At 38.1% G+C, this 72089-nt stretch overlaps 2 protein-coding genes across 2 annotated transcripts; one reads left to right on the plus strand and one right to left on the minus strand.

Moving 5' to 3' along the window:
* Positions 1 to 16827: 16827 nt before the first annotated feature.
* On the minus strand, positions 16828 to 27302 carry LOC139716999 (carbamoyl-phosphate synthase [ammonia], mitochondrial-like). Its single transcript, XM_071628516.1, has 5 exons — positions 27289 to 27302; positions 21995 to 22069; positions 20913 to 21071; positions 19301 to 19416; positions 16828 to 16957 (listed from the first exon to the last, which is right to left on the minus strand). Exons 2-5 carry the CDS (start codon positions 22061 to 22063, stop codon positions 16828 to 16830), a joined length of 474 nt encoding a protein of 157 aa, XP_071484617.1. The 5' UTR covers positions 22064 to 22069; positions 27289 to 27302.
* Positions 27303 to 28852: 1550 nt separating this feature from the next.
* Positions 28853 to 32153, plus strand: LOC139717000 (hemolin-like). Its single transcript, XM_071628517.1, has 3 exons — positions 28853 to 28928; positions 30397 to 30708; positions 31900 to 32153. Exons 1-3 carry the CDS (start codon positions 28853 to 28855, stop codon positions 32151 to 32153), a joined length of 642 nt encoding a protein of 213 aa, XP_071484618.1.
* Positions 32154 to 72089: the final 39936 nt, after the last annotated feature.

Consider the following 72089-nt stretch of genomic DNA (forward strand, 5'->3'; position numbering starts at 1 on the left):
TGAAATATTTTTGGGATTTTTTTTTTTTTCGAGCAGGGATGCTAGGAGCCTTCCAAGTACATGCACATGTAACACAAATGTGTTCAGTAAGAACAAAACACCTCGGAAAAAAAAAAAAGTTGTTGAAGTTGAAATATGCACTCATATTACCCTGGTTCCCAGTTTTATGGAAATACCCAGGTGCACTCTTGAAAAGAGCTGAAGCATATTAAGAAAATTACAGAAACTCATTTTGAACAATCAGCAAAGTTGTATGATTTTTTTTCTGTTTAAAATTCAAAATTCCTTTCAACTCTGTCTAGCAAATTAACATAGGTTAATGTATTGCTATCCACCATATTTAGCTTTGAAGCATCTTGCAGTGGTTTGCAAAGAAAGACGTAACAAGTGTTATCATGATTGTAAATTTCATTACAATGATTGACACCAAGAACGGGGAGGTAAATTAGGTTGAACTGTCATTTTAGTATATCTCCCAGTACCTTTTTCTCCGGGCCCAGACGCTGTAGAAGTGGATTTTTTTGTAGCTGCACAATAACTGACCTCTTTCCTTTATTATTCTGTATTTAAGATCTTTCTCTTGAAGTCTACCAAGAGCAGGATGGATGGAAGATAACAGCAATCATATTGGCCTTCATTTGTCTGGCGTTATCTGCTGCTCTCCTGTACACACACCGAAAGCTTTTCAGGAAATGCAGGCAGAAAAAGGTACAACAGAACGAGTCTCAGAGAAATGATGTGCACATAGAGATGCTGCCGCAAGAAGACTCTGAAAGTAAGTGTAGTAGTAAGTGTGACATTCGGGACATCCAGCATCATGCTGGATGTGGCAGTGTAATTGTAGTTTTGACCTGAAATGTTTGTATAGTACATTTTGTAAATCAATATTTATATTGATTTACAATATCAATTCTATCAATTCTGTGTGGTTCTAAGCATGGCCGGCGGAACCGTGGGGGCCTCCTTTTTTTAACCCGGAAGTACGTAAGTGGCACTTAATAGAAATAGATAGAGATGTTGAGGTGTGAGCGCGGTAAGGTTATGTTTTTAACTGAAGACCTTTATCCTTTATTGTTTATCTTTTTTTTTTTTTGAGCTGAGGACCTTTTTTTTTTTTTTTTTTTTTTTGCTTGTTAGCTCATGAAACCTGGAAGTGGGCCCCCACACTTTTGAAAACGCTCCGCCGGCCCTGCTAAGTGCACTTGCATTATCGCATGGCCACTAACAACAGTAAGCTACGCTCTCATACTGCATAGGGACAATCAAAAGAGACAAAATATACATTTTTTAATGACTCACTATATAATGTCCTATACAGACAATACAGCTTTGTGTTGTCATTTCCAGTGTGAACTGCTGCTAGGAATGTTCAGGTGTCCAGGGGTGATATTAATTTATGGACATGGATAGATAACTACTAGTATACAGATAAAACACTGGAAGCATGACCATGATTGTGAAGAAAGGTCCACGCCACAGTCAGTTTATTTTTGCAAGGAATTGTCATCTCCAGGCATTACTTCAGTCGGAATTGTCCGGCAGTGATGTGAGAGGATGGAGTGCCAGCGGTAAACATAAATTTACAATTTACAACATGGACATGAAAATTTGATCGAGTGTCACCTATACCTCTTAAAAACCTTTCTCTTTTTTTTTTCAAAAGTAATGATTTGCATGGTACGCAACTTACACTAAAAGATGTTTTCACAAAACATGAAAAAAAAATATTTGCAGAAATTATGATCTTGCATATCTCATTTATGAGAAACATACTGTATTTCTTTGTTTGATGGATGAAGGGAAATCATTTCTCTTAGTAATTAACACCAAAATTGAGCCATAGATTGATTGTATTTCATCATGGTAATTATTCAAAGGATGTAATACATAAAACTATTTCATTCCAATACCCTCATGCTCTCAGTGGTTAATCACCTTTTTGTTTGATAGCCTTTATTTGATAATTACATTAACTGTATGTTAGTTGCAGAGTTTCAATTTCTTATTTTTTCAGAAATATAGTTTTTAACAGCTGATATGCATACTATCACTTTACTTGACAACATAATACATGTAACTGTAGAGTACTTTATGCGATTGTTATCACATATCGAAAAGCTCAATAAGTTTTAAGTATTGTCCTATGTTAGGAACATTGTATGCCAGCCCACAGCACATGTGCAACAGGTATGTCAAGAACCACTGCATTCACTTTGAGGCCCACTGTACTGCCTTAACATACATTATTCGTGTAATGAAAAAAAAAATAATCATAAACGTAGAATAACTTGAGCGTTCTAAATGTAATAAAGTTCTGTTTGTTTATTTGTTTGTTTGTTTGTTTGTTTGTTTGTTTGTTTGTAAGTTTGTTTTTGTTTTTCAACGTGGGGATTTTGGTGCTTATGGAACATTGTTGCATAAGATATCCTGCTGATGTTTTCATTTGAAAAGATATCACATAATCGGATCTACTGTAGTATGCCTGCATAGATCAACTTTTCTTTATTTCACTTCGAGAGTTGACAAACTTTAGTTCCAGCATCCCTGTCTTTTCACATACTTCACTTAATGTGAAGAGATGATTGAGGAACATGTTCAGTGTACAGTTCTCCTTTTACAACATGTTCTTATTTGTAGTCAGGTTATACTCATCTTTTATTTCAAAGATTCATTATTCAAAATTCAAATTTATTTTCATTTCCATCATATATTTTCTTTTTATAGTCTTTTCATCCATAATCTTGTCATCTTATTTCTACAGGTAGTGGAAGCCACATATAAATGCCAACCCATGGAAGTGTACATCTTGACTTTCACAATGTCCTTAAAGTTTATGACCTGGAGAAAGAGGTAGCCAAATTTCTGACAACCAAACTTTCGCACTGCTAGATGCTACAAAGGACTTATAGAGCTGATCAAGGGACGGAGGGTGTATAATGGAAACTTTGAATTTTGAGAGGTAAAATGGCCGCATTTCGGGCTAATAAAGGTCCAATGTCCATAATCATCAATTTATGAGATTGCTAGATGAAGTTAGACGTCAGTTAATATTTACTAAGTAATAGAAATGTCAATCTTGAAATAGATTAACATGCTCTAATTCAGGATGCACAACAGCATGAGATACATGTACAAATTGTATAGGTCACAAATGAACATAAAAGTGTCAAAGTGAATATTTTTGTATGATTAGTTTTTCACGCTGGGCTGGGTCAGATCAATTTTGCATTTTTTAATTCTCTGAAATCAAGATATGAACTACTGGAACATTACAGCAAGCAAAAGAGATATTTGCATGCCTAAAGTTTTGTGCTTGTCTCTGGTTGTGTGAAGTACAGTAATGTTTCGTCATCATTCATATAACATATTATCGATATACCATTACTTAGTCTAATGGACATGCTACTTGTCCATGGGCTCTTATTTGGCACAAAATTAGCGGTAGAATTACTTCAGTATACTTTTCATTAGTGGTTCCTTGAGTGTCTGGCCATAGCATCTAGATTAGGTGACAGATTAGACTAAAAAAATAGATTTCTTTAACATCAGTCAGCTGCCAAAATGACGAGAATTATTTCACGCTCAGCTGAATATAACACCAAAGAGAATATATCGAATGATGACTTTATTTTGATATGAAATGTATAATCCTTATTTGTGTGTGCAGATAGTATTTATATAGAGAATGTGGAAAACTCAAACAATGATACATTTGTTCTTGTTATGCTATGCTAATGTGAAAAAGTGTTAACGCCACAGCATACTAACACATGGAAGGGCTCAAAATTCCATCTTTAACCGATTGGAATTTGCCTGCATTATATCAGAAAGTTCTACCGAGAAACTTCTTTGACTGATGCGTTTTACCATGAAAATGAGTAAATGAGTTGTATTATTTTCTTTTCTCTCTTTTTTTTTAATATCAGAGGTATGAAATAGTAAAAGTTATATGCACACGACTTTTATTCCTGAAGCGCCCTCCCTGTCCAGAAGTGGGTATGTGGAATGCTGCTAGTACATAATGATCAAGTCGTGTCCAAGCAGTAACACTGAATCAAAATGCAAAGCATGCTGAAGGCAATTCACTTTTGGACATAATGGATACTTCTTTAGCCTCACATATTGTAATTGATGGAATTTAGTGTGAAACATCACCCAGCAACCATGATGGGGTAAGCTCTGAAATTGTAGTACACCGTACTTACAGTGAAAGTTTTTTGGTGTGTGTGTGTGTGTGTGTGTGTGTGTGTGTGTGTGTTTGTTTTTGTGTTTGCAATTTTTTTTTGTATTTCTATTGTTACTCAATTAAAATTGAATTTCATTTCATATGTCTTTTCTTGATTTGTGTATATTGCACAGCAGTTAACAGGAAATCAGAATGTCTTCTAGTTGGCGCAGTAGTCTATGTAGAGCGTTTCAAATCTTCATTAATCGAATACAATGCTTTAAGCTTTTATTAGAAATTTTATTTGTATAAAAAACCTTGACAGAGTGTATATTACTTTCCATGCCATTGACATTGCCATTTTGTTGCTTTGTTTTTGATTGTTTTCTTTCTTTCTTTCTTTTCTACTAAGCAGCATATTAAAAGTTTGATACCAAGCTGTGACCTTGTGATGGCCAGTGCAAAATTGATGATGTTCATGACGAAAATAACAATGAAAGAAAGAAATGTTGAGGCTAATATTGTACATTGTATTCAGTAATACAAACCCAGTATTCATTTATACCCCTATTCCCCAAAGAGATTTTTTCTCATCGGCCACTTGTTTGAAGCAAAGTTATTTGCTACTGGTCACCCATCAAGTGTATCAGATTGCATTCTGAAGAATCCGACTTATGTTGATCGACTATCAGATGAGTGTTGGACATGTCATGTGTGATACTCATTGGATGATCTTGTCTCGTAGGATCACAACTCGACATGTCTAGCACTGACCTGGTAGTCGACCAACACAAGTCTGATTCATCAGACTGTGATCTAACACACATCGGTGGGTGGGTGGATACAGAAAACATCACTTCTGACGAGTGATCTCTGTGGAATGAGGGTATTAGCTAGCCTTGAACCATTGTGTAAAGAGTGGCAAAAGAAAACTTTTATTTTTTTTTTGCTGTTGCAAATGCTTCATCTTCATTTTTGGATATGATGCAGAGGAGAAAGAGAAATGGCATCATTTCCATCTACATGTAGTGTGTTGGGGATTTTTTGTATTCTATAACATTTGTACATTATCTATTTTTTTCCCCAAAGTGTGAGGGGATAAGCAGATGGCTCAGGCTGCTGGGCACAGTGTCCGCCAGTCTAAATCCACTCTCACGCACTTGATAGACAGACACTTTGGCATTCCATCATTATCAGTTAAATTGGCAATTTGTATATGTAGTCACTTCATGTCACATTAAAAGGTATCCTAAGCATGTATGTGTACATTTCATTCAGTACTTTTCCTGTCGAGCTATACATGTCCATGTCTCTGCTCCAAATAGCAGAACAGATTGGACACACTGGGGGCCGAAAAAAGGAATTATAGAAAGAGTGAAAAATAGAGCCCCCTTTTTGTGTACTGAAACAGATTGACACTGGCCTTGATTTTTAGTGAATTGAGGACAACAGTGGTGTAGATAGGTTTGGAGGTGCAACTACAAGTCCCAGGTATGGAATGTGAGATGGCATAGGCTAAAGCCAATGCATGCCCTCAAATTAGTAGTTTAGTAGTGACTTTTCAGTTTTGTAACCCACAACTCATGTGTTTGGTTTACGATTGCTTGTATACTCACATTAATAGTCACTTTAATTTGAGTACAAGTGTGTTTTAGTGTCAATGTACATTATACTTGATGATGATAGTGACAATAGCTCGTGAATAATGGCAGTATCTACCTTATGAGGGTGCTCATTGTGCTTGATCAAGAATGTCTGCATTTCAACTGTTCAGGCAAGATAAGATATTGAGAAAATTAATTTCCATTGTCACATGTCACGGATTAGGTACTATTGCTGTGAAAGCATATCTGGGAAGAAGTCAGTCTTCCGGTAATTACGTCTTGTAGTACAATTTATGACTTGTATATATACGTGTACAGCTCTTTAAAAAGATTGTTTTATTCTTTGTGAAGATATTTAAGAATATGTGTGGTTACTGTAACTGTATATCAATGAAATAATCAAAATAATGAATATTTTGAAATGAATGATATGATACGCAGTGTAGGTTGTCCCAATCATGAATGCAGCTGATTTTTTTTTTTTGAGACACACATGTTTTGTAATCGACAATGGAATGTGAGAATGCTAGTTTGTCATTGAAATAATATTTGATGTGCCAGTAATAGTTTCTATTGCTGGCTCATATTTCTTTTGCATTTGTAAAATAAACTATTGTTGTAACCATGCACGAGCCTGGATTACATTTATTCATGAGTTTGATACGAGTAATGTAGTTCTAGTCACAGTTATCATACATGAATTGGATCCACAGTACTGTTGTATGCGTGTGTTCGTAATATATATGAATATATATTATACACTGTATACATACATATATGTATATGTATATATATATTATGCACTGTATACATGTACATACATATATGTATATATATATATATATATATATATATATATATATATATATATATGTAGATAAATGCAACTTGTCATTGTTGTCTTTAAAATTCATGTGAAAAGAAAATGGAAAGATGAAAAGTTTCCCTTTACTACCAACCAGCAATGCACTCTTCATCACTATCAATTATAAAATAGTAATCCTCCAAAGTTTGATTACCTTCTTTTTCTTTAGTTTTTTTTTTTTTTTTGGGGGGGGGGGGGAGTAAACACTGTATACATATTTGAGTGTGCACACTGTTTGCACGTGTATCCAGAAATGGGGCCAATAACTCCTGCTCAATGCTTGATAACGGCATGGATTTCAGCGGGGAAAAGTGTTACCAGATTTGCCACTATTCTTCACAGCCAAACTCGGTCTTTACTTAAGGGCCATGCAAAGTTGGACGAACAATTTCTCTCTCATTCCAAATTCTTTTTTTTTTTTAGCAGATTAAATCCATCCCAAAATACAAGTACAGTTTAGATACCCCTATTATGTGTTAGATATAGTATTTTCATGAATATGTGGTGGTGTGGAAATTAAAATCATATTTATGCCTGAAGAACATTCATCATAACTGATGTAGTGTATCAATACATGTTTCAGTTTCTCATTTTGGACAAAACTGCTGTAAAGACTTGTGCAAAAAATGATAGTGAAATAATTCTTCCCAATCAGTATAAACATCTTGTATGATTGCCTGACTTTAAGACCCCATTGTGGTGTTTCTTTTTCTCTTGTCATTGTAGATGTGTTTGACTATATCTAATTACTTTTGAAATCCAGGACCCTGCTGCATAAAAGCTCTGAACATTGAAAAAAAAAAATCGAACATAAGTCGGGTAGGTTTCTCTGCAAAAGTGGATATTTCTGCGCAAGTAATTTCTTTTATGCTCGGCCAGGTAAGATGAATTTGGGGTGTTTTGAACTCCATGGAATCAGGACATCAACTACAGAAACATATGTCATGCAAAAATATTCACATGCTTTTATTTTTCCGCTAGCATCTTATTGTGCGAAATGCATGAAAATATTCACATTTACAGCATCAGTCAGTTACCACTGAGTTTTTCGACTTTTTAGATTTTATTTACTGATTTTATTCAATCTCAACTTTATGCAACAGGGACCAGTTTGAATGTATTGACTATGACTATATATTTGGCAAGCCTTAGGCAAGCTTCAAGTCAACTTTCAAAATTTTCTAATCATACATCACACAAAATTTGTGCACACATATACGTTATAGACTGGTATATGCAAGCATACATTTAAACATTGAAGTACACCATCTACATTTTTGTTCGTAAGAGCTCAAAAGCCCAGTAGTGTGGGGATTCATGGATAGTCAAATTCATTTGCTGCTCACTGAGGTACTATACAAGCCCACAAGTAGCAGTAGCCAGCGAAAATATATCCATCAGGGTGTACACTCGTCACGGTCGATTCCTGTCAAGATTCTTCAGCTGTGTGTGTCCTTACACAGAGATCAGTGATAAAGCTGTACATAATTTGTTACAAGGACTCTTGAATATATCTGAACCAGATCAGCCTTCCTACTCCATGAATCCCCACGCCACAGGGTTTCAAACATTACACCACATTACACACTGATAACAAACCAGAGTAAAAGAGCCACAAGATTTACAAAGTAACATGGTTTTATTTCACATCAGCCACATAAGTCACACAGTGCATTAAAAACAAATGTGTACATATTCAGAAACAGAAAACCCAAAACCCAAAACTTACAAACAAAATACCCCCACCAAAGTAAATTAAGTTACCATTAATATTGAAAGATGAGTGCTGCCAACCAAATGTGCACATCCACTTGATTCTAAGAAAACAAAAGACAGGTCTGGAAAAACTTGAATCTGCTTTTATGACCTGTTTCTCCTTCAGCTTGAGAGATCAACATTGTGTAAATTATCAACCTATGAGATATCTACACTTATGAAACTTCCTGAAATATTTCTTGGTATTGTAGTACAATATATTCAAAGTTCCAGAGTTTAGAGATTTGTTTAAAGGGACGCAGTCCTCACGAAATTAAAAAAAAAAATATGTTGTCGTTGGTACCTCCAATGAACTACTTTCATCAAAAACAAACTTTCAAATCACCAAATAAGCTCGTACATTTCGGTTAAAAAAGTGTGACTCTGCAAATGAGCAAGTCTTGGCGGAGAGTCATACATCATCGATGCACAACTCTTTCCAGCGGTGTTCTGTTCGTCATCCCTAGTTATTTATAAATACATGTTTACTATTTATTTTTATATTAATTGTATATATAAATACGCTTGAAATATTTTGTTTGAAATAATAAAACCACGTATTGTCACATTTTATGAAAAAATCAGATATGATCATTTTGAACACTTAAATTGGTTTTCTGAGGCACGGCTGTCAACTTAAGAGTAGGGCATCAATGACGTTGCACCTTTTGGCAGACTCTTACACGATCGCTTGCAGGAATGATTTTTTAAAAATCATGTACGGAGACAATTTTGGATGTCCACGCGTATAAATTGGTGAAAGGTTATATTTTTTACTCTTCTTAATTATCAGTACAGTGAAAATCTCAGGACTGCTTCCCTTTAAGGTCTTATTCTGTCCATGTTAAATCCAATTTTACTGTTACAGTTAGGTTGGTTGCCTCTAAATATCAAGAATACAAAGATACTCAATTAAAAGTGACACATTAACATATAAAACACATTGATGAACAAAATAGTTGTTAAAATAGCGACAGTCATAACCTAATAATTCAGTTATCCATTCAATTTTCCCTTGATATGGAATGTTTGTTTTATAGTTTGTTGTTTTTTTAAGTCTGTTTCCTTTTTCCACTGTTTTTATAGTGATATTTGACTCACACCAACAAGCTTCATCTATAACTATGTGCTCACATTTTAGACTCCGTTCTTTTCAGAACAAAATAATTTTCCTCTACAGAGAGGCGGAAAATATTTCAGCTTATAACTTTGAAACAAATTGCAAACATTACAATAAAAATGAATGAAAACAATACAATCAAATTGTGCAACATCATAATTTGTCAAGATGTTTGACTCACACATGATACTGTACATAAAAACACAAAATGTGTACTAACTATGATCATATTATAATGTCACTGCTTGTACAAATTTTGACTGTGAATAGAAATGCTTACATTTGAGAAATATTGAATAATGTGTCTTTTGAGACTAGAAACATGACATGAAATGACTGAAATATCTCTGATCAGAGTGACAAAAAAAGAGTAGAATCATAGGGGACTGTTTTTATAGTGATATTTGACTCACACCAACAAGCTTCATCTATAACTATGTGCTCACATTTTAGACTCCGTTCTTTTCAGAACAAAATAATTTTCCTCTACAGAGAGGCGGAAAATATTTCAGCTTATAACTTTGAAACAAATTGCAAACATTACAATAAAAATGAATGAAAACAATACAATCAAATTGTGCAACATCATAATTTGTCAAGATGTTTGACTCACACATGATACTGTACATAAAAACACAAAATGTGTACTAACTATGATCATATTATAATGTCACTGCTTGTACAAATTTTGACTGTGAATAGAAATGCTTACATTTGAGAAATATTAAATAATGTGTCTTTTGAGACTAGAAACATGACATGAAATGACTGAAATATCTCTGATCAGAGTGACAAAAAAAGAGTAGAATCATAGGGGATTAAAAGAAGTGCCAGGAATGTTGAACAATTCAAATCTCAAACGACTGAATTAAAAAGAAAAGATTATTTTCCCTGTGATAATCTGAATTACAGTTTGCTAAGAAAATTCATATAAATGTTTTCTTTCTTCAAAATTAAATACTGTATGCATCAATATCATTATACAATTTTCAATGAAAAAAACAGATTAAAAGAAAGTTATTTGTCTTCCTAGGTAATACTCAAACAAAAAGTTATGGTTGAAGATGACAATATCACTGTGACAAATGGGAGTCCCATTGTAGTAAACAGGATTACACAAAATTTCATTAGAAAAAGAAGATTCTTCCAGGCTTAACTATCTTGCAATGATGAGGTTCCCAAGTAGTCTATGATACCTGAACTCCACATGGTCAGATTCTCAATACCTTGTCAAAAAATGTAAACCTGGTAGATTGTAAATTTCACGAGGTTGTTTTTGTTTTAATTCAATCAAATTTGACTAAATTTATGCATGTATTCGAGGAGCTGACAAACTATAAACGCATAAGACAGTAAAATTTTCCATCACAGAATGGCCTCGACTCACTACGACTTCGTTTAAAGACCAGAAACATGTTATCGCACCAGGGCCCTGCTTTATCAAAAGATAAAATTGATTGTAAATTCCCTTACCACAAAGGCTACCATAGACTTATGATAAAAATCAACTATATAATCAATTATAACTCTTCACAAAACTAGGCCTAGGAACAGCTGTAGCATTGATGGCCTTACAGACTGCTCACACACATGTTGAAATGCACTCTGTCATTTGTCATTTGCACACACACTCACAGAAAATAAAAGCCACACATCAACTTTTAAGTAAAACTTACATGTGTATCAGAGTTTGTGACCATATCTGTGAATACTCTCTGGGCTGGTAACACTAAAATATGGCTAATCTAAAATTTTTAATCTGTTTTTTCTTTTTTTGTACTTCATTCACTGATGAAAGAAGTCTTTTTCAAGTTTCTTCATTCAAGACGCAAAGGAAGGCAAGAGGGACCTGTTACAAATTCTTTTCATCCGACTACACAAAGAGATAAAAGAAAGAGTGAGAGCGAAAATGCAACACATCCTCATTTTCAAGCTCTGGACAAATGACCATCCACAGACATTTCAAATATCATGTACTGGTAGAAATAAATATAGCCATAGATATACAATGAAGATTTATGTGGGCATACAGTGATGAACTAAAATTACCGCCATACGAATAATAACAATCAATAATGACAAGTGATTTTAAGTATGAGTGAATTTCATTGTTACCCATACTTTGGAAATTACCAGTTTGAAATGCCCGTATTTTTCCAAAGTGTCTAGATATATTGCTGATCTCTTGAGATGAAAAGTGAATGATATGCTTAACAAGGCATGGGTAAGGATTGCACATTACAACTTTGGAGGACAGTTTCCCTCCTTGTCATGCACACTAGACACAAATTTTCACCTTCGCTGTATAGAGACATACTGTTTTAGGCAAGGACTGTTGGTGGCCAGATAATGTACTGCTGAATTCCTCCCTTCTGTTTTTATTAACTGACATCTTTATCAAATTGGTTTACTTTGTCTTTTATGTTCATATCATATGTACTATGTGTAAATGATACTCAATTTTACTTTATTATTTTATAATAATTTAATCCTGTTTATATTATGGACAACTAGAGTATGTGGATAAAGTGTAAGCACAGAAAATGTTCAATCTCTGTAATAATTTGTAATCTTTGTAATAATTCACATTATTCTCAAACTTCAGAGCAATCATCTCCTAAACAAGATAAATCATACACAGCTTATTATAAAGTCAAAATCTAAAGTCTGCTTTTGCCCATTTTCAGCCAGCTTACATATTTAAATTACCTCCATCACTAGCAGTGCTTTTATTTTTCAACTCTTTTTTTTTTTGCTTTTGATTTGCAGTGTTACAGATAGATTCCTAATTATATAATTTGTCATGTAAATGATCTCATAACATTTACCCATACACATACACTATGTTAAAGCAGACCCTGTTTCCCGCAATAATTAGTCACTCATAAGCACACCTAAGAAACTTAGAAACAGAAAGCATACAAGCATATAGGGAGAAAATAAACAAAGGGAAGTCACACACGTCAAACAAGCTTTGAATGTTCTTCAACAGGAGTTGCGACCACTCATTCAATCAAGTGAAAGGAAAAACAAGATTCTACATTCTCATACTCCATGATGGCCACTTGAATCACACTGTGGAATTGCATCGTAGTGTAATTACCACAGTACAATGTCTAATATGCTTTTCCATTATGCTGTACATCACATCTCCAAATTTTTCTCCCATTTACCTTTCAAGTTTAAAGTAGATTTCAACACCTTTCTTCAGCTGACTGTGGTGAGTAGATAACATCAGATTAGATAGAATGGCTCAAGTCTCATCAAAATTGGAAACTGTTACATTTTCACCTAACACAGAAATATTAGACAAAGTGATTATGTCTTCATCTCACAAGCCTACCAATCATACATACATACATTTTTTTTTTTCATGTATAAAATCGAAATTGTGCTTTTGGTTGATAATTTAGAAACACTGACCTCTTACACTCTCTAAAAATTATTGTAGCAAAGTAATTATAAGATTAAGAGTATGCCATGCTAGGATACATCCTACTTTCAGTGATTTCATGGCTAAAAAAAAAAATAGCAAAGATCAATTCATAGTTCGATGAGAAACTTTGCAGAACAATAATTATATCTTTATTTCAAGCAATTTGAGTTTACATGTACGTTTGTGACTGATATCGGGGATTTCTAAAGTCTTTGGGGAAACTTTAAAATTTCATAACTGTCTTAATTCAGATCCAATTATGATGAAACTTCACCATTCTGTTCAGTGTCTGAGTTCACTCCACATACAAAAGCTGACTTACATGTACATGTACATCTTTTAGCTGTCTTTAATGCGAGGGAACACTTGTGAATACAGTTTGCTGTCAGTGTCTTTACAAGGCATCAAACATTTCGTCAGAAACCAACTGTGCACGTGCAAGAACTGATCAGTTTCCATTACTAAATATCAGCCATCACTGTGAAAAATAAACTGCTTTATCGACTAGAGGAAAGATGGACATTTGCCCCGTTCTGTTTGCCTGAAAAAAAAACTTCCCAAAATAACATGGATGTACAGGTGGTTACCCCATTATCATATTTCAATTCATTACATGTATCACAATGCTTATCACTTTTTTCAAAGAGATTCCTGATCTTTCATTTTATTTATTCTAAAATCAGACTTTCATCTCATGCAAGAAGCACCTGAAAGGAAGAGCCCCCGTGAAAAAAAAAAGAGAAAAGGAAATAAATATTTTGATAAAATCAAAGTTAACATTGGAGACATGGCAGCAAAGTTTACTTCACTTAAACTTTGTGTTTCTTTAAAGATAAAAAAAGCCAAAAAGTACACCACTGACATACATGTAAGGATTGAGCAATGAAATCCAATATTTACATCTTTTAACTGCTATAAAAATACATTGTTATAACCACACACACATGCATACACACCCACCCACACACACACATAAAGACCATTCATGTAACAGCCTCCACAGTGATCTTTTCTTTTTTTCAGTCTCACATACCAATACCAATTTTGGCGATGTTATCATGATACCCAGGAACATATATTGTTTGGTTGTTTTGGGGCTTGCTTTTTTTTTTTTGGGGGGGGGGGGTTGGAAGGGAGGGGGTTCCAGTCAAGAAGAAACTAGAATTGTATAATTTCAGACATCAGTCTTTGGTGACCAAATTCAGCCTTTTTTTCTTCATTATCTTCTTTTTCAAAGATGAAATTTGTTATACTTAAAGCTATCTTAACGTTCTAATAAAGGCAAGGAACACTTGACAAAAAGAGACGACTCTGCATAGATTCCTGACATCATTGTCCTCCGTCCAGTCCATTTCTAGCACCTCTAGTCCCAAACCTTCTCACTCTGAACTACAAATCCACATCTTGTACTCAGCCTCAACCCCTATCAATCCTTTATAAGAAACCATATGGGAGATACGTAGACCAATATCAGATCACTCCTCTTAGATAAACCCTGCATGATGCTATTTCAGAACAAATATCGTGAGAAGAATGACACACTATACTTAAATGTGATAATTCACATCAGCCATTATGATTTCATCAACTTGTCGCCTTACAGTCCCATCCATTATAGAATGCAGCATTAATACACAAACATTTCACCATGACCATGGACACTAGAATGCCCTTAGCCATGAATGGAAGGCATTGCACACATTCTCCTAGAAGTCACATGATCAGGTAATATGTCACCTGACAATTGCAGGTTGTCTTCCTCAAGACTACACAGAATAATGCATACTGATTACCTGCTTACCATTGTGAATATTACATGCATATTATATATAGGGTATTGATAAATCGTTTTCTCAGTATAAGTTTGAATACAGCCAGCTTTTTTGCGCAACCTTGTAGGATACATGCAGACTGATCTTATCTAACATAAATATGGTATGAGCAAACTATAAAATGAATGAAATCTACAAGTACAAAATGACAGGTTCGGCATCTCTGCACACGGCTTGTATTCAGTGACTCGGTTGCAGCATCTTAGAAATCACTGTTACGTAATTCCTTGTATGGTTTGCGAAACTTTCACTGAAAATTTGTGATTTCAGTGAGTAGACATTTACTCTAACGTGGTGTGAAAACCATCAAGCTTTTATACTAATTCCTAACTCTTTTGTAAAATCAAGGTGTCACATATTTATAGAAAACTCCAGAAACATACATGGAATAACCATTTCTCACTCGAAATATTTCACTGTATTATTTAAGAATACAGTCAAACATTGCTGGTACATGAGGTGTGAACACAACCCATTGTTAACCCTATGGGGCATTCACACAGAAAGTTTAATGGTGTGCTTCAGCGGCAGAAGGGCGGGTGTAGTGGAAAAGCGAAGTGGCGTCAAGACTTCCAACATGGTCCAAGGCTTCTGCAAAGAGCTTGACAACCTGTTTTGTTGGAAGAGAATGAAGATGTGGGTATGAATTTTGCCCAACTCTTTTGTGTGAATGCAAACTACAAGGTGTACATTGACGACAACGATGGCAAATTTGGGCAAAGTGCTCAATTTCAGTACAAGGTGAATGTGGGTATCACGTATTATTCCCTATACTTTGTATGTGTACTGCTTTATATATAAGACAGGGCTCAGCACAAGTGAAGGCCTGGTGGCCCAGGGCCACTAAAAATTGATGTCGGGCCACCAAAAGAAAAATCTGATGGCCCACTCTGCCTACTAAAATCAAAAATACATTTTGATCTCTTTTACATTATGTTCACTTGTTAATTTTAAATTTCAAATTGATTTTCAGCAAATTGTTAAAAATCAAAACAAAAAGGGTCTTACTGTACCTGTTATTTAGAAGAATGCTTATAAATCTACCCACTTTTGATAAACAAGCTTTTTATGTAATGAAAATTGATTGGTTTTGTTTTTATTTACACTCAAATCTTCTACTTCTCAGCCAACGATTTCATGCCCTCTTGAGAAACACTAACAATGAAGAGTAAATATTAATGAAGAAGGAACAGAAAGAATTAAGATACAGCCACAAAACCAGATATCAGGTTTATAGGAATTTAAAGGGAAATGAATACCAAATAGAGTCTGTGCTTAATTATGTAATTTGAGGTTAATGCAGCAATATTAGTAGAACACATCAGGGAAGTTTGGGGAAAATTGGACAATCCATTCAAGTTTTATGAATTTTTAAGTTCTGGTGCAGCCATTGCGGGATGAGAAGACTACACCTTGTGATGTCAGGTATGTACAATGATATCAAGAAAATAAAGAGAAAATTCAACATATTTCCATTTTTCTAGCATAATGAATGAGCACTTGACTTACCTATTACAAAAAGCAGGGGGAATAATACATTACCCACAACATATGTCAGTAACAAATACACATAACGGGAGTGTGTACTTTTCCATCAAAAAATACATTTTGCGGAAGTTTCCTCACATTCTTTTTATATCTTCTCTCCCAATAATGACTGCACTGAAACTTTAAAACTTCATAACTTTTTACAGATGGTTCAATCTTCCTCAAACTTTACTGATGTGTTCTACTAATATTGCTACATTCACGCAATCCATTCACTCAATCCTTATGTATATTTGGGTTTCATTCCCTTTTTAAAGGTTAAAATGAGTCATTTCTCTTTCAATGTACTACCTAATGTCTTGGTCGAGTTTCCCCACCACCACCATCATCAACATTATGCCTTTGCCATGTAGTTACAATTTGGAAAGCAAACACCGTTGAAAAATAGCATACCCCATGAATTAGAAATGGCGCCCTCTACTGCCATACTTCACAGATGAGAAAAGCAGAATGCTATGCTTGTTAAACTTAAGATGGCCTAGCTCTCAATCAGAAACCATACCTAAAAGTTTGTCATGAGGGGCACGGCTGAGTCGATGGCAGCTCTGCGGATCAGGTAGTTATCCTTCACATACTTTGTGTTGTGATTTGGCAGGTTGATCACTAGATCAATATCGCCCTCGTAGATCAGTCTGGGAAAGGAAAGTGTTTTGAGAGGGATAGATACAAGCAAAGACATGAAATATATGTGTACAACTGTATATACAGCAAGAAAGAAGAAGATGGGATACTTCCAAGTCTAATAAGAATTTGAATTGAAGCCTCAGTCTTTTCGATCAATGGCTTTAATTAATTTCAAATTGTTTCTCTCACAGTTAACAATATGGTTTGCCAAAACCAATATAGTTTTATGGGTCCCCCCCCCCCCCCCCTGCATAAAAACACACAAATGAACAAAGAAATACACACACATTGACTTACAATGTACACGCACAAACACAAAAGACTGCTATGTGAGGCATAATTTCCCAGGCAGGAAAAAATAATAAGTAACAAGCAGGCACAGAGATACAACTTTATTATCTGGAGTCTGCAGCCTGCTAGATGCAGTGAATCACTATTGCTGATGGATGACAAATTAGGAGGCCACTGACCACAATAGACAGGTGACCATTATGTGCAAGATCTCTGACATATACTTTCTCTCTTACTAAAGTTGTAGTGGCAATTTGAAGTAGATGGTCCCTATTATACAGGATAAACTTTATTTGTTTGCAAACCTGAAATACATAAATTTGCACTATTATACACATCAATGAAAATCAAATTTTCAGTGCAGAGTTTCCAACCCCAAGCATCTCTAATTGCAAATTCTCACACCAGGTCCCCCTATAATAATAATAGTAATAAGGTCTTATTTACCCAGGGTAGCCTCTTCAGTGTTGCCACTGCTCTACCAGAGGGCCCTGCTATCATTATTACCCTAGCGTTGCCAGGTACCCATTTATACACCTGGGTCGAGAGGGACATTGTGGGTAAAAACATCTTGTCCAAGGACGTAAGCACTGGGCGGGATTCGATCTCGCGGTCCTCCGTTCGGGAGTCGTGAGTCTTATCCACTATGCCACAGCGCCCCCACCAGGTCCCCCTAGCAAACTAGAGACTCTGATCACACGTTTATGTGCACAACATCATTGGTTCACAGCCCACAATATAACGAGTTTGAAGCATGACATGCCTTGCAGTTGGGGTCCACGGCCCACTTCAGAACACTGAAGCTCTAGAGTTATAGAGGGACTCTGGCGCTTTCTCAGCCTTCAGTTTGAACATTGTATGTGACAGAACTAAAGCTGCAACAAACGCAAACAGAAGAAAACTGCATCACTTCAGTGATTCATCCCCAAGTTGAATTATCCTTCGGGTTTATGCCAGGTTCAAGTGTGTACTTGTGTGTCACACACAAACACACTGCTAATAATAGCTTCTGACCATCCAAGCATTGAGAATTTAGGGTTTCTTGGACAAACACTGAACTAGGGCTTTCTATAGCTCAGTCGGTAGAGCACAGGACTAGCATCCGGAGGTCTCGAGTTCAAATCCTGATGGAATCCCATTTTCTTTGCTCATTTTTCCATTGATAAAACTTAAAGGACAAGTCCACCTTCATATACATAAGGATTGAGAGAATGCAGCAATATTAGTAGAACACATCAGTGAAAGTTTGAGGAAAATTGGACAATCCGTTCAAAAGTTATGAATATCTTAAGTATCTGCGCAGTCTTTGCTGGAAGAGAAGACTACTACAGTGTATGATGTCACATGCGTACAACTATATTTTATAAGGAAAATAAAAAGAGAATTTCACCAAACTTGACTTTTTGAATAAAGTGTACAGTTCTTCGACTTGCTATACTGACGTAATTTAAGAGTAATATTATTCCCCCTACCTTCTGAAAGAGAGAAGTCGATTGTTCTTTTGTTATGCGAGAAAAATGGAAATATGTTGAATGTTCTTTGTTCTTTCTTTATATCGTTGTACTCATGTGACATCACAAGCTGTAGTAGTCTTTTCATCCAGCCGTGACTGAGCAGAATCTTCAAAAATTCATAACTTTTGAACGGATTGTCCGATTTTGCTCAAACTCTCACTGATGTGTTCTACTAATATTGCTGCATTCACTCAACCCACATGTCTATGAAGGTGAACTTGTCCTTTAAGATGGACGGGAAAGTTAAGCTAAATTTTACGCAGAAGACCACATATCTTAAAGCAGAAGACACACAGCTAGAGCAGGAGAAATTCAAACTCAAGAGGGAGAGTGGAAGATTTTGCAAAAATGGCCTCAAAACAGTAAAGCTCTAACCAAAAGTGGAAGAGTTGGGGCCTCTGTCACTGTACATTTTTACTTGCTGCTGTTTGCGAGACATGAAGGAAAAAAAAAACACACAACAACAACAACAATAGGCAGGGGTACTCCAATGTCCATTCCTGTCTGTGCCTGGGTCATTTGTTCACAGTCCCATGCCAGACTTACTTGGTGGCCATTGGAGCATCGCTCTCTTCATGCAAATCCACCAGGGGCCAGCCGACAGTTGTTGCCGGGATGTTGTGAGCATTGAGGTACTCGGCAGTTGCTTCTGTTGCATACAACTGGATGGTGGAAGATGATATGCATGTGGAATAAGACAGTAAATTTACAAATCAATAACATATAACACTGGATGAGAATTCTAAAATAATAGAATAAAAATGTTTAAATTGGCAGCCATTTTTTACCACCTCATTTTTGTTGCAAACTTTGGGAATGGTTTAACCCTGATTAGGCAGAGCTTTTCGGCTATGCTGTAAGGCAAGGAGGAGGCAGATTCCGCCAACCCCCCAACCCCCCAACCCCCCCCCCCCCCCCCCGGCCTTCTCGCATTGCAGAATTACTGCGTGAAGGGTCAAAGGGGAGCAGATTCCCCTCCCCCCCCCCCCAGTAGTTATGGAAAATACGCCCATGCATACTATTACTATGTCATACAACATGAGCTCTTCTAGTATAAAATGGTGATATCAAATCTATTTACACATCATATGTCTGGTTTTACTGAGCCAGGCATCCTGTGCAAAAATATACCTAAAGAAGTTCACAGACACAAGGATATGCTCACATTCACAACAATAATTTAACTGTGAGAATATCACTGATGGATCAGTTGGTTTTACTAATCACATGATGGGGCAAGCAGGAATGTCAACAAATGTTACTACGAGGGAGGTCAATGAAAAATACTCTAACAATTCAGGTATCCAGCTAATCAGACTGCCTAGATTCGAAAAAGATTTGAAAACAAGCAAACAAACAAACAAAATATGACTGCCCAGTTCAAAATCACAAAAAGGAAACCAATATGAGTTTAAACTTTTCTATGCAGTTTGAAAGAGCAAGCTCTACGCTTTGAAATGATACAAAAAATTGTTAAAATTGGACCGTCCTGGCATTTAAAAAAACAAAAAATGATTGAAATAATAAAGAGAGAGGAGGTGCAGTTTCAGAGATAAGGGAGAAAAGGGAATTTAAAGATTATGGTCACTCAGAAGTGCTGGGCAGAAACATCAGTTTTCCACCGCTGAAATGAGGAATGTTCGCGTGCATTCTAATTTTGCAAATTTCGCGAGCGCCAAGATTCGCGAAATTAAAATGCATGCTAAATTTTTTGTCTGCACTTTATCCATTGAACGCCAGTGGCAATTTGCAAAAATTTCATGCCACGAAAAAGGCCGTCGGCTCCAATTCGCTAAAATTTCGTGACGCGAATATATCATGTTTTACAGTAGCTGTCCCAAAATATATAGTCCAGAAAAACTGCTGGAAAAACATACCTCATTCCAGTCAGTTTCCTTCTGTTTGCATTTCAAAAATACTTCAGTTACAATTTTGTTTTAAGATGCCAAATTTTGACAGTAGGTAGAGAAAAATTACTCTGCCAAGTAAGACAAAATCAATAAATTTGGGTCAGACAAACTTAAGAAATTTGAGTCAGTCAACTCAAATGACACAGTTTGGTCAATTAAAAAGAATCCTAATCTGTGGCTTTTTGTGAATTTTGAGCTGGGTGGTCACACATGACCACAGAGGTCTCATCCAGGACTTGCTGACTCACATCGTATCCCATCTGGTGGAAGCGCATGGCGGTCGGGAGGAACTCTGCCTGGAAGGTCTTTTGGATGCCAATCATGACACCCTTCTTTGGGATCTTGAACCCAGTGGAGAGGAGGGCTTTGAGGAAAGCTGTCTGGACGTTGGGTCCGAAGCACGCCACCTGTTGACCAAAAAAAAAAGGCATTTTATTCAGGCACTATTGTTAAAGCCAGAATGTTTTCCCCTTGGCAATGATTGAAATGCTAACACAGATTGATATTGTGTGTTGTTTCTCGCGTCTTCACCAGTGTACCTTCAACCTCCAGCTCACTGCCGCCCCTATACTGTCACTATATGCATTCCTTATACTGTCCTAACATTGTATGTTGCTTCCCTCCTTTGCTCTTTCAAGGGTCTTCTTTACAACAAACAACATTCCTTTTAAGGACTACACACACTTGGTGTTTCTGTAAACCTCTTTCCCTCTAGTCTCATATTGTGGAAAATTATGGTTGAAAAATAGATGCTACAAGTATGCGCTTGTAAAAGGGGGGCAATCTGTGACCCGATTTACCTTTAGAGTCACTTGATACCATACACAGCAGTATTGGAATAAATCACGATTCAGTAAATATTGCATTGCTACATTGAAACTTATCCTAAGATTTCTCTGATAGTGACAGATTGATTCTAAAAACTTCTGTATGCTGGAGTGTTTCATTACTCATTTGAACATTATCATACAGCTAAGACAGCAAAGTTCAACAATTTCTGAACTGTGCCACCATATCATTCAAGGATTTCCTTTTAAGTGTCTGCATGTCTTCCTAAATCCAGAACATAAATGAGACCCCTACCCCTCTTTCTATGAGAAGATGATGAACATAGAGATTTAATGAAAAACTGAAAGCCAGAAATTACTTTCCTGATCAATTCATGACAATGCATCCAGTATTGCAAAAACTTCTCATCTATTCATAGCAGTCATTTTTGAATAACAGCATCATTATTGATATATATCATATTGCATCAAACATAACTGAATGATTTCTAATAAATATTGAATTACCGGGGGAAAATAGAAATATAAAATGTCTGACTCACTTCTCCGGTTGAGGCCATTTCGCACCTGAGCAAAGGGTCCGCATCCCTCAACCTTGGCCAGGAGAACATGGGCGCCTATAAAAGTAATCAACATGCACAGAGAACATGAAAATATCATCATAATGCTAAGTACTGCTATACGCCATATATTTCGCGAGTCTAAATTTTCGCGAATCGGGAATTCCCAACGATTTCGCGAGTGGTTAAATTCGCGATCATGGAGTCCTGTACTGAACGGAGAAGTGTATATGCGTACGTCACATTCACATCGGGGTCAGAGTCAATATTTTCGCATGTCTTTAATTTCGCGAATAGCACCTGACTCGCGAAATATTCGGCGTATACAGTAGATGTACAATTGTACCTGGTATCAATGTCTCCCCTATCTAAATACTTTTACACATTAAAGCCCTTCTTGTTGGCAAACACTCAACAAAATTATGTGAAAGTACAACTATTTACAAATGTACAGTAATGCCAGAAACCTTGAGAAAGACTTTGTGTATAAATTGCTCCCTCTGAGAACATAAAGCACAATTTTGCACCATGTTTTTTACTCTAATAAATTGAGTAAATGCAGATGAACAGAAAGACTGAAGTTTCATCAAAATCAGATGCAAAACAAGACATATACAGAATTTTACATGGTACATTTTTACCAAACAGTGTACTATATCCTCCCCGAGGTGACAAGACCTCATATCGCAAAATAATTACCTTTCAGAGCAAAAAAAAAAAAAAATATTTTTGCACCATTTTTTTTAAAATAAGCTAATATTACAGGTGCATAAACAAACACATGCACACGCATACACACAATCAAAGCCATCCATCTGCACACATAAATAACTTACACTCACACCATATGTATACATAAACACAAACACAAACACACACACACACACACACACAAATCACGTACAAGCTGCAGGGACACATTTGAACAATAACTGTGAACATGTTCAGACTGTTATATCACTTTCTATTCTCCTATCTCCTAAGATGTCTGGATACTTGCGGTTAGACGCCCATATCATACACCATATATATATATATATATATATATATATATATATATATTTATAATTTCCCCTAATTAGGTCTCCCTCAAGTTTAAATAGCTGACCAACTAAACATGAAAGGTCTACTACATATTTGTTTCTCGTTAGTTGTAATTCTATCACTCCCCTGCTTTTGTTTTCCAGTAAAGATTATATGACATGAAGTCTTTCACTAAGAATTGATTTACATGATGCCGTAGGATAACGCTTTGTAATATTCCTTCTTCATTTACATGCACTTATCAAACACTACATCTTTCCATGTTCGCTTGTTGGAAAGAATGCAGAAATCATATCAAATCTTGTCACAACTTCCTGGCGTATCTAGGGGGGGGAGGCAAGGGGGGCACGTGCCCCGGGCGTCACTCCCCGGGGGCGCCAAAAACGGAAAAACGGGGGGGGGGAACGAAGAAGAAGAAAAAAAAAGAAGAAAAAGAAAAAAAAAAGAAGAAGAAAAAGAAAAAGAAGAAGAAGAAGAAGAAGACTGCAATTTTTTCGTTCTGAAGCGGGGGGGGGGGCGCAAAAAAAAATCCCAAATCAAACAAGATCAAGAACAAAACGTAATGATGACGCGGAAATATACAAATTTCGGCTCACTCGCTCGTACTAATTTAGAGTATTTTTTCAAGTCCCCAGTTTGTTAGTATAAGTCGTTATTTTTAAGGTAGTCACTGTATCTTGATTTGAAGAAATGACAAAAATTCCATGTTTTGTAAGGTGAAATACAAAAATTTTCGGCTCGCTCGCTGCGCTCGCTCGCCAAAATTTATATATATAAAAAAGTAAAGAACAAAACGTGATGATGACGCGGAAATATACAAATTTCGGCTCACTCACGCGTACTTATTTAAAGTATTTTTAAGTCCTCAGTTTGTTGGTATAAACCGTTATCTATAAGGCCGTCACTATATCTAATTGTAAGATTGAATGACCAAAAAATGACAAGAATTCCATGTTTTGTAGGCTGAAATACAAAAATTTTCGGCTTGCTCGCTGCGCTCGCTCGCCAAAATTTATATAAAAGAAAAAGAAGATAAGAACAAAACGTGATAATGACGCGGAAAAATGACAATGTATACCTTGGTATAAATTGTGTTCACACATGGCACTTTATATTTAGCAGGCAAAATGTTACACAGAGCAGCGACTGCAATTTCTTTCATTCTGAAACAATCGCCGAATCAAACGAGGACGCCAACGGTTTCGAACGCACGGGGGGGGGGGGGGGGGTGGGGGGCAAAAAAAAATCAAACCAGATAAGAACAAAACGTAATGATGACGCGGAAATATACACATTTCGGCTCACTTGCTCGTACTAATTTAGAGTATTTTTTCAAGTCCTCGGTTTGTTGGTATAAATCGTTATCTATAAGGCCGTCACTATCTTGATTAGAATTGTAAGATTTAATAACCAAAAATTGACAAGAATTCAATTTTCTGTAAGCTGAAATACAAAAATTTTCGCTGCGCTCGCTCACCAAAATTTATAAAAATTTATCATATTTAAATCACCCTCAAAAGACACCTTTTAAATGCTTGAAAAGCATATCATGTGGACTTTTTTTTTAAAGACCCTAGCTGGATGGGGTTGGGGTTGAACACTTTATCAGGAATTCGGGGCGCAATTTTCGCACTTGCCCCGTGCGCCGTTTCCCCTAGATACGCCACTGTAATCCCCCCTAGTTTGTACATATACACACATGCACAAGACAAAAATGAAAATCATGATTGAGATCTTTAATCTAGCAACTACAACCCTTTCACTCAAGAAAATCCTTTTTGCTGGGTTTTTGCAACACAATCAAAATTGGATGCAAAGAATGAACCCAAAAAATTTGTCAACTGAAATCATGTGAGGTCATGACATCAAGTTATTTTCATTTGTTTATCCAAATGCCCTAACTACATATAAGGATTTCCTGTCAGATGTAAAACTTTAAAATCTCTCTACTTTTTATTTCAAACTTACAAGTTGTAGGTCCAGTTTTGATAAAGTTCTGTATTTCCAATTGTTTGATTTTCAATCAATCTATCAATGCAAACTTGGATAATATGTGATGTTACACCTCACACCAGATAAAATCTTCCTTTCATCATGTGATTATACTTGCATACTTGAAAAAAGGAGTTTGAAAGTAATAAGCGCATGCAAATCTGTATGACTGATCCATAAGACTGAAAGAAGATGACTTTAAAGGATAAGTCTGTCACAGGGGGATTTCCTCTGAATGTGGGGAACGAAAGTCCTCCCTGCGACTGGGATCTTTTCTTATATAGTCAAAGGTTGACTTTCTCAAAATGCAGCAGATTGTTAGCAGACCATTCATTCAATCAACTCTTTCGACTTGCGCAACTAAAGAGCCTCGAAATAAGTAGCCAATCACACAGTATTCTTACAATATAATTACAATCAATGAGATTTATTATACTAGTCCGAAGCTGTGATGGTTTACAATAATAACGTATTACAAACTTGAGTACAGATATCCAATTCCACTTGGTCTTGAGCTTGGTTGCTCTGCTCGTTGGTTTCTTCTATAGAAGCTCTCATGCTTGGTTGCTCTAGGTTGTCGACGATGCCCTGCCTGAAGTAGCAGGTCGTCTCCCCTTTCTGGTCGTTGGCTTCCCAACTTTGGTCCTTGTCTGAACCCTGAACTGTGGTCCTCTCTGGAACCCTAAACCGTGGCTCTCTCTCTCTCTCTCTCTCTCTCTGGAACCCTAAACTTGGTCCTCGCTGGAACCCTAAACACCCTGTTAATTTAATAACATGATACCTCCCTTAGGATTTGTGGTCTTTGGTTATTCCTGATTTTATTCATATAACTTAAACAAAACACATCTATATTCCATCCTATTAACCACACATAATTTCCATTAAAATATTTCACAATGTATCATTATCTTGAACGTTGAGTAGGGGATGATTAATCAGCCCATTAAAATCTAAGCGTTGTTCTAGATCTCTATTTCTTTCACAATGCAATTAAAATTAGGTATGACATACAAACATCACACATACATGCCATATCAGGAATTACATAGAAACTTACAATGCACAACAACTTTCAAAGAAATGGTCAGGTACTTACAACAGTTGTTGGTGTTTAAACTCGAATCCTCCTAGATTCTCTTCTGGACGATCAGGCTGTCCAAGCCAAAATGCAACAATCCCTGAATCACACTGATTCCAATTAACACTCTGCTACTCTCTAACTTTGCAATCTCGAAGTACCGTAGCCTGGTCCTGAGTGTTCCGCAAATTATATGGCATCTGAATTTTGTGCCTAAACATTGCATATTTATACATTTGTTGGACCATAGGTCTCCATGTAAAACAATTTAAATGAAGTGACTTCCTGGAAAGATTTTACAGAATTTCTGCCCCCTTTTCTTATTGGTTGGCGTTTTCTGCCTGTCAAAACTTTCCCGAGTATCTCATTTTGCATTGGTCAAGCCTCCGCTTAATGTCATCTCTTCCTGTCCACGGAAACCAAAATTCTTTGAAATGGTCCTGTTTTGACCTAGCTAGAAACTTGTGTTTGACGTCGTGAATGACGTCCACATTCCAGATAGTATATGAGACATACTATCAGGGATACCCTTTCCTCGTATTTCGACGTCACATTATAGGGTCTACTCATCCTAAAGACATTTAACTCAAAATCACTGACTTTTACTTCCATTGTTTATCGCAAAATCTCCTTATTTGTTCATGTTGATGCAGGCTTTTGTTTTTAAAGTTGCACTGCATTTCTATTCTGACAATCACAGTAATATCGGTTTCTTACATGATCTACATGATGAACATTGATAAAATGAGACAAATTATTACGTGACAAATACAAAATATGTCATATCATGACAAAGTTCATCCTTCATATACATGTGGATCGAGTGAATGCAACAATATTAGTAGAACAAATTAGTGAATGTTTGGGGAAAATCAGACAATCTGTTCAAAAGTTTTGAATCTTTAAAGTATCTGCTCAGTCACTTCTGGATGAGGAGACTATACAACAGTTGATGATGTCACATGACTAGAACGAAAATAAGGAAAATGCATAATACAAAGAGAATTTCACAAAATTCTATTTTTTTTGTTGTTGAAATAAGTGTAAATTTCCTTGACTTGTCATTGACATACCCTGTATGTTAAGGATAATATTATATTGCTGCATTCACTCAATTCACATGTCTATGAAGGTGGACTTGTCATAAGTCAGCGAGTCATACCTTGATTCCCACGTAACCCTTGGATCCGCCCCTGCTGCAAAACCACAAAATCGTAAAGATTAGACAATCAGACAATCCAAGTCACGTGACACCGAACCCAAACCCAAATGCAACTGCCGCCAAAAAGACCAATGCCCGTTGAGATCGAGGAAGATGCATGGAAACGGCTGTTGTAAGGCAAAACCGTCAAGCATGACAACGAGGAAAAGTGCTACTACGGACTGGCGGGGGTACCTTCACAGACAGATATAGGAACCATGTTAAATCCATCAAGAACGAGAAATACAAAAACGAAACCCAACTCTCAAAATACATCTGGAGCCTGAAAGACAAACGCGCAAACTTCACACTGACATGGGACATCCAAAAAAAAAAAGTCAAACTTAACTCTAAGAAGGAGTGGCCTGTGCAACCTCTGCCTCGATGAGAAGGCCATCATCATCCAAAACAAAAATGCACTTAATAAAAGGTCCGAACTTATATCCAAATGCAGACACCGGAACAGAAAAACCATAATAGATAAGTTTTATATCCAAACTGCATCAACCAACGATCAACAATGACCAATTAGATCTAAAATGTACTAAGTTTCGAACGTATAAGGGTATCTTTAGGCCTAATCAAAAACTTTGAGCCGTGGAAACACCGGGGAACACATTTGTTTTTTTTTTGTTTTTTTTTTTTCTTCTGAAAAACACATATATGTTCTTGAAATCCTTGCATCTGATTGGCCGAGAGCAAATTTACCCGACAAATTTGCCGGACGAACCGCTGCAGGAAATGCCCCCCCCCCCCCCCCCCCCGATGTGCAAGATACCTATCACCAAAGAGGATAGAAGAGGTATAGCTTCTGTACTCTTTGCTTATCACTGAGACAGACTGACACAGCCTGGAAACTTGAGCGAGCGCCATCGGGATCACGCATAAGTTCGTCGTGTGACCGCGCAGCACGTACATTTACTGTACCTTGAGACAAAAAGGTAATAAAAATCATTCTGTAAAGGATTCTGAGAGTGGTAAAGATCAAATAGTGCCATGAGTAAAACGCCCTTTGGACCAAAGTGCATACAGCTTCTACGCTCTTTGCTTTGGACCAATACTGAGCAGTATTTTGGACCTTGGACGGACGACGCGACGACTGAATTCATTTACAGTTACTGTAGGGCCTATGTGATAATAACGCGCTTCAACCTTCTCAGTGGGATAACCCTGCGGCAGCACTGTCAATAAAACGCTTCATTATATGGATTTTCCTGTACTTTGCAAACTCAGATGCCATCATTTTCCAAATTTCACGATCATTTTGGTGGTTTTTCTTTTCTTTTCTTTTTTGTGTGCTGGGACCCGAAAACGTTGCTCGGTTCCGAGTGCTTTTGGCAGTGGACCACCATACTACTAATACTATACACAGTAGCTACTCAGACTCGATCAACGGAGAGAATTCACCACGTCGATTCTACTGCCATCCCTGTGGGCCTACTAGTATTCTACCTATAGCTTTGATTAGGAAACTGCTCGGCTATGACAGCTTTGATATGTCGACGACAGATAGCAGTCAATCATCATGATATACTACAAGTACAAGCTGTCTTTCCGTCGCACCGGTTTTGCCTTTTTCCCTTTGCTTCTCATAATTACAGGTAATCTGTCAATATAAAGCATTTTAATTGATGATTGAGCTTGACAATCTAACGTTAGGGCCTCCTACTTAATGTCAATTGCGTAAAATACCATCATAAATAGATATCTATATTCCACTTTATAAAGTAACTAGTATAAGGCCCTAAAAGAATCTATATAGAACAGGCCTAGATTCTCTAGATCCTATATGTTTTAGCTACTCTGATCAAGCTTACAGAAAACTGCATAATTTGAAACTATCATATAACCAAATAAAAAAAATGTAAATGCGTTTAATAAAAACTTTGGAGTTCTTGGTAAGCAAGAAATCTAACAGTAGTGCAACACTCAACAGTAGTGCACTATATAGTGACAGTTAACTCAGCCGAGTCGCTGTGCTTCGCTCAACGTTTGGTCGGGCTAAGTGACAGTATGCTTTGAACAGAAATGTGAAATATAATTGTCCTTTGATCATTTACAAGCCACACTCATTTGTCTTAAGGCTAATATAAATGTAGACATTTGCTTGTATTTCTGCGAGTCTGATCACATAAAACTCTGTAAAAGACTTCGACAACATATAGCAGATGCACTTCAGGCTTCATCTATCTACTATACAGTGTGCTCCTAAAAAAAGGTAACACGAGTTCAAAGGTCAGCCATATAAAGAATACTTGTTTTATTCTTGTGATTTGTTTATTAAAGTACAAAGTAACTCATTAGCTTTCATTTGACATCTAATTTGCGTCAACATTGTCACGGGTCACTGAGGTAGGGTCCATCGAAGGAGAAGGGTACAAAACCTACTTTTTCCAAGGTTTTTGGTTTGTCGGGTACAAAACCTATTTTTAGTGCATTATTTTTTTCATAGCAAGTTTCAATGAAATGCTTTCCTTCTGCTTTCCCCTCTGCTAGCTTTCAGTGAGTGAATGTAATGTGACATAACCAGTGTCTAACTGCTATCTTCAGTAACCGCATCCTTCCATCCATTATTCTCAATGAACGATATCACACATTTTAAAGATTTCAAACAGAAAAGAAACTGCGATTTGATTATTTCTTAAAGCGTTATTCTGGGTTCTGATTTTCAAAAACTTGGAAAAAATGGATATTGTACCTATTACCTTCAGGAGCATCTAATTCAGTGACCAATGGTAGTACTTTTACACACTTGGTGTCAAATGAAAGCCAAAGAGTTGCACTCTTATCCCAACTAACCATAATGATTTCAAACTTTTCATTTTTCAAATGCCTGACCTTTGAACTTGTGTTACCTTTTTTAAGGAACAAACTGTAGTGCAGTAATAGTAGATCACATCAGTAATAGTTTTAATCTATCAATTTACATATTAGAACAGCTTACATTCGGTGATGTGGCACTATTAAAGAGGAAATTAAATTAATGCTTGTAGTTGAGGGGTAGACTTGCCTGATCTCTTGTACTGTATGTACTATGTACGACAAATGTTTCCCATTTGCTTTCTGCAGGATGTTCTGCAATAGAAGTGGTTCAGGCCCCTGTTGGAGAGGACATTACGCTGCCCTGTCCATTCATCTATGGGTTGGAGGAGGTGGAATTGTTGCAGTGGATGAGAATTGATGAATGGACAGAACGCCTTGCAGAATTGAATGGACAGGGGAGAATATATGTTGAATCCCCAAAATACAACGTATCATCTAACCTGGACTTGTTAATAAAGAATGTCTCCCTCGCGGACGCGGGCTTATATCGCTGTCTCGTGTCACATAAGGACATCAGGGTTTCATTAACTGCAAATGATGTTGCCCTGAATACTTACGGTAAGAGTAAAGTGTGATCACTAATGCTCTACCGATCATCTCTTGATTTGCATGCGCTGTTATTTATCATTCAACCTTTTCTTTCTTGTCGATCTACGCACATTCTTTCTGTTTCTGACATTGTGCCACAAAACCAGCAATTTGTGCATTGTAGCTCTTAAGTTTAGAAAGGGAGATTCCCAGCTTTACAATTATACTTAACTCAAGCAAAATTTTCTGCTTCCCAAACATTGATGCTTAAATCAAGCAAAATTCAGTGATTCCCAACCGACTAAAGTATCTTATTTATATTGTACATACATGTATAATCTGGCCAATGGGAAAGTTTCTGTTAATGTTGTAAGTACATGTAACTTCACTACAACTGAAGAGTTTGTTCGCAAAACCGATAAGTCCATTTTTGAAGATTTTGAAGTGCGGTCTCTGTTATAAAGTACAAAATAATACATTTTAAATGATATATTGGTCACTACAATCCTTATAAGGTACATTTTTGAAGTTATGGTCAAAAGAAGCAGAAATTTTCTTATTATTCTCCTTAGTTTTCTTGACCTTTAATCGCAAATATCTCAATTTGACAAATATGGACTTATCGGTTTTTCGATTGATATTTGCAAGGGAGAAGAAAAAGAAGGAAAACCAACAATACATTTCAGTGAATTTCAGGAAACGTTATCTCTCTCTTCCTGCCTCTTGTACATGAAAATGCAGCGGAGTAGCCATTAGCAGTTGTGATTTCATAAAAAACAACCAAATCCACAAGAAAATCTCATTGCAGTCAGTGATAATTACAAGATAATGATAGGGCCTACAGAATGATCTCCCTATGTATTAATACCGGTATGTTTCGCAAGGACTCTCAGAGTATGATTAATGTCGAGTTATGCCATAGCATGAGCAAAATTAAGTTTAACATTTAAGTAATTTTCACAGAGTCAGTAGCTGTCTCCAGATATTTCTAATTGGACCACCCCACCCCCCTCCCCCCCCCCCAAAAAAAAAAAAGTTGAGGGTGGGGCGAAACATCCATGATGTTCTGGATAGTATAGACTGAATATAAACACACAATGACATTTGTGTATATTGAGTGATCTTGTTCATTCTGATCATCCAGGGATTAGTGATAACTTGCATGTGTGTGTTTACAAAATTAATGTCTGATAAACCTTAATGTCCTTATTTTCTCTACAGCTCAAGATACAAGAGAAGTGCTACTTGGAGATGATGTCCACATTACGTGCAGTCATCCGTCTCTGAATGTTGAGGGTTTTAAATACTCCATCTCCTGGGCAAGGCAGACTCAAATTCTGTCAACAGGGCATAATCTGACCATAAGAAATTTCTCCATTGGAGATGTGGGACGATACCAGTGCAATAGCACTCCAGAGTCAGATGCAATGTACATCGCTCACCAGACTGTTCTCACAACCACTGGTAAAGATTGAACTCACTTTATAGGGGTGTACTTATGCAGGGATCCCATGTAGAAATCGCTTTGTGCTGAGGTTGCCATCCAATGACCTATTAAAAAGTTTCATTAACGAAAGGGTCATGTCGCCTGCACTAAAGAAGGATGCTTCAGTCTGTAAATGATGATGAACTCTTTCAGTTTTGACACCAATATTAGAAATATTTCTAGGCATGTGAAGCACAATAAGAGGGTAACATGCTCTTATGTTTGTTATTATGACACCTAGGAATTATGAGTAGGAGGGAAGAATGATCATTGACATGTCTATGTCCCCGTTTACAGTGCGAGGCTCGGCCGCTGCTCGCCGAGCCCTCCTTCATTTCAGTGTAAACGCGCAAAAGGCCAAATGCGAGGCCAAAATTGGCCGCGCATTTGGCCACGCTCTGGAGGTGGTCTCGGCCGCCGCCGAGCCCGGCCTCTTCTTGGTGTAAACCAACGCAAACTGGGCCAAATGCGAGGCCAATTTTAGTGTGGCTTCCAGACCCTCTGCCCGTACTATTTCGCTATTCACGATATTAACCCCCTCAACGCCGAAAACTAGTATAGTTTAAGGTGGTTTTGTCCTGCAAAGGATTTTTCCTTCGGCAAAGGCCTTTGCCCGAACGGCGACTTCGTCGCCACGGAATCTAGCTGGCAAAGGGTCTGGCAAATTGGCAAGTTGCGTTTGTTCACAAGCAGAGCGCCACTACGACAAAATATTGAAAGGTTTGAATTAAAAGCGCGGCCGAGCTTGGCAGTGTAAACGGACAAAATTGCGGGGCTCGGCCCCACAGTATTGAGGCTGGGCTCGGCAGCGGCTCGGCCGCGGCTCGGCCCAGCCCTGCACTGTAAACGGGGTCTATGTGTATGTTGCTTTTTTTGAAACCTTTTAGTTGGTTTCTTTTTTTTCTGCCTCCGCCACGAAGTGTCGCCAGAGGTATTATGTTTTTGGGTTGTCTGTCTGTCCGTCCTTCCGTCCTTCTACCCGTAATCAATTTTGTGGACAGCGTAACTAAAAAAAAAAAAAAAAAAAAAAAAAAACATTTAGGGTATGTATCTTAATGAAAATGTGCATATATGCGTGTATGAGTCAGTCAGACCGCAACTCCGCTTCTAAATTTCACTAGGGCCTATAGATGCAATGCTTGAGGATGTTTTCTTAAAACTCAACGAGTATACATTTACTACCAAATAAAGATTCTCCAAAGGGAGTTTTGAGTCATGAGGTGAAAGGTCAAGGAAAAATGTTAAAATTTCACTTTTTCTCCATATCTTGCAAATGGTACAAGGTACATTCATGGAACTTTATATGCATGTACTGACTGGCGGTGATTATCTAGGGAATTTTGGGTCATGTGTCAAAGGTCCGGGTCAAATGTCAAGGTCAACTCCTCAAAATATTTTCCTTACATTTATGCAATGCCTGCAGGGTTTTTTCTTCAACTTAATTCTACGATGTATGTACTATTCAATAGAGATTCTCTGGGAGGTTTATTGCCAATAGGTCAAAGGTCCAAAGGTTAAGTGAACGTGCCAAATTTCACTTCTTCCTCCATATCTGAAAGTGTCTCCGGGTATCATGAAATTAGTACATATCTATGCTTGTTCCACCTGACAGTGATTCTCTTCATATTGGAATTTAAGGGTCATATATAGGGCCAAAGATCAAGGGTTAAAGACCAGTTTAAGATGCTAGTATTCCATTATTTGCTAGTGAAATTACACTTTTTATGCGTCCGCCAACGAAGTGGCCGGAGGCATTATGTTTTCGGGTCGTCCGTCCGTCCGTACGTACGTACGTCCGTACGTACATCCGTCCGTACGTACGTCCATCCCGTTTTGTTTTTGTCGATATCTCAAGAACCGTGTGGTGGTTTTACATCAAACTTGGTATGAGGGTATATCCTGGGGGGATAATACACTTGTACTTTGTTTGGATTTTAGTGTCACGGGGTCAAAGGTCAAAGGTCACAGGTTATTTTGTGAAAAAAAAGGTTGAAAATTCATATTTTTCTCCATAGCTCGCAAATGGTTCGAGGTATCTTTATGGAACTTAGTATATAGGCCTATGCTTGTTCCAATGGGTAGTGATTATCTAGGGAAGTTGGGGGTCATGGTTCAAAGGTCAGGGGGTCAAAGGTCAAGGTCAACTCCTCAAAATATCACTACTTTCCTTATATTTATGCAATGTCTGAAGGTTTTTTTTTACTTGATGTATACATGTATTGCCCAATATATATTCTGAGGGAAGTTTCTTGCCAAAAGGTCAAAGGTCAAAAGGTCAAAGGTCAAGTGAAAGTGCAGAATTGCACTTTTTCCTCCATAACTCAAAAGTAACTCATGGTATCATCATGAAACTTACATATTTATGCATGTTCAACCTAACAGTGATTCTCTTTGGAACTGTGAGGTCAAAGGTCAAAGGCCAGGTTTAGATAATGCTATTTTCCCATTTGATACTGAAATTATACTTTTTCTCAATACCTTGAAAATTACTCAATGCATAAACTTATAAAAGGGTCAAAAGTCAAGTAAAAATCATCAGTTCCCCAAATACCTGCACTCTGACATTTTAATCATTCATCCAATTGAACCTAGTTCTAGGAAAGTGAACATTCAGCACATTTGTATCAAACCTGTCATTTTAATATTTTGCCAGTTGTGTGAAACTGTCATCACACATTGTCAAGACATTGTACTATAGACCTATTAGGAGAACCATGCATTATGGCGGAGGCATATCAGTCGCCGTAGCGATATATCTAGTTCTCAATATGTCTGTTCCACCTGACAGTGATTCACTTCAAAGTGGAATTTAAAGGTCATAGGGCCAAAGATCAAGGGTCAAAGACCAGTTTAAAATACTAGTATTTTACTATGTGATAGTGAAATTACACTTTTTCTCCATGTCTTGAAAATTACTCAATGCATAAACTTATGAAAGAGTCAAAAGTCAAGTAAACAAATACACGAATACCTGCACTCGTTTTTGTTTTTGTTTTCTTTCTATACTGGCCACATTTCTCTATAAATTTTGTTGTAGTTTTGTACAAAGATGTATCATCATCAACAACCTGTGCTTTAGATAGTTTTCATTATGGTGCCCCCCCCCCCCATTTTTAGCATCTTACTTGGTCAAAGATTGCTTGCCAACAAATTCAGCCCAAAAAAGCCCCCCCCCCCCCCCCCCCCCCCCCCCGGGGAAAAAAAACATATTTCGGTAACAGGTCTTACGAAAAAACTTCTTTCAAAAGATGTTAATTTTTTTTTCTCTCTCTCTCTCTTCTTACAGCTATAACAAATGAGACCATTAGCGGCCTTATTGGGGCGAGTATGACATTATCCTGTCTGGCAGGAAATGAACTTGGAATACCTCAGGCTGCTTATTGGGAGATGTACTCAAACGACTTTCCCGGAGGCAAGCGGATCACTACCTTTCCCAGTGACATCACAGCTGATGGTTATACAGTCCAATCTGACTTCTCTCTGACAATTCAGAATGTTGCACCGATTTATGAAGTTTATCAGTGTTACCAACCGCCAACGCAGGAGACAGCAGGTGTTTTGCTCACTGTTTCCCTTCTTCCCTATGGTAAGATCATTGGAATTCCTTTTCCTTTGTTTGTTATTTTACTCTATTTTGTACTCTTGGGTCAGTGTTTGAAGGATAAGCTATTATCTTTTGCATATTGTGGTGGTAATCTCTATGGCTGTCTCGTCTCTATGGCCTGGTGACCTTATAGTTCCCATGTTCACCTAATAGTTTTCATGATGCAGGGAAAGTCCCAAGCTTTGGGACTTTCTCTGTGAACTTTCACTGGAACTTGTCTGTCCGCCCCCCCCCCCTCCCCTATGTTTGAGGAAAAATCTCAGCAATTATACACTTTATCATTTTGGAAAGATGTAATACAGTTTATCAGAGCTAAAGGTGTATTACTGTGTAGGATGAATTATGGAAGTAGTGCATAGAGGCTCAATGGGTATGATTCCAAGTGTCCTCATGTCACATACATAATGAACTTGTACTGAGCAAAATCATATTTATGCTCTGTGCACCCATCAATATACCCAAAGAGAAAATGTGTTTAAAATACCAAGGTCCCTTTTTGTAGCAACTACCTTGCCAAAGGTGCGAGGCTGGGGCTGCTTCATTTTGTGTTTGTGTGTGTGTGTGTGTGTGTGTGTGTGTGTGTGTGTGTGTGTATGTGTTACAAAGTAGGTGATATATATATCAGCAGCCACTGACTCTGGGAAGAAAATTATTTGTCAGTGTATTAAGAAAGTTTGTGCATTTGTATGTGAGTACATTATGTGTATACGTCTTACTGAATAAAAAAGAAAGTACTGACTGCGACAGTGACCCTTTGCAGTGGATTAGATATCTGTTGGGAAGAGCTGAAATTTGTGTGACAAAGTTGTCCCGAGGAAAGATGATGCATCGTCCATTAAACTTCAGGCGTCATATAAAAAAATTAGCAAAATGATAAATATGACCAAAAAAAAAAAAGAAAATAGACATGACGAAAGAGACAAGTGGTAAACTACTATTAAAGTAGTCATGACACGAAAAATAGCTTGATATTCACAAAGAAAGTATGCATTTCTGGAAAACTTATGTAAGTCTCTGTATAGGAATACGAATAATCAAGTTTCAGAACTTGAAAACGTCTCTGACTCTATAGCTATGGAGAGATGGCATTTTGACACCCTTTTCTGACCGCCAGAACCCGCCAGAAATTTTTGGGGAACGAAATTATGACGTCATGCAAAGATTTATCAATCAGCCCTGATCTGATGCGCATGCGCTGTTGTCACACAGAGCCGTGTTCAAAGCGTGAATTTTGCATGATCTGCGTAGGAGGCGTAGTACCGTAGTCTATTCTTCACAGAATCAGGTACAAGTTGGTTATAATTTGTGCAAATTTTCACTTATAGAATCCATCTTGCTTAGAATTACTAGTTTTGTATACAGAAGTTATCTTTTTAGACTTCTACTTGAGCTTTTGCGCCTCAGTCTCGCCTCTCAAATAGCTTTTAGGCTTATACGCTCTACTTGAGCTGGAACTAGAAGCTAAACTCTGCAGATCCCTAGCTTTTCTTCCACACAAAGGCCTACATGATCTAGATCTAACGCCAACGGTTAGACATGCAAGGTCAATATTTCATTTAGGTTTTACCTTATGTCGTACTATACAAAATTAGTCAGGTACATAATTTTACTATGAACTCTTACATGTAAGTGGCATCCACACGTACAATGTATACGTGTGGATGCCACTTACAGTAAATATTTAGCTGGAGTGAAATCAGTAAATGTTAATCTTATTATGTCAAAATCAAGGGCAACAACATCATTAGCTGAAGATTTGTTTTCCTCAAAATTATTAGCGGGGAAGTGATATTGTAACAGAACCAGGCCTGATTCTTTTTGGCTCACCATGGCAAAACACATCATCACGGTCACACTATAGACAGACAGTGGGCTCCATCGCCTCACCCTCGCTTCTTCTCTGCCAACTTTGTTTAACCATCCACCCAATGTTTTTTGATGGATTAACTCGATTTCGGGGGTGCTGAGTCCGTATCTGGATGATGCAACTCTTGCATCCTTGAGGGTTTTGAGATATTCAAGAAGGCCTCCAAAAATAGCTGCCGAAAACAGAAATTCTCATGAATTTCCTTCTAAATGGTGAAAATTAAAAACAATTGATGCTTCTTCCTATTTCAAGGAAGTTGAATGCGAATCTGACTGATGCAACTTTTGTATCCTTGAAGGTTTTTGAGACATTCAAGATGGCCGTCAAAATGGCAGGCAAAGACTGAAATTCCCGTGTATTTCCTTCTAAACTGGTGGAAGTTAGAAAGCAATTTTTTGAGTTTGGTGAATCCGAAGATGCAGGATACAACTCTTGCATCCCTAAGGGTTTTGAGAAAACAAAAATGGCCGCCAAATGACCGCCAAAAATGACCGCCAAAAATGGAAATCCACATGTAGACCACTTATTTCCTTCTTAACGGTGTAAAATTGAAAACAGTTCGTGGTTTTATTCTATTTTGAGTTTGCTGAATTTGAAACTGCAGAATAATATATTATGTTGTAGAGCTCTTGCATCGTTAAGGGTTTTGACATATTATGGCCGCCGGAATGGCACCCAAAATGGTCGTAAAAACGAAAATTTCCATGTAAGCCTGTGTTTCTTTTTAAATGTCCAAGATGACCGGCAAAGTAACTGGCAGATATATTGATATTTTTTCTTAATGGCGAAAATCTGCAAATGAATTGATTGTCATACCCCATTTCGAGGTTGCTGAAGGTGTTTTGGGACATTTATAAATGTCTTGTATAAATGGAAATTCCCTAATATTTTGTTATAAATGGTGAAATACTGTGCTCAAACCTGAAGCAGGGGATTCAACCCAGGGTGAAAAGCAATAATTCGTATTCTTGAATTCAAGTCAGTTGAGCAAATTTGTCGAATCAGCTAAAAAAAAATGGCATCCAAAATTACTGCCACAATAGTATACTGAGATATTCCGATATGTCTCAAATGGAATTTTAACACGTACTTGGTAAATATTGACATCATAGTGAAACGTACAAACACAAAGATACCACTGAAAATTTTTAAATGCATATAAAATGATGCTTGTGGTCGCCAATAATATGGCTCCATTGAAGTGAAGTAAGTCCTTTTCAGCTATCAATAGATTATGTATCAATTATAATTATTTGGTGTTGAGACTTGTCTTGTATGCTGATGAGTCTTACCTCGTATTCTTGAAGCTTGTCGCACATTCTGATTACGTCATTACAAAAGGTTGCATCCATGACCACTATAGCAGATGCACCAATAAGGGTAATTCCAAAAGCACTCTACGTGATTATGATATTCATAGATACTGGGCTATCAACTATTACCTTACTGTCGTCATTTGTTTGTTTTGTTCAGTTTTTTTTTTTCTGTTAACGGCACGTTACCTGTGATTTTCCATCCCAAGTGTGTTTTTAATATACAGTATATATATATATATATATATATATATATATATATATATATATGTGAGTGTATGTATATACATATATATATATATATATATATATATATATATATACTGACATCAAAGGACTTAACCACAACATGGCGGGGCGGTGCAAGGACAGTTAATCTATTGACAGCAAATCTTGCACATATAGACGTGGCTGGTGTTGGGTAGCACCCCTTTAATCATCGAGCTTTCGGGCGAAAAGCCCTTCTTCAGGATCTACACAGTCAATGACAAAAACGTATATATAAAATCAACCTAGGTATAAAATCATACTAAACTTAACTAACCTCATATACTATACATTTCAAAGTATACTCTGCATAAAACATACCTCAATTCAGCGCATTTTGTAACAAAAAACAAATCAGCATACTATTATTCAATACAATCTCAAAACAAAACTTACTGTGTTGGTGCTGAGTGTGGTCTTGCAGTGTTATCTGTGTGAAAGTTATGGTCGGGTGTCTCTTATATGTATTTGTGTATATGGGGGGCGTTTCTGTACTAAGGCTCGTTCTCATTTAATCAATCATAAACTACCAATACTCACATTTTTTCACCATCCAACAATATAAAAAAAAAACTTCCAAATTACCATTTCAATTTCTACATATGAATACACCTCTTATAATACATACAAACATACATATCCGCATACATAACATAATTCATACACATAAATCTATTTATCCAAATACTTACATACCTACACCCACATTACTTTAACTACAATTCAACTATCCCAAAAATACATATACCATTATTACATTACCTATCATACTATATATAGGTGTTTCAAAAAACATTTCCCACTTTTGATTCTTAATAATTCGTAAACTGTATATCAGATAACACTGTCATTGATGTGAGTGAAAGCTGAATAGTGTATAATTTTGTTGGAGGTAGTTTAAGTATGAAAGCATAAATGAGTTTCATGAAATCCATTATTAATTTCAAAGTTAGGTTCCAGATTTTGCTCTATTTTCAACCCTCTGTACAAAACTTTCACTTTGCACAGGGGTCAATGGGTGTGTATGGGAGTGTGTGGTTAACACCCTGACAATGGTCCTGAACAATGGCCAGGGTTTGAATGCTTCATTATTTATTCATGAGAAATTCCACTATCACATCTAGTCTTTATTCAGCCTCTGGCAGCATCTGTGTAAAGTCAAACGCCTGCAGATACTGTCGTTGAGTGGCGACAGTGCTCTCCCTACTTCTGAAAAACAAAATTACAATGAATATCTTATGTTCTCTTGTAAACATGGTGACAGGAAGCAAAGAAAATCAATGAGAGTATACACGTGTGTATATGGAGCCTTAAATAAATCTACTGTGAAACAAATCGCCCCAATGAAAACTGCTGCTGAACTCTTTACCAAAAATGATCTCTTTTTATCGAAAAAGCGACAAAATTTGTCAGACTATTAGTATTAGTAGACAGTTGTATTAGAATGAAGAACTTCAGATCATTTATGCTTATTTATATCCCAGATTTAGTGATATGTGAAGCAAAATTTGAGAATGATTGCCAGTTGGAATGAAATGTGTTGTTTGCAAGCACATGGAAGCATGTGCTTACTTTTTCCATGTGCATGCATTTTACCCTTTACCGTGCACGAATTCAGACTGGCAGTGTCCGGGCAATCCACATGAATTATTGATTAAGCATTTATGTGCCTGGGAGCACCAGACTGACGCCTAGTCAACAGGTGGTTCAGGCATGTCCATTGTTCAGGGCCATTGTCAGCACACACTCACATACACATCATTGGTTCCTGTGCACAGTTCATTTTTGTACAGAGGGTTAAAATTTGTTCAAAATCTGAAACCTTACTTCAAAATCAATCTTAGATTTAATGAAACTGATTTATGCTTTCACATCCAAATCACATTCAACAAAATTGTACGCTATTTAGCTATTACTCATATCAATGACGGTTTTATTGGATGAATAGTTTTTGGACTATTAGTGATCAAAAGTGGAAAATGTTTTTTGAAACACCTAGTATATCTACCTACATTTATATCAATCACTAATTCTATCTAACTAAAATATATCTAACCTTCTCAAACAATAACATATTTATCATATACTAACATTCAAATGATCTAACAAATATTCTAATAATCTCAAAAAATAACATATTTTTTATACACTAACATTCAATAAATCTCTTCTCATCTATCTCTATATGATACACCTTCATACATCTATTCAATACTTCCCAATAATTCAAATAATCAACTGCAAAACATAATATATACGTACAAACATACATACTTACATTTATTTCTACAATTACTCCTACATATCTGACAATCAGTTATGGAGAAATAAAAAGGTGACATTAAGATTCTATGTTAATTCCGTTTGGGTGGAGGGTCTTTAACTTGTCAATCCAAAAGGATTCTCGGCGTAGTGTTGTCTTGTGTGATTTGCTCTCGATAGCTTCGATGGCTGTAAGTTGTAGGTTGGATAATGAGTGTGAGGGTAGGTTGAAATGTTTGGTGTATGGGAGTGTTTTGTGATGTGGGTTGTGGTAGTTACGTATTTCTGATAGTGTGTTGTTGATTCTTGTGTACAGTGTTGTTTCTGTTTTCCCGACGTACTGTTTATGACAGAGCGAGCATGTTAGGAGGTATATGACGCATGTGGATCTGCAGTTGATGTGTAAGGAGATCTTAAATTGTCTACCTGTGGTTGTGCTTTGGAATGTTGTAGTTTCTACGATGTGTTGGTGAAGGTTACATTTTCGTGAGTTGCAACGGTAGAATCCGTTAGGTTTGTGTGATGGCGCGCTGGGGGAGGGGTCTTTGGCTCGAACTAAGAGGTCTCTTATTGTGCGTCCACGGCGGAAGGAGGTGGTAGGGGGTTTGGGGAATTACCCGGGTGTTGTCAGATTGTTAACAGAGTCTGGTGGTGTTTGTGTGTGATGTGGGGTAGCTTGGCAGTGGCAGACGAGTATGTGATTGGAAAGAATATGTCCTGTTTTGTGTGTGTCGCCTCCCTTTCTGTAGGAGAGAAGTTCATCACGTGGTGTGTGTCTTGCCCGTGTTATCTGGTTGTGGACCATTTGTTTGTTGTAGCCTCGTTGGATGAAATGTTGTGCGAGTTGTAGGTGGTGTTCCAGTGACTCTGTGTTTGAGCATATGCGTGTGACGCGTAGGGCTTAATTGGCTGTAGACAATACCCTTGAAAGAGTGTGCTGGGTGACAGGATGTGGGGAGGAGATATGTGTGGGTGTCAGTGGGTTTGGTGTAAAGTTCTGTGTGAAGTTGTGAGTCCGCGTGTTTGATTGTGACGTCGAGAAAGTGTGTTTGTACGGGTGAGGAATCAAGCGTGAATTTGATGGTTGGGTGTATGTTGTTCATTTTCTCTTGGAGTGATGCAAGGGAGCGGGGGGAGCCGTTTCATAGGAAAAAGATGTCTTCAATGTAGCGTCGCCATGAAGTTTTGAGGAGAGGAGGATTTGTCAACGATAGTATGTCATGTTCTACTTTGCCCATTTAGATGTTGGCGTCTGTGGGGGCAACCGATGTTCCCATAGCGGCCGGTCCCTTGGATCTGTAGGTAATGTTCACCATCAAATGAGAAGTTGTTGAGTGTGAGTACGAGATGGAGGAGGCGAAGGAGTTGGTCTGTCGGTGGGTGTGTATTTTTCTGGTGTTGAGTGCTTCTTTACATGCTTGCATGCCTTCTTGGTGGGGTATGTTTGTGTACCGCGATGTGACGTCTGCAGTGACGAGGAGTGTTCTTGAAGAGAGTGGGGTGTGATGTGTGTTGATGCCGAGGATGTGGTTCAGGAAGTGGGTTGTGTCTTTAAGATAGGATGGCAGTCGTTGTGCGAGTGGTCTGAGGTGGAAATCTAGGAACCTTGAAATTTCTACAGTATAGGGCAGGAGCAGCCGGATACGATCGGGCGCCCTGGGTTGTTTTGCTTGTGAATCTTTGGGAGGAAATACAAACTTGGGCATATGTACTGATACTGGTTGTTTTTTTTTGTACCAGATACCTTTTTGTGTCAGAGTCTACATCTAAAGACTGAACTGCATCTTTCACTTTCTGTAAGTGTTGTGGGATGGGGTCCGCAGGGAGTTTTTTTTTGTATGTGGTACTGTTTAATAAATGTCTGTCTCCTTCTTCAATGTAGTCATTTGTGGACATGATGACAACCGCCGAGCCTTTATCAGCCGGTTTGATGATAACATCCTTCTTTGACTTCAGTGCCTTCAGTGCTTCCCGTTCATCCTTTGTGAGATTATCATTGTGTCGCGATGAGTTATATGATTTAGCATTGTCCTCCATTTCTGACTGTATATTGCTGAGGTAGACACTCAAGTGGGGGTTGGTGATTGGAGGTGACCACATATTTGCTGGTTTTGGTGGAATGAACGTGTTTGTGTTGTCTTGTGTGCCGGGGTAAGTCTGAAGGCTGGAGATGTTAGCGTTAGCGTTTTCTTCTTTTTTTTTTTTGATCTGTGCTAAAATGGGCTTTCAGAGACATTTTCCGTTTAAACGATTCAAAATATTTGTTGATAGATTGAACGTCAACCTGAGGGGGCGTGGGACAAAATTTCAGACCTTTGGAGAGTAGACTTGTTTCTGCTGGTGATAATTTGTGGTGCGACAGGTTCACAATGGCTGCCTTGGGGTTTTCGACTAAGGATTCAGGGGGTACATTTTGGGCATTGTTGTTGTTACCTGTATTCTTTGACGTTTTTCTTCCTTGTCTTTTCCTCCTGAATCTCCTATTGGTTCGCTTGCGTTTTGAGGTCGTGATTGTTGTTCTACTGACGCGTTCGGACACGGCGTTAATGTGACTCTCGTTGGTATTGTTTATCAGTGAGTTCTGTTCCCTTTCATCACGACCCAATTTCCGTACTTTGCGCTTCACAATTCCGGTTTTAACAGTCATGCAGTCGCGATGAATTCCATTCATGGTGTCGTGATAGGTGCGAGGAGAGGTGGCTAGTCGTAGTTTCTCTTGGTGGTCAGCTGTCTGTTGTTGTAGTTCAGTGATTTTCTTTTCTAATACCTGGATGGTCAAATTTCTCAGTTGACAGGATGCTTTGTATAAGATGGATTGCCATTGTTCCCGTGAGCTGTTGTCAATGAAGGCAGGTGTCTTCTTTAAGAGGAGTCCTTTGGGGACAATGCCTCTCTTTCTGTATTTGCCTAGGAATTCTGCGTGCAGTTGATATCTAATTCTACGTTCCAGATGATCAAAAAGATTACACGTAAGGCGGTTGATTGTTTCATCGTTGCTGTTTGTCATTGTAGCGTGTATCGTCAGCGATGTTGTGGACGAAATGGGCCAAATGGGCCAAATGGCCGGGGTGCAGCAGCCGTCTGTGCCTACGCCGTGGATCCGGGTGTACGGATACGAGTAAAGCCCGGAAGAGTATGAATACTGACATCAAAGGACTTAACCACAACATGGCGGGGCGGTGCAAGGACAACAAATCTACTGACAGCAAATCTTGCACATATAGACGTGGCTGGTGTTGGGTAGCACCCCTTTAATCATCGAGCTTTCGGGCGAAAAGCCCTTCTTCAGGATCTACACAGTCAATGACAACAACGTATATATAAAATCAACCTAGGTATAAAATCATACTAAACTTAACCAACCTCATATACTATACATTTCAAAATATACTCAACATAAAACATACCTCAATTCAGCGCATTTTGTAACAAAAAACAAATCAGCATACTATTATTAAATACAATCTCAAAACAAAACTTACTGTGTTGGTGCTGAGTATGGTCTTGCAGTGTTATCTGTGTGAAAGTTATGGTCAGGTGTAGTTAAGTTTAGTTAAGTTTAGTATGATTTTATACCTAGTATGATTGTATACCTAGGTTGATTTTATCTATACGTTGTTGTCATTGACTGTGTAGATCCTGAAGAAGGGCTTTTCGCCCGAAAGCTCGATGATTAAAGGGGTGCTACCCAACACTAGCCACGTCTAGGGGAGAGCGGGGCAATAACGGACAAATTTTTAAAATTCCCATTCTGAGCCAACAAAAGGGCCCTCACTCTTTATTCTTTTGTGGGATATACATATTAGGTATACGCATGGTGTGACATGTACAACCGATGAAACTGCTCATTTAATTTTGAGTTACCTTTGTTGAAAGAAATTGCCATTGTCCGCTATTACCCCATCCTCTTTGGGGAATAACGGACAGCTATGAGGGGAATAGCGGACACAAAGGGGAATAACGGACGCTTACCCTTGTATTGTTTTTAGCTGTTGATAACTGCATTTAATCCACATCTGAACTCAAAAATGGTAAAATACAAGTACTATTCTAATGTGTGTAACTTATATCTAAGAAACCCAACCACAGTGGCGTAGCTAGGAATTCCATAGGGGAGGGGGTGGCATATTATTTATGAACTGGCAAAATTACCGACTAAGTAGAACGTAACACGGCTGCAGGTCTTAAATTATTTTTTCCGACGTAATGATCAATAATGGGGTGGGAGAAAAAGGGACACGCCTCCCCCCCCCTCTTTCTACGCCACTGCCCCCCCCCCCCCCCCACTCCTCCATCTCCAAGTCTCTGACTCATTCTTTTAGTTTGTGTAATGGTCAAGACGGGCATTTTTTTTTTCATCTCAAAATCATTTTAAATTCAAACTACATTATTTTGTACACTTAATTATGAGACGACTCCTAAAATTTTTTAATTTCAGTACACCTACAGGCTACAGTCATTTCAAGATGATAGAAATTCTGAAAATGGGTCGGGAACACTATATGCAAATATTTCGCTTGTTTTAAACATTATGAACTATTCGGCCGTAGTTGTAAAATTCCACACTTTTCTACACTATTTTACTCTTATTCATATTTCAAGTGTAAGCAACTGATATAAAATTGCTGAACTACATTACGAATAGTATCGGAAAGGTAAAATACAACTTTAAACAACCCAACACAATAACAAATTCAACTTCATACCCCTAATTTGGGGATGTAACCACCCACCCCCTCCTACCTCGAATTTGTGGATAGGATAAATGATAAGTTTGAAAATGACAACAATTATTTTAAAAGCATAAATTTTAAGGCTTGTTAAAGGTAGTGGATCTCATTTGCAAGCCAGCTCTAAACATCTTGAAATTTGGCATGAATGAAGAAAGTACTATTCTGATAAAATGTATGAATTTTCAAAGTTGTAGGTTGTAAAACATTTAAATGCGATATAAAAATCTGAAGTAGTTTTTTACTGATTTTAACACACGCGCAATGGGAGACAATTAAAGTATAACTCATACTGATTAAAAAATCACATTTATTGATAATAATTCAACTTAGAGTTAGTTTCCAGTTCTGATTTTCTCAGGTGAGTTTCTAAATGGTGTTTGCTTCTTCCTACCAGGATATTTATTCAGTATCATTTTTTGGGGGGCTGCAAATGAGATCCACTACCTTTAATGACGAATAGGCCTAACAGTCAAACTGATTATTAAAAAAATATGTCTAATTATGCATGCAGTTCATAAATAATGAATGAGAGGTGAGCACATAATTAGTTATTTGCCTCGAAATACAACTGAAATTATGAAATCATATCGTTCTGTACTGGACATACTCAATCAATGTTCACATTGCATCTCAGCAGAGCCGGAAAGTAATTAGATTTACTTATTTTGATCTAAATTTCTTCCGAAACAGTACCGAGTGGATTGATCAGCGACATAAGTCACAAACATATCCACCAGAACCTGCACCTGACCCGTAGTCTGTACAATGCTCATGGGCCCAATTGTTGCAGCGGACACATCGAATCCAATCCTCCGTAGGGGGGTCAAGATACTCCTCTTTGCAGAAGATGCAGAACCATCTTTTTGCTGGTTTCATGTTCTTCTTTCCAGCTTTTTTGACGCTCGCCTTTTGTTTCTTCACAGTTTGTTTGTTTGTCTGGTGGCGTATCTTTCCTTTTTGTTTGTTTGACTTAGCCTGATTTTGTTTCTTTTGTTGTACTTTGTCCTTTCTTGATTGTTTTGCCATGAGAACTATTTTAACTGGCGTGGATGTGATGATTTCGGATTGTCCCGCCTTACGCTTTCTTGGCCTACTCGATGGTTTCCCTTGCCCTTTAGGCAAAGGAAAGAGCTCGTAAAAGGATTGACTATCATCACTGGTATCCATGCTGACTTCAGCTGTACCTTCGCCTACAGAACAATCTGATTCTGTATCCTCTTCATTCTGGTGGAGATCAGGTGGGGTAGCATTGAGGTTTGCAGCTTCATTTGCATGCAGATTCATCCTTGAGGGAGCTTCGTCTGTCCCTGAAGGAGTCATGATTGGAGCAGTATCGTCTGTCCCTGAAGGAGTCGTGACTGGAGCAGTTTCGCCTGTCCCTGAAGGAGTCGTGACTGGAGCAGTTTCGTCTGTCCCTGAAGGAGTCGTGACTGGAGCAGTTGTGTCTGTCCCTGAAGGAGTCGTGACTGCAGCAGCTTCGTCTGTTCCCGAAGGAGTTGTAACCGGAGCAGCTTTGTCTGTCCCTGAAGGAGTCGTGACTGGAGTAACGTCATTTGTCCCGGAAGGAGCTGTGACCGGAGTAACGTCATTCGTCCCGGAAGGAGCTGTGACCTGAGGAGCCGTATTCACGGGCAGAGGTTCTGGAGGCATAAGTGTATCTGCCGGTGCATACTCTTCATCATCAAAGACATCAGGGTTTATTGGCCATATGCCAGTGCATCGGAATCCAGAGACTGCTTTGTCTACAGTCGCAATCTTGGAGTATGCCTTGTTGAATATGTTTGCAACATCGTAAGGAGTGATCCTGCGTTTGAATGTTTTTACGAAGTTGGAGCTCTGTCTGGCAAACGCATTTTTTAGGGGGCCATATACTGTTCGATCAAGGGGCTGCAGTTTGTGTGATGTGTGTGGAGGTATCGAGACCATCACGACACCATTGTCGCGGCAGGTTTTCCATGCACCCAGTGTAGCATGAGAAGTATGGTTGTCGAGGATGAGGAGGACTTTATTCTCTGGAGTAGCACCAACAAACGAAATGAAATGTTTCAACCAATCGACAAATAGCTCACTGTTGATCCAACCCGATTCAGAGGCCTTCCCTGTAGATCCCGGAGGACATCCATTCATGAGTGCTTCAGTGTAATTCTTCCTCGGAAATATCAACATGGGTGGAACATATGTGCCACATGCACTGATGCAGCCAACCGCCGTTATAGTTTGCCCCTTTTCTGCACTGGTCAGCTTTCCGACTTGTTTTTGTCCCTTTCCAGCCACAACTTTGTCAGATTTTGCTATGTTGGGCGATGTTGACAGTCCAGTCTCATCGACATTATAGATCCGCGAAGGGCTGATGTTGTTCTCACTCAGAACAGAGTTGACATTGTCAAAAAACCTCCCAACTGCTGTTTTATTGAACCCAATTGCCCTGGCAAAACTAGTGGCTTCTGGGGTTCTCAAAGCAAGCTGTGCGTTTCGACGAAGGAACCCCGCAAACCAATCCTTCCCAGCCAACTTCGTCACAGGATTGAAAGGGTGTTTGATTTTGTTTCTTTCGGCGTATTCATACGCCATGTGTCGTATTTGCTCGGGACAGAGTCCAAAGAATGAACGGCAAACCTCCATTGCATAATTTGCAAGCTCTGCTTCTTGTTCGGCCGTAAAAACGCTGTACTTTCCGAGGTGACATTCATCTTGCTGTCGTCTTGCATGCTTGTTTTTCCCACTTTTTGCATCATGGAGTGTGGACTTTGGGATGCCCGATCGCTCAGCCACTCGGCGCACGGATTCTCCTAGTTCGATTTGCCGTAATGCGGCTCGAAGATCCTGGGACGTCCACGACTTTCTCTTCCCTGTGGCTTTATACTTTCTCACCACCTGAAAAACAGTAATAGGTATTTTAATCATCACATGAAATGATTTGATTGAGAAAACTTCAAGAGAAAAAAATTAGGGGGTAATAGCGGACATATTGGGGTAATAACGGACATATGTCCGTCATTGCCCCAAGTGACGTTCGACTAATAATCCCTGGCTACACTAAAACAATCACGGAAATATTTGCTCACATCTCATTGACAACAATCCCAATCCACACCAAATCTTTCGAACATAGGGTCATCACTCATTATCGATAACAATATATACTTATGATCGATTATATAATGCTTAATATCTTATTTTGATGGGTTTACTTACCGTTAATTGTGATAATTTCGCCAATAAAGGACGAGTGGAGCTGACACTTTGCACATGTCTACGTTATTCGTCTAGCGAAATATGGGCGGAGTCTGGATCACGCCACCTACCGGCAAGATGGTGAAGTACTAGTGTCCGTTATTACCCCACGTCCGTTATTGCCCCGCTCTCCCCTATATGTGCAAGATTTGCTGTCAATATATATATATTTATGTATATTAATGTCATTTAGACCCCCAATATAAACCAATTTACCAATTTTGATGTTCGTAAATGAAGAGATTAAGTGTTCATGGATTAAGACAGGTAATGTTGGGTAATCTCAGTAAACATCTCTACATTACTATCACAATATGATTTGGATTGGCATGTCTTGTCCAGTGATTATTCTTAACTTTCCAAACTTATCAATGATATGTAGAGGAAACGGTTTAATCTTGCAATTATTCAACCGCATAGCTAGTCTTGCAGGGTGCATTGCTGGCACACCTGTATCGTACCAAGTCCAAGATATCTTGTAGAGCTGGTTTCACTGTACAGCAAGTTTAAACTGGGATCAAAGTTATGCGTTCGTTCACCGGCAAAGTAGAGTTTGGTTTAGATTTTGCCATTGTCGAAAACCTGATATCTTTCAGCACAAAAAAAAATAGTATAACACCATCAATCGTTATTAATATCACCCCATTTTGGCAGCCATTTTAGCACCCATCTAAAATATCTCCAAATTCTCAAAGACTTGCACCATCAGATTCGGATTCAGCATCCTCGAAATAGGGTAGAGCATGCTAATATTGTTCTCAATTTTGAACCAATAGATAGTAATGTGGGAATTTCGGTTTTGGCAGCCATTTTGAAATCCAAGTAGGGAAGAACCAGCAATTGTTCTCAATTTTGAAGCACTGAAAAAGAAATGCGTGGGAATTTCCGGTTTTGGCGGTCATCTTGGCAGCCATCTTGAATATCTCAAAATCCTCGAGGATGCAAGAGTTGCATCTTCCAGATTTGGGTTCAGCACCCTCAAAATAGCGAAGACCATCAATTGTTTTTAATATCTCAACATTTGGAAGGAGATACATGGGAATTTCTGTTTTTTAATTGGCGGGCATTGTGGCGGGCATAGTGGCGGCTACTTGAATATCTCAAAATCTTCAAGGATGCAGAAGTTGCATCATCCAGAGTCGGGGTTAGCACCCCCAAAGTGGGAAAACATCAATTGTTTTCAATTTCTCACCATTTAGAAGGACGGTATGGTAATTGCTATAGTAACATGATCAAGCACATTGCATGATGTCCGACAGGATCACAAGAGTTGAGATAGATCAAGGAGGTTTTATACATGGAGTTCCAACTGGCTGTAGTTTATTCAAACAGTTGTCAGATTTCTATTGATGTACAAAAGAATTCCACAGGTGCACTTGTGCCTTTGATGATCGATGTTCCAAGCCGCCGTCTTGCTGGGCAATCTGAAGATTCATTTTGAACGTTATCATAATGTTAGCCATATTTTGCTTATCTGTTTATTAAATGAAATGAAATTTCACTTAATAATAAAGCATGTAAAACAAAAGTCAATTCCGTTCAGAAATTTGCGCAAAAGTGTAAATCAGAGCTGTATCATGTGAAAATGTTTAAAACTGTACCATCCTGAAAAGCTGGTTTTATCACTTTTCGACTCAATTTCCCCAAATGAATTTAACATGTAATAATCTTCAAGTATAATTCTTTATTAATAGATATATCAGATTAGTGCCCGCGTATGCCCATTCGAGTAATTTTCATTTTCATTTCAGCATTTTTTCCTCAATTTCTGTTCGCGCATCCTCGTGTCTGTACCACCAAGCTTTTAGAAAAAGGGATAGCAAAAAGTAATTACCATCACAAAGACATATCTTCCTTTGAAAGTGGCTGGTGATTATGCAATGAGACACGAGTCAATTGTCTTCGTATCGGCGCGGCAGATCCTGTTTGGCACATGCTTCAAATATTTTTGAGCGGCGGCTTCGAACATAGATGAAAGGGAATAACTCTGTTGTTACTCCATCTCTTCAACCTCCTTGGATAGATGCACAGCTAGCCAGCTGTCACACAAGCCTGTGGTACAGCTACCACTCAATACTCTTAACTGTGCTAACATATATTTTATGTGGTACATAACTGTGTGATACCGTCAAGTACCACATGGAGTACTGAAATAGGGTAAAAGAATCAATTGCTTTCAGTTACTCATCATTTATAAGGAAATACATGGAAATTTCTGGCCTTGGCGGCCATTTTGGCGGCCATCATAAATATCTCAAAACCATCAAGGATGCAAGGGTTGCATCATCGAGATTCGAATTCAGCACCCCCGAAATAGGTTAAAACCATCAAAAGACATTGGGTGGACGGTAAAACTAGGTTCAGCCTCTAGCAGGTCGTGGCACCTAGACTATATCAGTGTCATTGTCATTGTCATCACTCAATTCTTTCTCGATATCAAACTCAGAGTCTCATCGTACATATGAAACGTACATAAACGCCCAAGATAAAACTTGGGCGTTTTAATGGCTCAGCCGAGAAAACCGATGCTAAGAAAGACGGGTCATGATATTTTATCCGCTCGCCTGGGAATGGGTGCCTAATGATGGCCTCAATGTACTGCTGCATCCATAAAGGGTTTTGAGCCTTTCGTGATGTCATGATATCTTAGGGCTCAAGAAGACAGCAGTTTTGTGTCCGTGAAGTGAATCGTTCAGTTTTAACTCGCGATTTCTCAGTGGCGAGAATACTTTTGAATAAATCACATTAAAACTCTGTTTTAGGAGACATTTCCCTCTGCTTTTACTTCTGTTTAGCTCACCTGAGAGGAAGGCTGAAGTGAGCTATTGCGATCGCCCTTCATCTGCCGTTCGTAGTGCGTCATGCGTGATTTTTTACATTTTCATCTTCTGCTGAAGAACCCCATGACCGCTTTTCACCAAACTTGGCAGGTAGCATACCTAGAGAAATACGATCTCATTTGTTCCAATTGGCACCATGCCCCACCTGGGAGACCCCGGGGGGGGGGGGGCAAAGCGCCATTACCCCCGCAACTTAAGGACTAATCTTTAAAAAAAGTCCTCTTCTCTAGAACCAGAAGTGATAGAGATGAGTTTAATAGTACTATTAGTACATTGATTACTGTGGTTTCAAGTTTGTTCACGGCAGAATCAGGGGTGCCCCCCCCCCCTTCGGACCCAGGGGAGGGGGGTGGTGAGGGATCTCTTCTTGAGAAACCCAGTACTAATTTTTACCAAACTTGGCAGGTAGCATCCGTAGAGCGATAGGATCTGAATATGTTCATATGGGCACCATGCCCAATCTTGGGGCCCCAGGGGGCCCAAGCCACCCCCCAGAAAGGGATCTTCAAAGATTTTCTCTAGAACCAGAAGTGATTGAGCTAAGTTAATACAATGAGTCGTTATAATGATGACTGTTGTTACAAGTTGTTGTTGTTGTTTTTTTTTTATGGCAGACTCATGGATGCCCCCCTCTTTGGGACCCAGGGGAGAGGGTTGGGATGGGTCCAAATGGGGGCTTATGTACACTTGATTGTACATGTTCATAATTCTTCATGAAAACCCCTTGGTGAATGTTCACCAAACTTGGTAGGAGGCATGCCAGGGGGTGAACATCTCAATTTGTTCAACTGGGCACCAGGCTTCTCTTGGGGGCCCCTAGGGGGCCCAATCCCCTCCCAACATTAGGGAATATTTACAAATCTTCTTTTATAGAACAAGAAGAGATAAAACAAAGTGAATACCATGAGTTTGCACATTGATGACTTAAGTTCCACGTTTCTCATTGCACATCCTGGGCTGCCTCCCCCCCCCCCCCCCCTTTGGAGGAGGGGGGGGGAGGGGGGAAGGGATTCATAAGTTGTTCATAAGTATGCATACCTAAATTGCCCTAAATTAAGAATGTTCAATAATATTCTTCTCTACAATCAGAAGTGATGGAGCTTTAAAATCTTTAAAGTACAATGTACTTGGTCGGTATTTTTACCAGTGTGATAGAATATATAAAATGGCTGCCGTGCCCCCAGCTCTCAAAGCTACCAAATGTTCTCAGGAAAGAGTCTGCAAGAATGCATGGAAGGTGAACTTCTATTACTCAGGTGAGTGCGAAACCCCGGGTCTCTTGTTGTTATATATATGATTTTCTTGATTTAAATCTCGCATTCTTTTTCCTTTAATGATTGATGAAAACCTACCCCATCAGGAACCTAAACTCAGGAGCTTGCTCTTTTTTCTTTTTTTTTTTGCTCTCTTTTCTTTTATACGTCCCTTTCCTTCCTTTCATAGTTTTCTTTACTAGGTTGTTTAAGGGTGGGATTTCACGGAGCACGCGAACGATTTGCGAAGGACGCGAATGGAATAATCCAGCATTCGTATTTTAGTCTGCAAAAGATCGCCAAACGAAAGTGAGGGTTCGGAAACGTCGTCAAATGTTCGCGAATTTCGTTTTTACTTCGGCGAGAATTTCAACAAAGTTTGAAATTTTTTGCGAACCTTTTCCGCACACTTGGTCGTGATTTGCTCGTGAATTGTTCTCGAAAGTGTCTTTAAAGCATCGTCATATGCGCAAGACCTTCGCAAGACACGCGCGATGTTCGCAAAATGTTCGTGAAACCCCAAACAGACTCCGAAACTTTGGAGAATGTCTCGCGCATGTTAGGCGAAGTCTGCGAAGTTTTTCCGATCATTTTACGACGTAATCGCAAACTGTTCGCGTACCTTTTGAGACATTCTCGCGAACGTTTAGCGCGCGTTTGGGGGATGTACGACCTATACGTTTTCTACAAACAAAAATCGTAGCATACATCTAAACATCAAACAATTATTAACAACGATAGTAACAAAAGAAATTAAAGACTAGCTTAGAGAAAGAAATGATTGATATACAAAAAAAAATTGCAGAATACACTTAAAATTAATCTAAAGTATGTAAAATTTCATTTGAACTATAGAGATTATGTGTGAGGAACTGCAAAAAGAAAAAAAAAGATCAAATGCTTTGCTAGTGGAGATAAGTCCTGGGAGGGGGGAAATGTAGGCAAGCACACTACAGAGAAATGAGAGAAAAGGAAAGGAGAAATAGAGGAAAGAAAAAAAAAATTCAAGACAGCTTCCACCTCTCCTTGGGTACATTTTCTCCCATGATTATTGAAAACTTTTCGTTGCTCGCGTTTCCGTCGCGTGTTCTTCGTGTACGTAACATGCTGTACTTTAGCAATGAAACACACGACATTCGCACATACGTCGTGGAAACTTCGCACAAATTGCGCAAGAATAGATTTCGGCTTCATTGTCGGAAAACATTCGGAGAAAAACTTTTCCGAATGTTGGATTTTGTCATTCACGTCCTTCGCAAATCGTTCGCGTGCTCCGTGAAATCCCACCCTTAGAAGACCAACATTTCCATCTATACAGGGACCTATATACATTACAAGCTTTGCTTTTTAGTAGGTCCCCACATATCATGTTTGTAAAATTGTCTTCTCTTGTATTCTTTGTAATTACGACGCTATGTCCAGTCTAATGTCAAATCGATTGTGTCATGTTATTTGTGTTTTGAGATTTAGAACAATAAATCAAAATCAAATGGGACAGGATGTATGTTTTTCCACTTTTCTTTCTCGCTTCACAAGTAAAGTAGGCCTTATTTTATCCTATCGGCCTGCTAAGACGATTAAGAGTTCAGTTTGTAATTTTCTATGTAACTGTAATGTATGAAAACATTTACATCGCAGCGAGTCACCTCGCTTTGTGGTTTGTGTTTGTTAAATTATTCGCAAAATGGTACATTTTTGTTGAGCCCACCGGAGGTGCGGGGAGACTATTAAGGGATCGCCTGCGTCGTTTGTCCGTCTGTCGTCCGTTCGTAACGCTACAAAAACTTGAGTAACTTTCTACTGAGGATTTTAATTTCTATCAAACTTGGAGGGAAGAGTGTTTATACAAAGTTACACATTTTACTAAACATGGCGGTCCCCTCAAGGTCAAAGATCACAGGCAGGGGTCAATGAACTTTAAGGCCCAATGTTAAGTTTTTACAGTGCGTTTCGATTATGGCCCATAACTTTTGATGTATATATCCGTTTGTTACCAAACTTGGATGGTAGATGTCTCTTGGGGAGTTCAAAGTTACCACACGGTCAAAGGTCACAGACAGGGGTCAACGAACTTTGGGGCCCAATGCTAATTTTTTCAGCACGTTTCGATTATGGCTCTTAACTTTATTGTATATGCCCGTTTGTTACCAAACTTAGATGGTAGATGTCCCTGGAGGAGTTGAAGGTCACCACAATTAAGGTTAAAGGTCACAGACAGGGGTCAACCAACTTTTGGGGCCAAATGTTTTGTTTTTATGGCAATTTCAATTATGGCTCATAACTTTTGATCCCTATGCTTTTTGTGACCAAACTTGGATGGTAGATGTCCCTTGGGGAGTTCAAAGTAACCACAAGGTCAAAGGTCACAGACAGGGGTCAACGAACTTTGGGGCCCAATGTTAATTTTTTTCAGCACGTTTCGATTATGGCTCTTAACTTTATTGTATATGCCCGTTTGTTACCAAACTTAGATGGTAGATGTCCCTGGAGGAGTTGAAGGTCACCACAATTAAGGTCAAAGGTCACAGACAGGGGTCAACAAACTTTTGGGGCCAAATGTTTTGTTTTTATGGCAATTTCAATTATGGCTCATAACTTTTGATCCCTATGCTTTTTGTGACCAAACTTGGATGGTAGCTGTCCCTTTGGGAGCTGAAGGTCATCACAAGGTCAAAGGTCACAGACAGGGGTCAACGAACTTTTACTGCCCAATGTTAAGTTTTTACGGCACGTTTCGATTATCGCTTATAACTTTTGATCAATATATCGGTTTGTGACCAAACTTCGATGGTAAATGTCCTTTAGGGAGTTGAAGGTCACCACATGGTAAAAGGTTATAGGTGCGATCAATGAACTTCCGGGATTTAGAAAAACATTGATTTCTTCTATGCGAATGGGCGAGACACATTTTGGCACTTGCCTTTTTTATGAAATGGAATAGTTTTCATGGATGCATCTTCTTTTTCCGAATTTCGCTACCATAATTGACGATTATGCTCTTTCTGTGAATTTGTAATCCACACATTCGCAGATGACTACACCCCTCCAGATTATGTAAAGCAGATGTGCACTGCAGCATTGACAATTTTGTGAAATATTTCCTTGTAAACTTCATTTCACAGCCGAGTATTTTTCTAGTTGGTTGATCTGAATGTCCATATCATATTTTTTTTTCTAATAAGTAAGTGTATCGTGTTTTGCGTTATGGGAAATGAGGGTGTGTTGGCATATTTTAACTCAATGTGAAAAGATCTGGGGGCATTTCATGAAGTGTTTGGTCAGATTTTTTTTTCTGACAAACTGTTATAAGCTACTGAAATCTTTGCATCTGATGGGCTGGGAGCAAATTTGTCATACAAATTTGCTGGACAAAATTTCATGAAATGCCCACCACATCACGCTTTTACTGAATTTTGTTTATTTATTTTTTTCACAAACACTCACACGCAAACACAATTAAACATATTGAACATTTCAGGGGATGACGGAGATCAACTGACGTAGTAACACCCTACCAAGTCTCCTTTTCCATCTCTCATTTTCCTTATGCCATTATCTTGACACCCTACAGTTGAGTCCTTCCCACTACATCACACTTTTACTGATTTTTTTTTCACAAACACTCACATGCAAGCGCCCATACAGTCCTTCCCTCCCACGACATCGACAGGATGAACACCGCTACCTATAGGCCAATTAATTGTATAGGGTGTCAAGATAATGGCATAAAGAAGATGAGAGATGGAAAAGGAGAGTTGGTAGGGTGTTACTACGTCAATTGATCTCCCTCATCCCCTGAAATGTTCAAGATCTTTAATTGTTTTTGCATGTGAGTGTTTGTGAAAAAATAAACACAATTCAGTAAAAGTGTGATTTCGTGGGCCTTCTTTGCCTAGTGTCGGTCTCGTGTTGAGCCTCTTTTGTGTAATGTACGTGTAGGTCTCATGAGCTTTGTTTGCCTGTATAGTGTCGGTCTCGTGATCTTTTAAGCGTAGTGTTGGTCTCCTGGGCTTTGTTAGTGTAGTGTCAGTCTCGTGAGCTTTTTGTGTGTAGTGTCCAGCTCGTGGGCTGTAGGGCCTATAACTCGTGGGCTTATTTTACTTAGATGTTGAACTCATGGGCTTTACTTACTTTGTTTCAAACTTGTGGCCTGTATGACTTCTGAGCTGCATGACTCGTGGGATGTATGACTTGTGGGTGTCGGTCTCGTGACGTGCACCCGGACAACCAGGGTCTAAGCAGAGAGCCGGGAACAGTAACAAGGCACCATAGCATACCATGATGCTGGATTTCTTCTGGAAAATTTAGCTTCTCATGATAAAACACAACGGCCCTTTTCAGGCCAAAAAATTACCATAACGGCTCTTTTAAGAGCCAGCATGACATGGAGTGAGATACGTCCCTGTCATGGTGTCGGTAATGCATTGGCCCTGGCTCAGCGTAGCTGAATCTCACACAACAGCCCTTAATAGGGCCATGCAATCGTAATGCCCCAAAAGAAAAGAAAACTAAGACTAAAGGATACTTACCAAAATAATTGGAATAATATGGTGCATGCTTGAACAATAGGGCATTACTCAGACTGAGTCCCTTTTATTCATGCACATGAATTTGCCCCCAAAATAAAGGACAAAAACTGAATGGTGAAATCATAGGCATGATTTGGACACTGTGATACACAGATGAGAGTTTAAAGATAATTTAGTGTTTTGTTCTTTTTTGACAGAGTTGACTCTCTGAGGAAGATTATCCAACAGCCAGTGCAGGTGCTGCTGACTGTAAAAGAGCAACACTATGTGCACTGAAAAGAATTCTGCAGTGATCGGACCATTACCTGAATAGACCTTACCTCCTCGGCTGCTTTGTGAATAGATATTAAAGATCCTGAGCAGTGATAAGATGGAACAGCATATCCGACCATCGCAGCATTGATCAGTTGACAGCAGAAATATTCACTTTTTCAAAACTTTTTCAAATATTCAAATTCACTTTTTATGTTTCGTCTGTATAACGGTCAGTTGCCATCTTCTTTCTTCTCATTATTTCAGCTAAACAAGGATATACATTCTTATCCCACAAGGCAATCTGATAAATTTCATCTACAAAATCCTAAAACCGTGATGGCTCTGAAATCTATCAGACACACTGGACCTGATATTTGGAACTCTCTTCCTTCAGAAATTCGAATTTTAAAGTCTATGTATTCTTTCAAGAAAGCTGTAAAGACAATGCTGCTCTCTGGATATCAGTGATCTTATAATGTCATTGCAATTGTATTGTATATGAAATTCCGTCGTCGAATTATCGCCGTTCAGAATTTATTGCGTAATGTTATGTAACCGACCATGACCTGTAACTGTTCACCTGTACCTCGGTGAGGTGCTTTACTATTCAGCGATCCAGGTGATCTCACTTTGTGTATTAGCGAAAGCAGACAGACCTCTCCTCTCTCCTTTCTCCTATCCTATCTCTATGCAAGTCATCCCTCCACTTATTTTCCTATATGTTATGTATTATGTACGAGGGCTGCATGCAAATCAAGCAATGGTAAAGCTGTAGCCCTTCTGCGTTATTCATTGCATCACTGATAATTATGTTCTGTTGTACATTGTAAAGGCAATGAAGAAACTGTATTGCTGTACATTCTAAAGGTAATGAAGAAACTTACCTTGTTAGCAATTAATGTTTATGTATATCCATTTGTATGTATGGTACCATCAATGTATATGATATATGTGTATGTATCTGCATGAGCAATGATATAATGCAGGAACCAATAAAATCAAATCAAATCAAATATGAATTCACAAATTAATTTGAAGGTTATGGGTGTTGAGTAGGCATCTTCTTGGTTTGGAGACTATAGTGCAGGTGGTGATCTATTGGCTACTGGAGTCTTTATCTCAAGATTCCAATTCATATGAAAATTTAGGAATAATGCAAACGTTAAACTGTGCCATAATTGTGCATTGTATGATTTTCATGTTTTATTTGTTCTTACAGTTTCTACAAACAACACCTTTAAGGACCAGGTCGGGGAGAGTGTGACATTTTCATGCTCCTCATCAGGTGAACTCAGAAATCATATTGATTCGCACTGGAAAAAGTATCCACACGGCTCTTCACAAGGCATGCTCATTGCCTCCAGTAGACGTGGTATCCTGGCTCCTGGTTACACAGTCAACTCCGACTTTTCCTTGACCGTCGAGAACGTATCACCAGCTGATGAAGGCATCTATGAATGCTACCAACCTGCGACTCGGGTTACAACAGGTGTCTTACGCACAGTTTCTTTCCATGCTTTTGGTAAGATCATGTAATTTTCTTTTCTTGATTTATTTGTACCATAACAACTTACTCCTTACCACTAAAGTATAAATGTACCCATAAGGTTAGATATAAATTCAAGATTTGCATTCAAATCTCTTATTTGTTTTACCTGTGATGTCCGAAACAGAACCAATTCGAAATAGCTAGGACATGTACTCATACATTATTTTCATGCCTTACTGTTGGGAAAGTGCCATGCAAAGCCACATGTCTGTGCAGTGTGTTCAGAAATGACTCCAGTAAAGAGCTCGGTGTTATACTGAGTCCAGTAAAAGAGCACAGTATTGTACTGCTAGTGTAATATGATGTTTATACGCAATTTGGCTTTGTTTGTCACTGCAAAGCTGATTACCTGAATCAATTTATTCATTACAGGATCATAGATAAACAAAATGCACACAAAGGTCACTTGAATCATTTGTTTCAGTAAACACTGGCTCCATCAAGATGATGCCAGTATAACAAGGATTATTTCAGGATAACAAAGATTCAAACTTAAATAGCTACGAAACTGAAGACGTACAATTGATGTATACATTTCTTTATTCAACATTCGAGTGATTCTCTTTTCTCCCCCGCTGGTGTACAGCATTGCCTGCCAAACCTCCATACATTGAGGGCTGCAGCAGTGATGGAAAGCAGTGTGAACGGAGGATTGCTGCTGGGACTCGTGACTCTGTCACCTGCTGGATAGAAAATATCTTTCCAGAGAGATATCCCTCTTGGGGTGTACGTGATGAATATAGAGGAAAACACGTCAACACTGATGGAACTTTCACTACATGGTGTTCGGTCTTCATCGATGGTACTGACACTCCAACAAAGAGACACTGTACCTTTGCAGTGGAAACATATCAAGAATCTTCCCACTTAGTAGTGAAAGGTATGTACAATGAGTTTGCATTGTGGTTGGTGTGAATTGATATACCGGTAAACTTTTAATTTATGGCATTCACTCAAGGTGTGATGAGGTGCGTACCTCAGCAGAGGAAGGACAGAAATATTGCACTTTTCTTTTTGGAAATTTGCAAAGTTTGACTTTCTATACCCCCACCTGCACATAATGGCCTGAATTCTCAAAGCTGGAATAACTATTCCGCGGAATCTGGTATTCCGGGTAATAAGTTATTCCACCTTTGAGAATAGATTCCGGGGAATAAATCGCGTCATTTTACGTCACGAGGGCCTGATTTGCATAAGAGGCGTAATAAATCGGCGGAATAAGCGGTGTAATAAAGTTATTCCACCTTTGAGAATTCGGGCCTGAGTATATGGGGGTATAATAGGAATCACTCTGAGGTCAGATGGCCGGTCGGGCGGTCGGTCAGTCGGGCGGTCGGTCCGCTGCAAAATCTTGTGGATCAAACTACTCTCTCATTTTTTGAGCAATTAACCCCAAATTTGGCATGTGTGACCGCTATCAAAGGTAAATGTGCAAGACAATTTTTTTTTTGTTAGTATCGCACAATGCGTTGCCAGGGCAACGGCATATTTTCATAAAAACTTGTGGATCGAACTACTCTCTCATTTTTTGAGCAATTAATCCAAAATTTGTTTTGTGTGACCACTCTCAAAATTCAGCTTACTCCCTCAGTCTTTGAGCAAATGGCTTGAAATTTGGCACATGTGACCGCTTTGGTACGTGGATTTGCAAACTTTATCTTTCATCATTGTTGAACAGTGCGTTGCCGTGGTAACAGCATATTCTGGATAAAAATCGTACAAAAATACTGTGTCCCTCAGTCTTTGAGCATTTGACTTGAAATTTGGCTCATGTGACCGCTATAGTACAAAGATGTGCAAACTTAATCTTTCGTCATTGTTAAGCAATGCGTTGCAATGGTAACGGCACATTCTGGATGTAAATCATGCAAAATTGTTGTGGGTTTAGCTAACTCCCTGAGTTTTTGAGCATTTGGCTTGAAATTTGGCACATGTGTCCCCTATAGTACATACATCTGTGTAAATTTGCTCTTCTGTCATTGTTGAATAGTGCGTTGTCATGGTAACAGCATATTTTGATTGAAAATCAAACTAAACTACTGTGGGTTCAGATACCTCCCTCAGTCTTTGAGCTTTTGACCTATAATTTGGCACATGTGACCACTATAGTGTGTAGATCGTGTGCAGACTTAATCTTTCGTCATTGTTAAGCAATGCGTTGCCATGGTAACAGCACATTCTGGATAAAAATCATACAAAAATGATGTGGATTCAGTAAACTCCCTCAGTCTTTGAGCATTTAGCTTGAAATTTGGCACATGTGACCGTGATAGTACAAAGATGTGCAAACACAATCTTTCGTCATTGGTGAACTGCCATGGTAACAGCATATTTTGAATGAAAACTCATACAAAAATAGTGTGGATCTAACCACTCCCTGAGTCTTTGAGCATTTGGCTTGAAATTTGGCACATGTGTCCGCTATAGTACATACATGTTCAAATTTGCTCTTTCGTCATTGTTGAACAATGTGTTGCCATGGTAACAGCATATTTTGATTGAAAATCAAACTAAAATACTGTGGATTCAGTTAACTAGCTCCCTCAGTCTTTGAGCATTTGGCTTGGAATTTGGCACATGTGACCGCTATAGTGTTGTGAAATGATACACAAAGTCATCACTACCCCCTCCCAAATTCACCTCCGCCAGTCAATGACCCCTACCAATACTCTCCACCTCATGCAGTGAGTCATCGACCTTCATCATCCCTTGAGTACTTCTAGCCCCATCTAATTTACGACCGGGCTATTTCCTAAAGCCAAACCTAAGCATCCTGCCCTTCCCCCATCGATTACTTAGAATTGTTGTTAAATCCAAAACCAAGAATACCACCTCCTCCATAAAACTAGTCCCGCCTTTGTTCCTATAACAAACAAAGTTTTGCCCAATTAAAACCTCTCTTTAACATGAAGACTCCACCCCATTCACCCATTCATAGTGTGTTAGAACAGTGTAACTGGTGTAACAGTGTAATCCTCGTGATTGAATGTATGAGGAAAATTACAAGTTGTATAACATGCAGAGAAAAAAACTTGGATTCTGACGCTCTAAGTGAGAGGATCGCCTCCAAAACGCCTCTCAAATAAAGTGAACATGGAAACTTAACTGAACTGTGTCGCCACTCATTTTTACTGTGATGTGTACCTCTCAAAATATCAACCGATCCCGAGTAGCTAAACGCGGCTACATAACAATAGTACAAAGATGTGCAAAATTTGCTCTTCCGTCATTGTTGAACACTGTGTTGCCATGGTAACAGCATATTTTGATTGAAAATCAAACTAAAATACGGTGAATTCAGTTAACTCCCTCAGTCTTTGAGCATTTGGCTTGAAAATTGGCACATGTGACCGCTATAATACGAAGATGTGCAAACGTTATCTTTGTCATTGTTGAATAATGTGTTGCCATGGTAACAGTATATTTTGAATGAAAATTATACAAACATTTTGGTTCAAGTTCTTTGAGCATTTGGCTCCAGATTTATCACATTTGACCACTGTATACCTAGATGTGAAAAATGGTAACATGGTAACATGGTAACAGCATATTTTGAATGAAAATCATGCAGTGATGTGATTTCAGCTAACTCCCTCAGGTTTTGATCATTTTACTTGAAATTTGCCACATATAACTGCTATGATATACAGTGTGTTCCTAAAAAAAGGTAACACGAGTTCAAAGGTCAGCCATATAAAGAATACTTGTTTTATTCTTGTGATTTGTTTATTAAAGTACAAAGTAACTCATCAGCTTTCATTTGACACCTAATTTGCATCAACATTGTCACGGGTCACTGAGGTAGGGTCCATCGAAGGAGAAGGGTATAAAACCTACTTTTTCCAAGTTTTTGGTTTGTCGGGTACAAAACCGTCATGAGATCAATGTCCTTCGTCATGATCCCGCAATGGTTAGAAGAGCAGTGCAAGACATGCAACGTCGTTCACAGCTTTGTGTCGACAGGGGAGGTGGACACGTCGAAGGTGTTGGCCCATAAAAGTTAAGGGTTGAATGATATCACACATTTTTAAGATTTCAAACAGAAAAGAAACTACGATTTGATTATTTCTTAAAGCGTTATTCCGGGTTCTGATTTTTAAAAACTTGGAAAAAAATGGATATTGTACCTATTACCTTCAGAAGCATCTATTTCAGTGACCGATGGTAGTACTTTTACACCCTTGGTGTCAAATGAAAGCCAGAGAGTTGGTCTCTTATCCCAACTAACCATAATGATTTAAAACTTTTCATTTTTGAAATGCCTGACCTTTGAACTTGTGTTACCTTTTTTTAGGAACACACTGTAAAGTTGTGCAAACTTCATTTCTTGTTAATGTCAAACATTATATTGCCATGGTAACAGCATACAAACTAATTGCTAGTTGAGCTAATGCCCTCAGTGTTAGGTGGGGGTATGAATCACATTAAGTGATAATCCTAGTTTTCAGCTGACAAGCAAAAAAAAAAGGGGGGGGGTCTTCAGCTCAAAAACAAAGCCTTACCGCGCTAACACTTCAAGGTTTCTATCTACCATTTCTTTCTACTGTCACTTATGCACTTCCGGGGTAAAAAAAGTGGGAGGGGGCCAAAGTGGTAACACCTTATGTATTCCTTTATATAGTGGAAAAAAGTGGGGGGGGGGCGACCCCAATTTATTGGAATACTGATAAAACATTGCAACGTTTTTGCAGCAATTTGCAAAGAAATACGTAATGTCTCAATAACAACAGTGAGGCATGTTAGTTTGATCTCACTAGCCATTTATCTTATAGTTTTTTCTGCCCACATAAAATGTATGCAGGGTAAAGACAAATAGAATAATATGTCATTTGCATTTGGCACCAATATTTCAGAAATAAGAGTAGCATGATTGAATATTTACAAACTATGTGATACTGTACAAGGTAGTGAATTGACAGGAATTATAACTGTGAAGTTTTGCCATGATTCAAATGAATTTTTAGCCAACTTTTTTATTTCATTCTTTTTTTCTTTTCTTTTGTTAGTTGCTGAATATTCTATTCCTTATTTCAGGGCTTTCTCCTGGTAACTCTCAAGAGCGAAGTGGATGGATATCGGCACTCATTTTTGGCCTCCTGTTTTTGTTGTCGCTCCTTGCTGTTGTGTACACACGCCGGGACCTTTACCAGAGACGCAGACTGAAGAAACTAAATGTACATGAAATGCAAGAACTCAGAGAGTCCTCATAATAGTGTGAAGCAGATTGATGCTCCATGAAGAAGGGTCTCATTGTAAGTGTAGGAGAGGAATAACATATTACTCATGACAATAGCCTTAGACTGCAAAATTTTTATGCACAATTGCGGTAACAATTTGCACACTAAGCAATCATGCACAAACTCAGGATATGCATATTGGCTAGAGAACTATGCATCCAATATATTCATACAACACCTAATTAGAATGTAGCGATCCGATTGCCCATCACGTACGTGACATTAAGTTTAACGTTCCATCGCACGCTGTGGCTGACAGCCGTGCAATTTTGTTCGAGCAAAAATGGATAGCGCGTGGCTGACGTCACCTATTTCCATTGACTCCATGTTAAGCTTACAATTGACCCCCAAGATTTTGTACCATTGCAAGGCTCTGATGTCAGAATAAACAAACAGTTGCCGTGTCCACTCTACAACTACAAGCGCGTGTTACGGCACAAATTGCCGCCCCGTCAAAAATTGTCGCCCCCGGCTCGGGGCAACAATTTGTGCCGGAGTTGGCCGCACTAATTGTCGCCCCTGCATAATTGTCGCCTGGCGACAATTTGTGCTGCTTGTGCAGTTCCCATTTTTTTACCTCGATGGCGACAATTTGTGCTGTGAATCCAGTCAGTATACTTAGTGGATGCATGGATTAAAAGTACTGGCTGGTTTGCATCTATGTCAAGCCAAAGTAAACGCGTCAAGCAAATTTGCAATCGGGTTACATGATCAAAAAAGTGATTTCAGGCAAAAAAAAAGAAAAAAAAAAGAAAAACACTTGTTCCCTTCCGTAAATCAACTGATGTATATGAATTGTGTTTCAGCAGGGATAGTGGGCATACCATATACTGTGGGATAAAGTCTAAACCCATGAGGTGAAGCCAATTGAATGACACATTCCATAAAATTACCAAATGGATTTAATTCCTTCTGATGCCTGAAAGGCATATACATAATTATACATCATTGTAACTAGAAAGAAAGTCATTTTGAGCATTTCAAAATTTTGTCACGCATGTAATTTGGCGCTGTTATGATAGCCGGACTGATCATTGTTTATATGTAAATTATGCATGAAGATCACACATGACGTGAACATGTAGCCAGCCAAAAATATAGTCAATCCTTTGACATTATGGCAAAATCTTAAAATGGTGTGTAGTTGAAGTTGTGATAAGTGTTTGTAGTGAAAAGTTGCATGACTTACAGTAAGGAACACTTTTTGGTACGAAATGTTCTGGTAATGTTTCTGTTCAGCCGTAGATCAAGTAGTAGGAGTAAACATAGTTGGGCCTATGCCCTCGTTTACCAAGTATTCATTATTACATCCAGGATATTCAAACTTTAATTCTGTCATGATTTTCTATTCAAATTTTAGTTTTAATGTGAAGAGATGATAGGAGTAACATGTACGCTAATAACGTTTCTTCTCTGTCCTTGTAGGCCTATTTAAAGTCAGATTTCTATACTCTTCTTTTGTTCTCTTTCTCTTTTTATAATCTTTTAATTTTTTGTATAGGAAGTGGGAGCAGCAGACAACCGTCAGCTCAATCAAGTACCATCAGTGGCGTATCTAGGGGGGGGGGGGGCAAGGGGGGCACGTGCCCCGGGCGCCACTCCTTGGGGGCGCAAAAAGCGGAAAAAAACGGGAAAAAAAGAAGAAGAAAAAGAAAAAAAAAACGAAGAAGAAGAAGAAAAAAGAAAAGAAGAAGAAGGAGAAAAAAAAAACTCGCCCGGAAAGGGGAGGGGGGGGGGGCAGAAAACCAACTCAAACAAGATAAAAACAAAACATGATGATGACGCGGACAAAATGACAATGTTTATTGTGTTCACACGAGAATTCCATGTTCTGTCAGCTGAAATACAAAAATTTTCGGCTCGATCGCTGCGTTCGCTCGCCAAAATTTATATTAATAAAGAAGGTAAGAACAAAACGTGATGATGACGCGGACAAAATGACAATGTCTATTGTGTTCACACATGTCATTTTATATTTAGCAAGCAAAATGTTTCACGGAGCAGCGGCTGCAATTTCTTTCGTTCTGAAGCGATCGCCAATTGGATCAAAAGAATGCGCCAACTGTTTCGAACATACGGGGGGGGGGGGGGAAGGGGCGAAAAAAAAATCAAGCAAGATAAGAACAAACTGTAATGATGACGAGGAAATATGCAAATTTCGGCTCACTCGCTCGTACAATTTAGAGTATTTTTTGTCAAGTCCACAGTTTGTTGGTATAAATCGTTATCTATAAGGCCGTCACTATTATCTTGATTAGGATTGTAAGATTAAATAAGCCAAAAATGACTAGAATTCTATGTTTTATAAGCTGAAATACAAAAATTTTCGGCTCGCTCGCTGCGCTCGCTCGCCAAAATTTATCAAAAAAAAGAAAGAAAGAAAAGAAGTAGATAAGAACAAAACGTGACGATGACGCGCACAAAATGACAATGTTTATTGTGTTCACACATGTCATTTTATATTAAGCAGGAAAAATGTTATACGGAGCAGCGGCTGCAATTTCATTCGTTCTGAAGCGATCGCCGATTGGATCAAGAGAGGACGCCAATGGTTTCGAACATACTATGGGGGGGGGGCGCAAAAAAAAACAAATCAAAAAAGATAAGAACAAAACGTAATGATGACGCGGAAATATGCAAATTTCGGCTCACTCGCTCGTACTAATTTAGAGTACTAGTATTATACGTCCTCAGTTTGTTGGTATAAATCGTTATCTATAAGGTCGTCACTATATCTTGATTAGAATTGTAAGATTTGATAAGCAAAAAATGACAAGAATTCCATGTTTTGTAAGCTGAAATACCAAAATTTTCGGCTCGCTCGCTGCGCTCGCTCGCCAAAATTTATAAAAAAAGAAAGAAAAAAGAGATAAGAACAAAATGTGATGATGACGTGGAAATATACAAATTTCGGCTAACTCGCGCGTACTAATTTAGAGTACTTTTGAAATTCCTCATGCAGTTTGTCGGTATAAATCGTTATCTATAAGGCCGTCACTATATCTTGATTGGAATTGTAAGATTTGATTAGCAAAAAATGACAAGAATTCCATGTTTTGTAAGCTGAAATACCAAAATTTTCGGCTCGCTCGCTGCGCTCACTCGCCAAAATTTATCAAAATTCATTACATTTAAATCACCCTCAAAAGACCCCTTTAAAGTGCTTGAAAAAGCATATCATGTGGACTTTGTTTAAAGTCCCTACCGGGTTGGGGTTGGGGTTGGGGTTGAACACTTTTTCAGAAATTAGGGGCGCAATTTTCGCGCTTGCCCCGGGCGCCGTTTTCCCTAGATACGCCACTGAGTACCATATACTTTTCTTGGGTTTCATCTAGTGTCCTTACATCTAATGAGCTTGAGGAAGAGACGTTTGAGTCCCTGTAAACTAAGCCTGATGCACTGCTGGATGCTGCACTGGGTTGGAGCTCAGAGAGCCGGGGCAGCAAGATGACTACCTACACTGATCTGTATTTAAGCTACATGTATATAGGTTATGTGCAATACTTGTTGTTTAACAATATTTTAAGAAATCAAGAGTGACTTCATCCCAAAGGGCAACAGAGATATTATTATGTGTTAGCCTGTCTGTTCCAGAGTCATATGTCACAATGTTAATAAGAAAAAGTGCCTTATATACACTGTAGCTTTCTTTGTGCCTGGTCTGCATACGTAGTTGAACTTCAACCACAACATACATTTTTATCCTGTAATGCTATAGTCATATGCTCATCTTTTGATTGATTGTGTCCATTTCTTTTAGTACAAAATCATTGTTACCCCATCAAATTTGAACTGAGAGCATGCATTTGCTCATATGCACATCAAATCACAATGAGCACAAATTTGTTATTTGTATTCCCAACACAACAAAAGAAGTATAAAAGTCAGTAGCCGATTAATTTAAGCAGTCAATAACAATTCCTGCACCAGGTCTGCAGCGACATTTGTCACTGTTTGTGCCTTAAACTTTACAGATCTGGCTTGGCTTGTTACCAGATTCAGACATTTACAGAGAAAACATCTCTTGCCTGACTTGGCATTTAGGCTATTAGACTTGTCACAAGTCTCCTGGTATTGTTTCCAGTGGTAGTTCTTGTTTGTTTCGTTCATACCTTGCAAGCTGGAGGTACTTGTTATTAATCCAGGACACTCCCTGTTCTCTTTTCCTGACCTGTTTGTCACTTGGTCTAAGAACAATGCATGGACTTTTTTTAGGCTTTGTTTTCCATGGTTAGGCTGGAATATACCATCCAAGGAAAATTGAGTGAATGGTCATAGAGACAATATTGAAGTCCAGATGGGAGTGACTGCAAATTGGGTGTATCAAAGTTGAGTTGTGGGGAAATACAAGTAGGTTCTCTAAATATTTGAGACAAATCATCAATTTTGTGCGAAAGGGGTTTTGAGCTACATGTACAATGTATTCATAAGCATAGTATGATTAAAGGACAAGTTCACCTTCATTAACATAAGGATTGAGAGAATGTAGCAATATTAGTAGAACACATCATTGAAAGTTTGAGGAGAATCGGGCAATCCATTCAAAAGTTATGAATTTTTGAAGTTTTTGTGCAGTCACCGCTGGATGAGAAGACTACTGCAGTGTATGATGTCACATGCGTACAACAATATAGGAAAATATAAAGAGAATTTCACAAAATTTCATCTTTTGAAAAAAGTACACATTCCCTTGACTTGTTGCTGACATAATTATGGGTAATATTATTCCCATTGCCTTTAAAAAGAGGCAAGTCAAGCGCTCCTTTATTATGCGAAAAAAGTGAAAATATGTTTAATTTTCTTTACATTTTCTTTATACTGTTGTACTCACATAACATCACGAGCCTTAGTAGTCTCCTTATCCAGCGGTTCCAACACAAAAATTTTAAAAATTCATAACTTTTGCGTCGATTGTATATTTTTCCTTAAACTTTCATTGATGTGTTCTTCTAATATTGCTGCATTCTCTCAATCCTTATGTTAATGAAGGTGACCTTGTCCTTTAAAATCACCATTAAGTATTATAATGTAAATCATCTGTACAGTTTTACACTTTGTCGATGTAATTTACCAAATATGCTAAAAGTGTTATCATTGCCAGGTTTACTAGATACCACTTCCATTGTGACAGGTCTTTCAGAAGTCTTATGTATTTAAATCCGCAGTAAATGTCACATTCTCAGTCACTTCTCCTTTAACAAATTATTTCTTCTCTAATAAAACGTGCAAACCTCCATGTAATGGACTGCTATTTCCGTTCTATCTTAAATCATTCATTTGACATGATTTTATGGGTTTTGTCATCAAGCCAAGCTGCTGATTGTGACATGATATTATAAGAATGATGTTGCAGTTTTCCCAACCAATCTGAATTTGGAGGAAAGAATCTGAATTTTGACCATTCCCACCTCTTGTTTCAATAGGATTTTCGTATTTTTCTTGATGAATTTACTACACACTCGTATGGGAATTGCTCTTTCTTTCCTGCTTTTGAGCCCAATCATCCCTTATTTTTCAGTCAGAAAGGTGGGGAGGTCAGATGTCATAAGAATTGTAACAAATCATCCTTTTATCTTTTCAACTTGTGATATTCAGATGAGCAAGTTTAAATCCTTTGTATTTAAGAAAATTTGGAGACATGATATACACAAATACAAAATAAAATATTTATAAATTTGTATATATATTCATATATATAAAAAATTATTATATATTTAACTCAGAAAAGTCCATATCTTGAGGCAGTATTATGAATACTTCTTAAAGGTACAAATAGATTTCAATTTTTTTTCTCTTTTGATCAGAATTTTTATTGGACAGGTATGAAAAATTTGATACTTGTTTATACAGTGTAACACTGCATGTCTTGTCCTGTCTTAATATTGCCTCCTTTTTTTTCTTTTTCACCGATTATCATATCAAAGGTTTTATACTTAGATACCATGAAATGAATTGCTCTTATTGCTTGTAGAGAAAAAAAAATGTGGCTAAAATCTTATTTAGCAATGCAAACCAATATTCATTATTGGAATTGGCCCATTTATGTTAAAACTAAAAAAGCTGAAAAAGGACACATTTTCTGTTGCATGAAGTGCATTGTTCTCTTTGATACCTTGTGTTGTCATCATTCCTCAACGTTTGAGCACCAAAAAAAAAAAATGTTGGATATTATGCAGAAAAAAAATACCAAGACATTTTTGTTCTTCCTCTTGAAGGATACTACCGGTACATGTGCTACATCATTTGTGTATTATACATTTATGTGCCAGAGTTTGCATACTGGATTATGCATTTAATTTAATTTTATCACACCAGTCAGTTTGTTTGATGTTTAAATTGGTAAATCTTGTCTTCAAGATATACCTTGTAGAATATCATGTTATGAATGGAGAAGGTGACAACAAAGAAGGACTCACACTTGTATGTTTAAGGGTTTGTTTGTATTCTGTAAAACATGTGAACATTGTGTATCATTTCAGTTTGTATACCGTACATACAACACTTGTGTTTTGGTATTACACACAGGGCAGGAGTCTGAAAACAAGTTTGTTTGTATATTGAGATTATTGATGGTAGTAGCCTCTTCAATATTAGTACTTTGAGGGAGCTTCAATGTACATTTGATAGTAAGTTTTCTGTGGAATTGGAAAAGTATTCTACGAAAAATATTAAGAAAACAAAAACTACATACAGGTATATTGCATGTTAGGTTCCAGTAGTAACTGCATTTCTACAGTGCGTATAAAAAAACCGCAACAAGATTTAATTTCAAATTTGTGAAGATTGTGTTAATTTTACACCAAAGTGAGTAGCAACATCTTAAAGCCACATATCTCCTCTTCACAATGATGTCTTATTTATTCTTACGCGGTCATGGATGGCTGTGTAATCATTCTTTTTGGACGATGGGTCAAATTGGACTTGGGACCAAGTTTCAGTTTCTGCATTCAACTATGACGTCGATTTTCGCAGAGAAAAGCTG

The sequence above is a fragment of the Diadema antillarum genome, unplaced genomic scaffold (assembly GCF_040938485.1).
Source record: "Diadema antillarum isolate AM-2024a unplaced genomic scaffold, OU_Dant_1.0 scf00000071, whole genome shotgun sequence".
Taxonomy (NCBI): domain Eukaryota; kingdom Metazoa; phylum Echinodermata; class Echinoidea; order Diadematoida; family Diadematidae; genus Diadema; species Diadema antillarum.

Coding starts and splice junctions, on each gene's coding strand:
- LOC139716999 (XM_071628516.1), bottom strand. CDS start 22,063: ATGTTCTCCTGGCCAAGGTTGAGGGATGCGGACCCTTTGCTCAGGTGC. Junction 21,072..21,994: donor AAATGGCCTCAACCGGAGAA/GTGAGTCAGACA, acceptor TTTGGTCAACAG/GTGGCGTGCTTCGGACCCAA. Junction 16,958..19,300: donor GATGCTCCAATGGCCACCAA/GTAAGTCTGGCA, acceptor TTCCTTTCCCAG/ACTGATCTACGAGGGCGATA.
- LOC139717000 (XM_071628517.1), top strand. CDS start 28,853: ATGATATACTACAAGTACAAGCTGTCTTTCCGTCGCACCGGTTTTGCC. Junction 28,929..30,396: donor TTTGCTTCTCATAATTACAG/GTAATCTGTCAA, acceptor TGCTTTCTGCAG/GATGTTCTGCAATAGAAGTG. Junction 30,709..31,899: donor TGTTGCCCTGAATACTTACG/GTAAGAGTAAAG, acceptor TTTTCTCTACAG/CTCAAGATACAAGAGAAGTG.